General features: G+C 43.0%; 1 protein-coding gene across 1 annotated transcript; it reads right to left on the minus strand.

Moving 5' to 3' along the window:
* Positions 1-16,658: 16,658 nt before the first annotated feature.
* Positions 16,659-48,794, minus strand: LOC101555003 (sulfotransferase 2A1-like). Its single transcript, XM_055146189.1, has 6 exons — positions 48,659-48,794; positions 36,228-36,436; positions 29,527-29,653; positions 19,616-19,710; positions 18,713-18,893; positions 16,659-16,926 (listed from the first exon to the last, which is right to left on the minus strand). Exons 1-6 carry the CDS (start codon positions 48,792-48,794, stop codon positions 16,814-16,816), a joined length of 861 nt encoding a protein of 286 aa, XP_055002164.1. The 3' UTR covers positions 16,659-16,813.
* Between the last annotated feature and the right edge of the window lie 23,295 nt (positions 48,795-72,089).

The raw sequence follows: 72,089 nt of genomic DNA on the forward strand, positions 1-72,089 counted from the left end.
TATCTTTCCCTGCAAACAGCCTGTTCAGTAAAGAGTTTACATCACTGTCACTGTCATCCCGTTGCTCATCATTTGCTCAAGCGGGCACCAGTAACGTCTACATTGTGAGAATTGTTATTGTTTTTGGCATATTGAATTTGCCACAGGGAGCTTGCCAGGCTCTGCCATGCGGGCAAGATACTCTTGGTAGCTTGCCAGGCTCTCCAAGAGGGGCAGAGGAATCGAACCCAGGTTGGCCGCTTGCAAGGTAATGCCCTAATCGCTGTGCTATCGCTCCACATGCACCTTTAAATATATATATGTACATATATATAAAATACTATGATTTACCATGTTGTACACAATACAGTTGTTTCAGGCATTAATTTTTCCAAACCATGACTACCTTCTCCTCCACTACCCAGCCACCACCACGCTCCAGGCCGCTTTCTGGACTGTGTAAAATGACCGTGTTCATAAAACACTTAATAACCATTTTCTATAATTACCGCATGGTATTTGATGAGGTTCAAATATGGTGTGAACCATGGGAACACCTATAAGGGAGATTAGAGACTGCCCTAAAAACCTCTATCTCTCTCTGAGAGCCTGGCAAGCTACATACAGAGAGTATCCTGCCCGCATGGCAGAGCCTGGCAAGATACCCGTGGTGTATTATATATGCCAAAAACAGTAATAACAATGGGACTCATTCCCCTGACACTGAAAAGTCCCCAATACGACAGCGTTAAGAAGGATGAGCAAGGAGAGGCTGATAAAATCTCAGGTATGAACTAGACTGCCAAAACGAAGAAGTACTAAAATGATTGTCTGTACTTTCAACACACGTGCACCAGCATCAGAAACATCTATCGAGGACCTGATGGTGCAAGTGCAGAAGATCAGTATGACATCATTGGTCTGACTGACATGAGAGGCATTGATCACATCATGCCATTTTTGACACTGGAGAAGAACTGTTCCTCGGAGCATGGGATAATAGAGGCGTTGGTGGTGTCGGTGTCCGTGTCAATACAAACTTGGCCGTGAACATTGATTCATTTGAATGCCTAACAACCTGAATCGAATAATTATGCTTGAATAGATGTGGCTCACTGCTGGCAGTTTCTATCTTCATCGTCTATGCACCAACATCCAACTACGAGGAAGAGGAAACTGAGCTTCTTCTGCAGCTTCGTGTAGAAGCTAAAGAAGACCACACCTTCTACAAGATCATTGCTGGTGATTTCAATGCTAAGGTAGGACTGAGAAGGTCGCCAGAATAACTCCACATTGGGACGCATGGCCTAGAATGAAATGAACAGGGTGAGAGATTGTCTGAGTTCATCATGTTGATCAAGATCATTCATGGTAACTCACAGTTCCAGAAGGCCGAATCTAAACGTTGGACATGAGTTTCCCGGTGGACAGTTCCACAATGAAATTGACCACATTATATTCAATCAATGGTTTTGCCTGACCAATGTCGCTGTTGTCCCCAAATTCCAAACGAGATCAGACCACCATCTCCTTCGTGCAAAATTTTACTTCACAGAGTGGGGAGAAAAGACTGCAAAGTTTAAGTTTAAGAAGAGAACTTCCAGAATGACCACTAACTGGGAGCTCTTTGGCACTATTGCAGCAACGTGGGAAGATGCCATCATTGACAACATTGATGAGGAATATGATAAACTGGTTCAGCACCTCCATAACTGCGCAAGGAATGCCGAGAGTGGGAAAGTCACAAACAGATGTCTGTTGGGGACTGTTCAGGACCCTGAACAAAAGAGGACCCCGAAACCTTTACCCTGGACAAACTGGAAAATTCCATTACCGGCGTTTGCATAACCGGAGGCACAGGTGCCCTTGTGACAAAGGAAATAGCTAAACTCAAGAAGTAAAAGTAGCCCAGGGCAGTTAACTAAGAGACCCCAAAAAGCCTGTAAAGTAGAATGCCTTCCTCTACACTAAAAGCCTTGTGCATTCCTCCTGACAGATGCTCCTGCCAGATAAACCCTTGTCTTCCTCTCCCCACTATTTCTCAACCTACTCTTGGAGAATGTTGTAAGCCCACCAAATACACCCCGAACTTTTCCTTATTTGGGCTAAGAAGACACTTCCCTGATGATTGACGACTCATGTATCAACCCCCTGCTAAGAAAGGTATAAAACCAGCATGGCTGTTAATAAACTCTTGATCGGAACTTATCGTCTTGAGCCCCCTATTTATTATCCTCACCAGTTTTATTTCAGATCGGGACCGCTCATAGAATCCACCCAATTAGGAGCGCTTTCCACTGTTGTCTCTCCGCAGGCCGGAGAGATCTCCGGGGGAACGCGCAGATGTCTGTCTTTAGAAACTCTTGAGCTCATTTGCCAATGTGGTTTGGCACGAGCCTCAGGCAATCACAAGCTAATGTCTGAGCTCACAAAGTTGTGCAGTGAATAGATAAAGGAAGACCTCAAAGAGAGAAGAGCAGCAGTGTTGGCCTATGTGGCAGAAGCCAGGAAAAGTATTTGCAGTGCTCACCTGTCCTTCACCGACTATAAGACCAAGATGACTGTCTCCGATGTCCTGATGGATCTATCACATCTTCTAGAAGGGCAATGGAGAGCATTATTCATGACTTCTACTCAGATCTCTTCGACAGCCATGTCCACCTGCCCACATACAAAATTCTACAGGATGGATTTTCTGCAGGTTGTTCCCAATGTCCTCCCTTCCAAAATTCGACACTACATTTTGTTGGTAAAAACACGTACAGCACCTGGTCCAAACAAGGTCAGACTGAACACCTGAAGAATCTCCGCCAGTACTGGTCAATACACTGGCTTGGCTCTTCACATGCTGAATACAAGTTTCGGTCCCAATGAAAACCCAGCAGGACCATTCTGTTGTACAAGAAGGGAGACATCCAAGATATCGACAACTATTGCCGGATCTGCCTGTTGTCTGTCATCTACAAGTTGTTCACTCAAGTCATCCTGAATAGAATAGGCAGAACACTAGACGAAAGACAACCATGAAAGCAAGCGGGGTTCCAAAAAGGATTCAGCACGATTGACTATATCCACACAATCTCCAAGCTCATTGAAGTTTTGCGAGAGTTCAAGATGCCTCTCTGTCCAATGTTCATCTATTTAAAGAAGGCCTTTGATTCTGTTGAGACTGAAGTGATAATCGAAGCCCTCGCCAAACATGGCATTCAAACTCACTACATCAAGATCCTCCATGAGCTGAATTACGGATTCACCAAAGGATCTCACTATTCTACTGGAAGTGATCATCGATGTAAAGAGTGGTGTTCTGCAGGGTGATACCATTTAACCGAAACTCATCAGTGTCACCTTCGAGAGAGTCATGCGATGACTGGAATGGGAAAGAATGGGAGTGAAGATAGACGGTTGGCAACTACACCATCTCTGCTTCGCTGATGACATCATTCTAATAACACCAAACATTAGCCAAGTGGCACAAATGCTGGCTATCTTCGATCATGAGTGTGGAAAGGTCAGACTACAGTTGAATATCACCAAGACAATGTTCATGAAAAACAAACTAGTCCCTGAAGTTCCATTTGCTCTCAATGGAACGAACATCTCCAAATGCAGCAGCTATGTGTACCTGGGTCAAGAATTCAACATGAGGCACGACTTGGCGCCAGACTGTGCAGGAGGAAGAGAGCAGTGTGGAACACCTTCAAGAGCGTCGAAGAAGTTTTAGGAGGATGAAGAATCTCCGGCTCCGAGCACATCTTTTTGACTCCACCTTTCTTCCTGTAGTACCATATGCCTCAAAGACCTGGGCCCTACAAAAACAGGATGAGAACGCTATTAGGGTATCCAAAAGAGGAATATAAAGAGCTATGCTTGGAATGCCACATTTCACTCAAGTGAGAAAAGGAATCCGGAGTTCCGACCTCCATCATCGATCAAGTATCAGAGACACTGTCTTGTTTATCAAGGCATTGAAATGGGCCGGACACATAATGCGATTTAGAGATGACTGCTGGACTAGAGCTGTTACCGACTGTATTCCATGGGACATCAAAAGACCGCATGACCGCCCATCTATGAGCTGTTAGACTTCTTCGTCAAAACCCTGAACAAACGGTTTGAGGCTCTTCGTGTACCTGGAACGAGCAGATGCCATTGGGCTACACTCTAGCACATGACAGGGATGAATGAAGACGTTACTGGCACCCACTCAAGCAAATCGAAGATCAACGGGATCACAAGTGATACAAGTGATGACTACCTCCAGCATGACCTTCCCTCTACCGATGTCTCTGAGAACCCACCCACTATCTCAACCTACTCGCTTAGGTGGTACAACAATCTTACTTCCTATGGTTTGTTACAACACAAAGACAAATGGAGTTATCCAAAATAAGGTCAATAAAAGTTCATTAGTTTTTAACTGTTATAATTTCCTAATGGTGTTACTGATTCATTGAGGATTTTCTAAGCAGGTTGGTGCAAGTTGTTCACATTCATTCTTAGAATCTCAATTAGATGGTAGTTTTCTTCTCTTTAAATAGTCTTTAATTTTCACCTGATAACTGAGAAATAAAACTCTACATATGGGACACAACCTGATCATGGAACTATATGTAGTGTGTAGTGATGCCACTACAGTCCCAACGATTCAACAATCAAAATCCCCTGAAGGTCTTTGATGAGCTCCCTCTGGACTTCTGCATCTTATCTTTAGTTAAAACACTTGACATGGTATTAGGATTTCGTCTTATAGGTTACCCTAGAATGTGGATAGCCCCCACCTCAATCCTGTTAGGATGTCTCTCTTCCAGGCCCACGTCTAATTCCCTGGACACTGATGGTCTGGCCTATAGAAAGTCTATCTTCTTTCCCTAGTGCCCACAGACAGAGCCACAACCCATCTCTGTACCTGCTCCAGTGGCCTTACCTTATTTAGGGAGGTCAGCAGCAAGACATCTTCATCCATAAAGAAAAAATTATTCCACTCTTTTGTCATGAAAGTAGGTGTGAAAATCAGGGTCAGAAAAAGATTCACCATTAATCCTTTTATTTTCACCATTCTGGTTGCTTGACTTTGGAGGAATTTGTTAACCACAGTTGGTGGTTGCTTCATTTATTGTAAGATCCACATTGTAATATTGTCCAAACAATCCCTAAGGTAGGTCAAACGGTCATAATATTATACAACTGTGTGGTCACTCAGGAGACATTATGTGGAAATCTGAGTTTGAAACTTGAGAAGGAACCTGCAATTCAATAACATGTCAAGAAGGTAGGATGTGGGGTGTTTAAAATTTTTTTGTTTTTTAAATTTATTTTTGTTAGTTTATTTTTAATTAGAGAGTCATCGTGAGGGTACAGTTATAGATCCATACATCTTTGTGCTCATGTTTCCCCCATACAAAGTTCGATAACCCATCCCTTCACCAGTGCCCATTCTCCACCAACAGTAAACCCAACATCCCTCCCACCCTCCCCAGTCTCGTCTCCCCCCAGCCCACACTGCCACTATGGCAGGGTATTCCCTTTTGTTCTCTCTCTCTGATTAGGTGTTGTGGTTTGCAATAAAGGTGTTGAGTGGCCATTGTGTTCAGTCTCTAGTCTGTATTCGGCCCGCATCACCCTTCCCCCACATGACCTCCGACCACATTTTACTTGGTGGTCCCTTCCCTGAGTTACCCAGAATGAGAGACCAGCCTCCAAGCCATGAATGGTATTAGAGGCAATGTAGATAAGTGGATCAACATGGAGCATATCATTCTAAGTGAAATGAGTCACAGAGAGAAGGACATACATAGAATGATTGCATTCATTTTTGGAATATAAAATACATAATGGGAGACTGTAGGATGACGTTGTTTTGTCCTTTCCCCCCTTGCCACAAGGAGCTTAGGTTTATCCCTGTCACACCCATCAAGGTGCTCCTGAATCACTCTCATTCCTTTGTTTATCTGTAACTACTTCTCTCTGCTCTCTTCCCCAAACAGTTAATCAGCTTTTCTCCCTTATCAGACTCTGTTAAGTTGTAAGGTCAGATCTTTCTAGGACAGTGAACTTATATTGTAAGTTAATATTGCCTTTCTCCTCTCCTTATATCTTTTGAATAGTTTACTTTAAACCAATGTCCTTTTTGTATAGACACAAGACAATATTATGCTTTTGCAACTTGGGATTTAATTGGCTTCAAACATTCATTCCCAGACATCTCATTTCTTGACTTAAGCCTCAGTTGCCCTCAGTTCCTAGCACCCCAAAATCTGGGTCCTGACGAGGGATGGGACGAACCCAGGATAAGTGGTGAATTATGTGTTACCCTGGCATCGAGATAAGTTAAGAGCTTGATCATGGACAAATGCTGTCATGATCCAAAAGTAACGATGAGACTAGGACCCTGCTAGGGATAGGAAAGACTAATCTGGCCTGAGCTCTGTAGTCTGAGATCGAGATGGCCCCATGAGAGCAATTCTATAAGTGCAATGCATTTCTTATTGTGTCCATACAAAATGATTACTATTATGAATGCTTATATGTTTGTTGGATGAGGAAAGGAGAAACACTCATAGAGTCTGCCCTTGGATGGGTCATCCTGGTGAAAGAGAATCTGTCCTAGAAGCAGCATCTCCTGAGGGAAAGAACTTTAACCCTGTTGATTGTGACCACACCTATGTGTAAGCCCCAACCCCCTCTTGCTGGGGGGATTTAACTAGGCTGGAAGAGTGAGTTCGGGGGCGAGATCCAGAGCTGAGAGCGAAGCGGAGAGAGAGACAGGAGCATGAAATAAATGACAACTGATCGAGCAACCGGTTTGGCCTTCTTTTTTTCTTCGTCTGCCCTTGGCCAACAGCCACATACAGCGGCTCCAGAGCACCGAACACGGGCAGTGAGACAGAGCCGCCCAGATAGCCCGCGAACACACGCCCCTCGGCGTGCTTAGTTTTTTACAGGAGACTAACACCCAAGTATTGTAGTGATAAAGGCCAGAAGGATCACTTCACAGCTTGGAAGCCGATCTCACATGCTGGGGGAAATGCAGCTGGAATAGAGAAGGGACCACCAAGTAAATGATGTTTGGAGGACACAGGATGGGAGATGAGTGAAGAAAGACTATAGACCAAACATGATGGCCACCTAGTACTTGTTTTGCGAATCAAACACCCCAAAGGAGAGAGAATAAATGGGAATGTGCCTGCCACTGAGATGGCAGGGGGTACAGGGGATACTGGGAACATTGACTGGGGAGAATGGGCACTGGTGGAGAGATAGGTACTCAATCATTGTATGACTAAAACACAATCAGGAAAGTTTATATGTCTGTAACTATCTCACAGTGATTCATGTTAAAAAAAAGAAAATAAAAATATAAAAAAGAGGCAATGTAGAAAAATGCAAAGATAGAAGAGAAGGAGGATGAAGCTGAGGAGAATGAGGAGGAGTTGGGGAAGAGGAGATGGTGGAGGAGATGGAGGAGTAGATAATCTGTGAAGATCATCTTGACTATGAAAAATATTTCCTTTACCTGTATTATCTGGGTTGATCTCCTGTCCTACCTGCTGTGCTATCCTACCTGTTGATCTACTGTCCTACCTGCTGTGCATATCATTATGCAACAGAAATTATCATGACTTTAGTGCTATACTTGAAAGACTCTTGCTGACTCTGTATTGTGCTTTGGTCAAGTGCTGTAAATAATCCAGCCCTTTCATTCTGTGTACCTGCTAATGTCTTTCAGATCTCTGTTACCAGAAATGATGGCTCTCGGGTCTTGATCCAGAGAACCAGGGTGGGGTGCAGATACTGGGTTCAACAAACGAACAGCTGGGGACCTTGTTTGGGGTTGTTGAGACTACCTTCTTACCTGGATTTGCCACTGCATCCATCTGACTCATTCTTTGCCACCAACCCTGCTAGATGCAGGTCAAAGGTAGCTTTACATTGCCACCCAGAACCACTGTTCATCTTTGGGCAGTGAGGATGGGAATGAGACACATCGTTTTTTTTAAGCACATACTCTGTGTTTTTTATTTATATAACATTGTAGGACAGACCAAACAAATCTTCAGTGAAAAACATCAAATATAGCAGTTGGTTAGTGTTTGGTTGAGTGAAGGCATGTAACAGGTTTTCTGAGAGGACAAAATGTTCTTCAGCATGTGATTGATGCATATTATTACCTGGGTTGATCTACTTGCCACACTTCATTCTATTAAGCATTTATTAAATAGCATGATTTGTATACTTGGAGGGAAGTCCTACTTACTAAAATATACTAAAATATAATAAAGAAAGAAAGTATACTAAACAGGAAATGGGAGGTAGTACAATAACATGAGCTGATCCAGTTCAAATCCTGGCCCCCTATGGCCTCCTGAGCATCCCAGGTACAGCCCTAGAGGCCTCAGAGAACCACCAGTGTGGTCTGGGTCACCCCTGCTACCAAAGGGCCCAAGTAGCGACTCATCGTCAAATCCTAGCATTGAGCTGTGGACACACATTTTTTTGGAGACCTAAAACTCTGACTGGGTAAGGTTTCCATTGAAACCTGTGGAATTTCAAGTATATGCTTCTTTTGATCCTGACATGACGACCCCAAGAGCAATGATTTTGGATTAAATATTGAATTTAGAACTGCCCAGATGCCCTTTAGTTTGGAAGTGGAAGGCCATTTGCAGGGTTTTCCAAAATTCATTACATTGGTCAATGCAAATCAATATTAAGGCATGGACAAAGCTAAAGCACAGCGGGAAGGGTGCTTGTCTTGCATGGGGTCAACCCGATTTCGATCCCCAACATCCCATATGGTCCTCTAAGCCCTGCCAGAAATGATCTCTGAGCCATAGCAGTCAGTCTTTCTCTAGCACCCACCAAAACATAGAGATGGACGTCAAAGCTATGCCATTCGATCAAGGTATTGTCAGGCTCATATATGATTTTTAAATTTGATTGGAACGATAGCACAGCCGGTAGGGCGTTTGCTATGCACACAGAGACCTGGGTTCGATTCCTTCATCTCTCGCGGAGAGCCCGGCAAGCTACCGAGAGTATCCCGCCTGCACAGCAGAGCCTAGCAAGCTACCAGTGGCGTATTCGGTATGCAAAAAGCAGTGACAACAAGTCTCACAATGGAAACGTTACTGGTGCCCGCTTGAGCAAATAGATGAACAATGGGACGACAATGCTACAGTGCTATTTTTTCTAACATTTGAAACATATAAATTCATCACAAGCCTGAATATCTCCTGGGATATGGAAAGTATTCCAAGGTCGCCCACCGTCAAACCTGACCACAGCAAGTTTAGAAAACCACTGGGCAGTGCTTTTCAAACTCTGGGTATATATCTCAATCGACAGAGATCCACTCAGCAAGGTTCCCATAAGAAATCCTGTAGAACTGACTCCATCCTTGCATGTGACAGAGAAGTTAAGGCATCATCTCTAACACTATTGGGTCAATTTGTAGAGATGTGGGTATTTAGGATGTTTTGCATATCTGTGTACAGCACTGTATCCTAAAATGCTAACTCACTGTTAATGATGGTATTTTTCCAAAAGTTGCTGGACCCAGAAAGATCATGTTCATGTCTCAGGAGAAATTGGGTATGTCAAGGTCTTTCTCATCAGTTAGCTGAGTCTTGGGATGCTGACAGGAAGGCCTGTCATTGGAATTAACATGCTTGTCTCTGTGTAATGGGCAGATGGTGCCAGGCTGAGCTCAGCTCACTGGCAGCTATTCTTGCAGGTATAAAGCAACCACACTTTAGCTAAAATCTAAGTAACAAGGAAGGAGACTTTGGAGATAAACCTGCGTGCTTTCTTTACTTCTCCGTCTTTGGTGCTCCTCTTAGCTTCAATTAACCTCTCCTGTAATTCTTGGGGCGTAAACCGCTGTCCCCAGAGGAAGATGAAGGATTATGGATCTTGGAGGTGAGACATTGTGATATTGACCCCTCTTCTGTTTCCTTGGAACATTTCCTAGATGAGACTTTGTGTTCATAAGGGACAGTGGTGCCTCTACCTGTCAGTCTCTTGGGTATGATTGGTCGCGGAGGCCTCTTGGTGTGTGGAATTGATGATATAGGTATCAGAAATTAACTGAGTGCTTGCTTACTGAGCATTTTCATTTCGTGAAATATTCAGAGGACCGCGTTATGTCCTGAGTCAAGCATAGGGCAGTTCATGGATTTGTTCCCTGAATGAAGGGGAGGCTGGAGAACCAGGTAGCAAAGATAGCTGCACCACCAAAGGCTGGCCCTGCACATGCCTTCTTGGTTCACTTCCTTATAGTGTTGAAGTGTTCAGGGCAGGGGAGAAGGGAAATAAATATTTTCCCAGGCTTGGTGCCAATATGAAATTAAAAAATTTTTTAAATAAATTTGTTCATGATGGTTTGTTACTTTCAATAGTCCAACACTAATCCCATTATTTTTCCCACTTTCCCACTACCACTATTTTCAATTTTCCGAACCACCCCTCAAGCCTAACCCTATAGCAGGCCCAGAATAATTTATTTTATATCGCTTTTTTTAGCATTGCTTTGTCTGACCAGGGTGAGAGTGTCTAACAATTGTCTATGTCACTTCTATTAGGAAAAATAAGGTGGAAGAAAATTGGCACAACTGAATTTAGAAAAGATACTCTTGCAATTCGTGACACCTGGGAGCTAGCCTTTTTCACTTTCATCTTAAATGAAGACTACAACTTAGTGTGGGGGACTGGATGACTTTGGAATGGATGACTGTGTAGATAAGCCAGCAGTTGTGCTATGCACTGACAGGGATCAAATAATCCTTGGGAAGGAATATTAAAGATACAATATTAAAGACCATCATTTAAAATATTAAGAACATCAATTCTAGGTCTCTTCTCCTGCACGTCATTTTTTTTTTTGAGCCACACCTGGCTGGCTGTGCTCAGGGCTTAATCCTGGCTCAGCAGTCAGGGATCACTCTTGTCTGATGGGCTTGGGACTGGAGCGATAACACAGCGTGTAGTGCATTTGCCTTGCATGCAGCCGACCCAGATTCGATTCCTCCAGCCCTCTCGGAGAGCCCGGCAAGCTACTGAGAGTATCCTGCCCACATGGCAGAGCCTGGCATCTACCCATGGCATATTCGATATGCCAAAAATAGTATTAAGTCTCACAATAGAGACTTTTATGGTGCCTGCTCGAGCAAATAGATGAACAATGAGATGACAGAGCTACAGTGCTATATCACTTTTGTACATAATTTGAGAAAAATTATCAAAATGTTTTCTTAGAATAAAGTATGTTAAGATGTTGTATCTCACCACGGAACCCTTAAGCCCTTGTATAAGAGATTACTAACATTTTGTTACAGGTTAAACTTTGTGTCTTTTTATCTTGTTGATCGAGATTGGTTTCCTTCTACTTTACATCCCATCCAGTGTGGTGTGCTATTTCTGGTCTATCAGTATGTAAAATTTGAGATGAATATAGACTGCTCTCCAGGAATTCGAAATTTTGAATGGGGTGGTACAGCAGAAGTTAAATTTTGACTGGATTGTGACATTCAGTGCCCTTGATAGCTCAGTCTGGTGTGGAGTCTGAAAAATCTCTGTAACTTATTTTCTTTTGAGATTTAACGAGCCTCTAGACCATTGTTGGTGGTTGAGATAATTGGGTAGAGGAGGAAGGGTTTTTTCCTTTTGGGTCACACCTGGCGATAAACAGGGGTTACTCCTGGCTTTGCACTCAGGAATTACTCCTGGCGGTGCTCAGGGGACCATATGGGATGCTAGGAATTGAACCCCGTGCAAGGAAAACATCTTACCTGCTGTGCTATCGCTCCAGTCCCGCAGAGGAAGTTTAAGGGCATGACTGCCAGCCTTCCAGAAGAACAGGGGACGGTATCCTATCCCTGACTCCATCAGAGCCTGGGGATTTCAGTCACAAAACCCATGTACTTGAGTTTTTCAACAATACATTTCTGGAGGTGCCTCATCCAGAGCTGTGGACTCTGGCCATGAGGTTGCGGTGGTTGGAGTGTGGAAGTTCTCTGCTGCGACAACTCTGTTTGGGTAGGTGCTGGCTCACCCACTCCATTCTGGGGTGTCCCAGATGATTCAACCTGCCACGGGATCTGGAAGCATCTCTGTCCTAATCCTCCTCCTCCTCCTCCTCATCATCATCATCATCATCATTGATTGTCGAATTTCTTGAGCTGTCTCAGTAACGTCTCTATTCATCCTAGCCCCGATTTTTAGAAGCCTCTCTTTACTCATGCTTCCCAAGGATGCTGCATGGGAGGCTCTTTCTGGGTCAGGGGAATGAGACCCAGCATTGATACTGGTTTTGGCATATGAATACACCATGGGGAGTTTGCGAGGCTCTCCCATGTGGACAGGAAACTCTCGGTAGCTTGCCAGATTCTCCCACAGGGAGAAATAGGCTATAAGATGTCTTCTGGGAGTTTGGTTTTAAATCTCTGGATGTTGACCATTGGTGGGATTACACAGTGCCGGGGGCAGTCCCTGGGTGTTACCGACTGCCTAGCTACTGGAAGATGGGAAATCTGGGCAGAAGAGGCCCAGTTCCGATCTGAGCAGGCTTGGAGGTCTCAGCCCCAGTTCCCACACACCTGGGTTCCTCTGCCGGTACCTCCATGCATGAGGCTCGTCCGAACATGTGTTTTTTTTTTTTTGCTTTTTGGGTCACACCCAGCGATGCTCAGGGGTTACTCCTGGCTTTGCACTCAGGAATTACTCCTGGCGGTGCTTGGGGGACCATATGGGATGCCGGGGATCGAACCTGGGTCGACCGCGTGCAAGGCAAACGCCCTACCCACTGTGCTATCGTTCCGGCCCCCTCGTCCGAACATGTGGAGAGGGGCCTTGAGCATGACTGTGGGTAGGCCCCGGAGGTCTTCGGCCGTGGGAGCTCTGCTCTGGGCAGGGAGGGAAGCTGGTGCCCATCCCCTCTGATGGACCCTGGGGAAGACAGCCAGGTGTGCGGGCAAGAGACTCTCTGCCCTAACATTAATTTTTAGTGACTAAAATTCCACTGACTTTCCGAGAATAGAGCATAAATTTTAGGAGGATGTGACAATCCTGACTTCACTTTGCTCAGGTGATCTGTAACTCTCCCTGTGAATAGTTACTCAGATCCTGGAGTAAATTTGACGGGGTGGCCACAAAACTGGGATGTTTGGGGATTACTCTTGGCTCTGCACAGGCAGGTTTCAGTGTGCCATAAATTACACCAGAGTTGGAATGCTGGTCGGTCACCTGCAATGTAAGTGCCCTAACCTATGCACTTCTATATCTGCCCCATTTTTTAAATGTTTATATATCTGTACGTTAAAACTACTATTTCTTTGCTTTGAGGGACACATTGGGGCCACATTTAGTGGAAGGCAAGGAATACTCCTGACTCTGTGCTCAGGAATGATCTCGGGCCATGCTCCAGGGACCATATCTTATGTGTGGATTCCGCTAGGGTCTTCCACATGCAAGGCAAGTGCTATCTTTCTGGCCCTAGTAATGAAGCACTTTTACTTTGCTTGGTGTATAGGATGGATGCGGATCAAAACCAGCACTTCACACATGCCAGAGAAGTGCTCTGTAAATGATTAACAGTCCCACACTATAATACAATTTGATTAAATATTTCCTAGGATGTACACTATTCAATTTGGCCAACTGACCCATGTAGCATGAGACATTAGGACAGAGAATCCCAGGAGGGCAGCCTGAATGGGCACTTTGTAGTGGATTTGAGTAGATCCTGTAGTCTTTGTGCATCTACTGCCTGCCCACTTTCTGTGATCTTGTATATGACTTTCATTTCTAAATAATTGATTTGATTTCACCTTCACAACACATATGTAAGTGCTCATTTGGAAAGGAAAACTATTCCTAAATTGAGAGAATAAAATTATGCTCTTCACTCTTGTGACACTTTTTCTCTCAACTTGAACATGCAGAGGCAATATCAAGGCAAAGCACGTCAATTTGGGGAGCAGTGAAGGACAAGCTGGGGTTCATAGATTAAGGCAGACAATGGAGAACATTCTCATGACAGTTTTGTCAAAGTCAGAGTTTTCAGGAGAGCACAGAAAGGGTAAAAAGTGAAAGAAAGAAGTGGATGATTTGACCGGCTTCCTTGCTGCTCCAACAGAATGGGGTTCTAGGAAGGATGAACACTGTTCCATGTTCTGTCTCAAATATCACCTGCATTTCTCCAGCAATTGATGCTTGATAGTTTCTTTTTTTATCTTTATTTATTTTTTAATAGGTGAGTCACCGTGAGGGTACAGTTACAAATTTACCCATCTTCATGCTTGTGTTTCCCTCATACAATGTTCGAGAACCCTTCCCTCCACCAGTGTCCATTCTCCACCACCAATGAACCCAGTATCCCTCCCACCCTCCAATCCCATCCCCCCGTCACACCCCCGTTCTCTGGCAGGGTATTCCATTTTGTTCTCTCTCCTTTTGGGTGTTGTTCTTTGTGATAGGGGTATTGAGTGGCCATCGTGTTCAGTCTCTAGTCTGCTTTCAGCACGCTTTTCTCTTCTCGCGCGGGGTCCCCAACCACATTTTACTTGGTGTTCCCTTCTCTATCTGGGATGCCTTTCCCCCAGCATGTGAGGCCAGCTTCCAAGACCTGGAGCCAACCTCCTTGTATATATACTGCTATTCTTGGGTGTTATTCTCCTACTCTGTAATTTTATATTCCACAGGTGAGTGCAGTCTTTCTATGTCTGTCCCTCTCTTTCTGACTCATTTCACTTAGCATGATACCTTCCATGTTGATCCACTTATATGCAAGGTTCATGACTTCATCTTTTCTAACAGCTGCATAGTATTCCATTGTATAGATGTACCAAAGTTTCTTTAACCAGTCATCTGCTTTCGGGCACTCGGGTTTTTTCCAGCTTCTGGTTATTGTAAACAGTGCCGCGATGACCATATAAGTGCAGATGTCATTTCGACTATGCATTTTTGTTTCTCCGGGATATATTCCCAGAAGTGGTATTGCTGGATCAAATGGAAGTTCAATTTCTAATTTCTTGAGAAGCGTCCATATTGTTTTCCAAAAGGGCTGAACCAGTCGGCATTCCCACCAGCAGTGTAGAAGGGTCCCTTTCTCCCCACACCCTCTCCAACAGCGGTTGCTTTTCTTCTTTTGGATGTGTGCCAGTCTCTGTGGTGTGAGGTGATATCTCATAGTTGTTTTGATCTGCATCTCTCTGATGATTAGTGATGCAGAGCTAAAGCAAGAGCTTTTTATCTAATTCAAAGAGAAAGACTATTTTTAGGCTCTTGATACCATTGTGAATGACCTCAACTACCTTTTATACCAACTTTCCCAGAGTAAAAGATTGCACAGTTAGGACTATTCTGCATAAAGAGAAAATTCCAAGAACCATGTTTCCCATATAAATAATTATCATCAGTCCAGTGTGCCTTGCTCTTCAATTTGATCTAACCATTACAGAGAATTTTGATGGGAGCACATGAGTCTAACCTGCCAGTCTCACATTTACCAAATTTCAAAATATAGACATGCTTGTTCCCCATTACAATACAATCTTTTGCTCATAGACATTTTGATGTAGTCATGAAAATGGGTGACTCTGCATTGATTTTTGAGTCTGGGTGTGAAATTTTATGAGCATTGCTGATATGGTAGCTGACAGGGGAGTTTCTGAGTCTAAGAATATCTACCAATGAGGTGTGTGTGTGTGTGTGTGTGTGTGTGTGTATGTGTTGCAGGATATGATTAAATTTTACTTTACTCTGATGTTCTCTGCCAACCATTTGATTGGCAGAGAATTAACCATTTTAATTTTATTTTTTCTTTTGGGGTCCACACCTGGCAGTGCTCAGGGCCTCTTCCTTCCTCTGTGATCAGGAGTGACCCCTGATAGTGCTCAGGGGATTGATGGTGCTGCAGAGTTGAAAGTGGCAGCCACATACCTAGCAAGCACCTCCTCAGCCTTGACACTGGCAATACTGGGAAAGTTCTTGCTCATGAGCCCCCAAGATTACTCCCTGAGTTGTCTCATTTGGATTACACACTTGTTTAGTCTCATTTGGATTAAAACAATATTAACACCCTTACTTGTAATGGGATTCCGCGCCAGGCTATTTTCACTCAGGGCGCCCCAGAGTGGGGTGGGTGTGAACTCACCACGCCCCAAGGGCAGCCGACCTCCACTACTTAACCGCTGCCATGCTCTAAGTCGTTTGATAAGACACTTCCTACCCATTTTTCATAATTACTACACCATATTTGATGAATTTTAGATAGTAGGCAACAAATCATAGAGTATATATGTGTGTATATATATACACATTATATATATATATATATATAATCTCAAAAGCTCGGCAAGCTACCCAGAGTATCCAGCCCGCATGGACAGAGCCTGGCAAGCTACCTGTGGCGTATTCAATATGCAAAAAACAGTAAAGATAGGTCTCATTCCCCTGAGCCTGAAAGAGCCTCCAATCGTTGGGAAAGACGAGTAAAGAGAGGATGCTAAAATCTCAGGGCTGGGAGGAATAGAGATATGACTGGTGCCCGCTAAAGTAAATTGATGAACAATGGGATGACAGTGATACAGTAATACTTGTAATATTTTTATCCATTTACATTTATTCGTCCATATTTCTTTTTCCAAAATGGGTTGCATTATGTGCAGAGCAGTACACAGATCAATGGGAACAATGTCACCAAACATGCAAAGACTGGTTCATCAAGGTACCAGGGAGAAATAAATGATCATAAACAATCAGCTCCCTGGCATGCTCTTGTGCAAAGAAAGAACGATGATCAACATCTGTATGAGACCCAGAACATTGTAGAACATTAGTCCCATGGGAACAGCTCTGGAGGAAGATCTTTCATCTTCTCCTGGTATATTTCATCAAAGGTTTCTGCTTGCGCCACTGTGAGGTGATTTTTCCAGTCCCCAGAAACACCTGAGAAACGTAAAAGAGAGACTCTGATTGGATGATGTCAGCTCTGCCGACACCAAGTTGTCTCCTCCTGGCTTAGGTATAAAACTTACCTCTGTCAATTACTGATGCAGAAAAGGAAAACTAGAGCAAACAATTTCATGCTGTGCTAGGTTTCTTCACTTTACTGAGTGTAACAAGGCAGGCATGTGAGAGAGCCATTTCTCATTTCTTATTTTGTTTCTGGACCTCAATTGGCTGTATCAGAGTTTGATCTTTGCTCAGGAATCACTCTTGGCTTGGCTCAGGGTACCATAGCTGTTGCTGCATCAATTCTAGGTCAGCTGCATGCTATCCAAGTGTCTTCTATCTTGTGTTTTCTCTCCAGTTCCTAATTTTCTTCAGACTAATCTAGCTTGGAGATCACAGGTCAGGATTTCTATGTCAGAATACCTGGGGGTCGGAGGGATATCTCTCTCCATGACAGTAGGTGCTCCCTTCTCGTAACTACCCGAATACACTTCTGTCCACTATCTCCTTATAAGGATACAAGTCATAGCAGTCTAGGGCTGCATCTTACAACTTCATTGTGATAACGACCCCTATAGATTTTATCTTTAAATCCAGTTCTGAAGTCCTATACAGGGGTGGGTCACTGACCTTTCAAAGACAGAAATTAGACTGGAACATGCCTTCTTTTGCTTGCCACAAAATCATTGTTCTTCTCACACTAGAACAAAGTATTCTCACAGAGCTGCCAAAATGTTCCCACCCTCGAAAGTATCAGTTTTCCACAAGAGGCCTGTGAATCAAGTTATCTGTTTCCATATGCAGCAGCATGAACTGCAGAACACAGGTCTCTTTTCCAAAAGAAAGAATCTGGATCAAGCCACAGGTTGAAGAAAAACAGTATTTGACTGAGTCCCTGAGCAGGGACCAGACCCATAGTACAGGGGTTAGTTCTTTGCCTTGCACTTGGCCTTATCAGTTTCTATCCCTGACATTCCACAGGCTCCCCTGCAGAACCACACGGAGTAATTCCTGAGTGCAGAGCAGGAGTAAATACTGAGCATCGCTGGCATGGCTCAAGCCAATCCCCATGCCCCCCAAAAGAGTTACACATCAAATTCTCCTAGATTCTAAACATCAAGGAAAGCCTCTTTATCCTGATACCCCAACCTCTAGACCACCATGGTGTGTCACCTGACTCCACAGCCCTGGGTCACAGCCCGGCCTGGCTGAATATGAAAATCACTTCCTTCCTTTTCTAGTCACACATCCTTGAAGCTGGAATTCTCCAAGTCTATGGCCAAGAAACTCTTCATCCTGAGCCCGACGGTGGTGAATTCATTGAATTTTATTACACAGAGTCTGACACGATCTTGTAGCAAGATAGCATTTTTGCAGAGTGAAAATCCTGACCTGTCTCCCCAAGAGGTGAAAATTCTACTTTAGACACATCCTAGTTCAGGACAGTGACAAGACCATGCCCAATTTGAATGTTTTTCCCAGATCATTGAGCCTGATCTGTTTGATGGTGGTCAGGAATTCGCGAGGACCCCTTTGTAAGTTGAATATATGCATGGAAATTTCTGAGAAAAGAGATAGATCTACCGACCTCAGAGAATTCAGATGATCCCAATGCGGGAATCAGCATCTGCCAATGCCTGTAGCTCACCTCATAACTATGAGAGATTTTCACTCGGCTCAGGGAGAAGGGCAATGAGTGATGGACAACGACCATGCATGAACTCTAACTCTTCTGATCTCAACCCTGTTGTCCTGCCATACATATGGCATTTTCCTTTACCTTTTCTTATCATGGCTGATGTCTTTAGATCAATAGCAATACCATCCACAAGAGAATAATTGGACATCTTATTTTCTTTCATAGCCTTGAAGGAAGAATTCTCGAGGACTGAATCCAGGGCTTCTGGTTCTAATTCCATGCCCAGAAATCGGCAGATCTTCTGCACACTGCTTTTTGTGTCCTTGAAGAAGACCAGATAAGAGCAGCAATTTGAAAGATACCAGTGAGGAGATGAGAGGAAAGGAGCCCCAAAGGGAGAGGGTGATGGGGAGTAGAAGAGCACTTGGAAATTTGACCTCTCAGGAGCTAGATAGACTGGAAAGCATCAGAGGGAACACAGGGAGTGTGAAGAAGGTAGGTCCACCTGATTCTCTGAGGGGTAGGTGAGCCCTTGCTGCTAAGCAGGGTCCAGAAGGGAACATGTTGAAAAGACTTTAGACACCTGTCTTGGTGCCTGGAAACTTGTTCAGAGGATGAACAGGAGTGGGTGTCAGAAGGAAACATTTTTGGTAGGGAGGTATGTTGGGAAATAGGAGATAACTGCAGAGGCATCTGGGCAGCTCAAGTTACTTCCACAGCCCATCATTCCCACCCACATGAGCAGCATACCCAGTGAGACCACATTGGAAGACCCAGTGTCTATGTGACTCTCATGCATCACCTGTTTCTGGGTAGGGCTGCCACTCTTCAAGTTGTTAAAGAGAGCAAAGAACCACGGGCAAGAGGAAGGAGTCTGGGGAGTGCTCTTCCAAAGTGGGGCACCCATGGCAAATGGCAACAGCTGTCCTCCCCCTGGGGACCTACCATATGTCTACAGAGATGTTGGCTTGAGACACAGAAGAGGAGGAACAGGAAATAAGTTGCAGATAATTTGGGGGTTCAGATCACAAGAACAACAGTTACCCTTTTCAGCTCTTCATAACTCAGCAGCAGGAAGTTCTCCCGATCTCTCATGGGCATCCAACCATGGGTATGGTCGAACCACGAACCATAGGGCACTGCAGGTGGGGATGCAGAGAGAGTGGGTACCACACCATGGTGGTTAAGATCCTTTGAATGTTGAAACCCAGGGAACATTGCTCGTGCCTCTCGTATGGGGGTCTTTACTATGGTTCACTGATTGAAGGGGAGGAAATGGGCACACAGTGCTTCAGCATCCTGGGGATCTCCTGCCCAAGTCAGCTCTGCAACAGCTTTTGGGTTCTCTGTGAAGTTCCTGCCCAGAGACCCAATCACAGATGGAGAGACACAGTAGGGTATCTTGAACATATTGTCAATATTTTGACAGTTGCTTTGATAATTATTTTCTCTTAGGAAATGATCTCTGTCTATGTCTTTCTGTCTCTCTCTATCTGTCTCTATCTCTCTGTCTCTTTCTGCTTGTCTATCTCCCCTTTTCTGTTCTGAGAGCTCTTTCCTATGTTCAGCTACTGTTTCCTGGGGAATTGTCTAATGTGTCTATATTACAGTAGTGGGCTTTCAGCTCCATTCATTCAGGACTTTCTCAGGCATGTTTCCTTGGGTAATGACTTTTCTCGTGTATTATGTGATTTTGGAAGGTTCAGCATTCTCCTAGGGGTTACACAGAATATGTTGCACTTTCTTTGTTGGAGTGTTGGGGGCGGTCACACACTGCAGTGCTTATGGATTACTCTGGATCTGTGTGCAAGGCTTTGGGAGCCATGTAGGACTTTGGATCACATCAGAGTTGGCTCCGTGCAAGGCACCCCACTGTGGTGTCTCTACTCCAGCCCTGACTGCATTGGGTTCATCAGGTTTAGAGCATGTCTGTTCTCTTCTGTCTGATGAATGCTGGCGGGAATCACTCTGCCTGCGCGTTCTGCTCACTCCAGTTGTCCTTTGAGAAAGAGCCTAAACAAAGGCTCATTTTTCAGCTGAAATATGTACAGCATGTCTCACTTTTCCAGATACCATGACATTTTCAGAAAATTAGTATGAAACTGGGGCGGAAAATTCATTATTATCCTTCTATACCATATTTGAGACTCAAAAGTCACTCTGAAAAGTTTGTTGAGTGTAATTCATGTTTATAAATTCATTTTGAGAATATTAAAAATGAGTTAATCATTTATTAAAGCATGAATCTGCCAAAAATTTGGATCCCATTAGGCAATTTGACCCAACTTTGATTTCCTTTCTCAAATCAAGTGATTCTGAGCACAGAGATATTTGAATATTAATTGCTACCAGTAATTACACGTTAGAGATGTGCATCTGACAATATAATATCGATTGAGAAAAAACTCAGGCTGGCTTCACTACTGTGAATATGTTTGCCTTGGCCAGAATAACATGGAAGCTGATGAAGTGACTGGCGCTCAAGTCTAGGCAAAAAGCAAGCCAAGTAGTATGAGAACTTGTCTAGGTAACATGCTTATTCGAACTGTTTGGGACTCAGGAGTAAAAGATGTTAAAATTATGACATTCAGAAAAGGCGGGGTAAAGGAGATAAAGAACTTTCCATTTATGCAGAAGAACTGAGGGGATAAGGGCAGGGGCAATAGTATAGCAGGTTGGCCTTTTCAAAAATCAACCCCCAGCGGCCCTGAGCACCCGCGCTTCCCTCCCCTGCGGACTGCTGGCCGAGTGGCCAGCACGCTGACCCCAAGCGCCGCTGCCATTCTGTCTTCCCGGAAAGGTCTGTGACGCTCCCTCGACCCGCCCTTCCGGACCCAGCCTGCTCCGGGGCCCTGAGCACCCCGCGCTTTGACCGCTGCCGGGTTGTGGGAAAAGGGTGTGGCATAATTGGCAGGGGGCGTGGCCTAAGAAAAGTGGGCGTGGCCTCACCACCTCCTCAACATCCTACCCAAGACTAACATCCTAGCTATTCACAAGCAGTAGGACAATAAAACACAAGACTTCATATAAGAATTGAAGGGAACATCTCAGTAGGAGACCTGGTTCTACAAATGCCAAGTAAAAAGGCAACCACTATTAACTGAGCCTATCCACATTCCTTTTTTGCAACAAAAGGAAACAGGGATATTCATCTTCAATTACTGGTAGCAATTCATATTCTCTTTCATACCACAACAACAACATGAAGAAACAGAGAAAATCCCCACTGCAAGCAGAGGACGATCAAAGGAGTCCGGAAACCTCAAGGGGCGTTTCCTACAAACTTGACCTCTCTGAGAAAGAATTCAGAGTTGAAATCCTCAACATGTTCAATGAACTCAATGCAAAGATGGACAACTTCAAGGAAGACCTGGCAGAAACAATACAACAGACAGCCGACAAAATACGGGAAGAAATGAGAGCAGAAATAAAAAACCTTCAAAAAGAAATGAAGGATTCGGTACATGAAATCAAAAACTCTCTCGCTGCGCTCAACAATAGAATGACTGCAGCCGAAGACAGAATCAGTATGCTTGAAGATGAGCTGCAAGAGGCCTACAGGCAACAACAAACCATGGCAAGAGACCTCAAAATAGCTCTAGCCAGAATCAGAGTCCTAGGGGATGATTTCAAGAGGAACAACATTAGAATCATTGGACTACCAGAACCACAGGGAACCAACCCCAAAGAAAAAGACACAGTCAAACAAATCATTGCGGAAAACTTCCCACAGCTGGACAATGCGGGCATCCAGATTCAAGGCGCCCGAAGAGTGCCAGCTAAAAGAGATCCTAATAGAAAAACCCCAAGACATATCATAGTTACAATGATGGACATCGTTCAGAGAGACACAATACTGCAAGCAGCAAGGTCCAAGAAGGAAATTGCATACAAAGGAGCACCCTTTAGACTCACAGCAGATCTATCAGAGGAAACCCTCCAAGCTCGAAGGCAATGGTGGGATATAGTGAAAAAATCAACGAAATCAACACTTCACCAAGAATACTTGATCCGGCTAAACTCTCATTCAAACTCGAAGGAATCATACACTACTTTGGGGATAAACAACAGCTCAGGAACTTCATGGACTCAAAACCAAACCTAAAAGAAGCACTAAAGGGGCTATTGTAAGACAAGAACAACCCCTACAAGCACAACAAACGCTTGCACAAAGATGGCACAATATCCCATAACAATCTCCCTCAATGTCAATGGTCTGAATTCACCAATTAAGAGACACAGACTGGCAAAATGGATTCAAAGACTGAACCTAACATTCTGCTGCCTGCAAGAAACACATCTAAATAGCCAGAACAAACACAGACTCAAAGTCAAAGGATGGGAAACAATCCTGCAAGCAAACAACTCCCTCAAGAAAGCTGGGGTGGCGTTACTAGTATCAGACAACATAGACTTCAGGTTGAAAAAGATTAGAAGGAATAGTGAAGGCCACCTTTTATTAATCACGGGATGTGTACATCAGGAAGAAATCACACTTCTAAATGTCTACGCACCCAATGAGGGACCAGCTAAATACCTACAACAGCTGCTAAGAGACCTTAAGAAGGACATCTCGAGCAACACAATAGTAGTTGGAGACTTCAACACCGCACTGTCTCCTCTGAACAGATCAAGAAGATTAAAACTCACTAAGGAAATACTGGCTTTGAAGGAAGAAATAGAAGAGAGAGGGCAAATAGATCTATACAGGGCTTTATATCCCCCCAAAAAGGAATACACATTCTTTTCCAGTGCACGTGGAACATATTCAGAATAGACCATGCACTAGGCCACACAGCATACCTCAACAGAATAAAAAAGATAGACATTGTACCAGCTATCTTTTCAGACCATGATGCACTGAAGATAAAACTTAATCGTGGACAGATCCAGAAAACCAAATCAAATACCTGGAAATTAAATTGCTCTATATTGAACAATGAGTGGGTCAGGAAGGAAATCAAGGAAGAAATCAAAAGGTACCTAGAAACAAATGAGAATGAAGACACCAGCTACCAGAACCTGTGGGACGCAGCTAAAGCCATTTTAAAGGGGGAAATTTATAGCTCTGCAAGCATATCTCAGGAAGGAAGAAAGGGCCCACATAAATAACTTGACTTCACAGCTCAAGATCTTAGAAAAGGACCAACAAAAGGAGCCCAAAGCAGGCAGAAGGAAAGAGATAATAAAACTTAGAGCAGAAATTAACTACATGGAAACCCAAAAGACAATCCGAAAGATTAATGAAACTAAGAGCTGGTTCTTCGAGAAAATAAACAAGATTGATAAACCACTAGCAAGACTCACAAAGAAAGAGAGAAAGAACCCTTATAAGCCGAATCAGAAATGAAAAGGAGGACATCACAACAGAAACCAATGAAATTCAAAAGATCATCAGAGACTACTTTGAAAATCTCTATGCCACGAAACAAGAGAACCTAGAAGAAATGGATAAATTCCTCGACTCCTATAATCTCCCAAGGCTGAACCAAGAAGACATGGAGTACATGAATAGTCCAATTAACATCAAGGAAATTGAAATGGTAATCAAAAGTCTTCGCAAAAACAAAAGCCCTGGTCCAGACGGATTCACTAGCAAGTTCTTCCAAACATTTAAAGAGGACCTTTTGCCAGTCCTTCTCAAGCTTTTCCAGGAAATTGAAGAAACAGAAACCCTCCCAAACAGTTTCTATGAGGCTCATATCTCCCTAATACCAAAAGCAAACAAAGACACCACAAAAAAAGAAAACTACAGGCCAATATCCCTGATGAACACAGATGCGAAGATCCTCAACAAAATATTAGCAAATAGAATTCAACAACTCATCAAAAAGATTATACACCACGACCAAGTGGGATTCATCCCGGGGATGCAAGGATGGTTTAACATCCGGAAATCAATCAACATAATCCATCATATCAACAAAAGAAAAGATAAAAATCATATAATCATATCAATAGATGCAGAGAAAGCATTTGACAAGATCCAGCATCCGTTTATGATGAAAACACTCGCCAAAATGGGTATAGAAGGGACCTTCCTCAATATACTCAAAGCCATTTATCACAAGCCTATGGCAAACATTGTCCTTAATGGGGAAAAACTAAGAGCCTTCCCTCTGAGAACAGGGACGAGACAAGGATGCCCACTCTCTCCATTTCTGTTCAATATAGTACTGGAAGTACTTGCAATAGCGATTAGGCAAGAAAAAGATATTAAGGGCATTCAGGTAGGAAAGGAAGAAATAAAGCTCTCACTATTCGCAGATGATATGTTACTATACCTAGAGAACCCTAAAACCTCTACCAAGAAACTTCTAGAAACAATAGAGTCGTATAGTAAAGTTGCAGGCTATAGAATCAATACCCAGAAGTCCATGGCTTTCCTATATGCAAATAATGAGAGAGAAGAAAGTGACCTGAGAAAAGCAATCCTGTTCACAATTGCGCCTCAAAAAATCAAGTACCTCGGAATCAGCTTAACAAAGGAGGTAAAGGACTTGTATAATGAAAACTATAAAACACTACTTCAGGAAATAAAAGAGAACACAAGGAAATGGAAAGACATCCCCTGCTCATGGATTGGAAGAATTAATATTGTCAAAATGGCAATTCTCCCCAAAGCATTGTATAAATTCAATGCGATCCCTATAGGGATACCCTTGACATTCTTCAAAGAAATGGAGCAAGCGCTCCTGAAATTCATATGGAACAATAAGCCCCCACGAATAGCTAAAGCAATCCTTGGGAAAAAGAAAATGGGAGGAATCAACCTCCCCAACTTCCAACTCTACTACAAAGTGGTAGTCATTAAAACAGCATGGTATTGGAACAAAGGCAGAGCTGCAGACCAATGGAATAGGGTTGAATACTCTGACATACACCCCCAAATATATGATCATCTAATCTTTGATGAGGGAGCAAGAAATGTGAAGTGGAGCAAGGAAAGCATGTTTAACAAATTGTGCTGGCAGAACTGGACAGCTACATGCAAAAAAATGGGCTTAGACCTCCATCTATCATCATGTACAAAAGTCAGATCAAAATGGATTAAAGACCTCAACATCAGACCAGAATCCCTAAGGTACATTGAAAATAAGGTCGGCAAAACCCTCCACGACATTGAAGCCAAAGGTATCTTCAAAGCTGACATGCCACTGGCCAAGCAAGTGAAAACAAAGATAAATAAATGGGACTATCTCAAACTAAGAAGCTTCTGCAACTCAAAAGAAACAGTGACCAAAATACAAAGACAATCTACAGAATGGGAAAGGATATTTATGCAGTACTCATCCGATAAAGGGTTGATAACAAGGATATACAGTGCACTGGTTGAACTCCACAAGAAGAAAACTGCCAACCCAATCAAAAAATGGGGTGATGAAATGAACAGAAACTTTTCCAAAGAAGAAATCCGAATGGCTGAGAGGCACATGAGAAAATGTTCAACATCACTAATTATCAGGGAGATGCAGATCAAAACAACCATGAGATATCATCTCACACCACAGAGACTGGCCCACATCCCAAAAAACAAAAGCAACCGGTATTGGCGTGGATGTGGGGAGAAAGGGACTCTCCTTCACTGCTGGTGGGAATGCTGACTGGTTCAGCCCTTTTGGAAAACAATATGGACGATTCTCAAAAAGTTAGAAATTGAGCTCCCATTTGACCCAGCAATACTACTCCTGGGAATATATCCCGGAGAGGCAAAAAGGTATAGTAGAAATGACATCTGCATTTCCATGTTCATTGCCGCTCTGTTTACAATAGCCACAATATGGAAAAAACCAGAGTGCCTGAAAACAGATGATTGGCTAAAGAAACTCTGGTATATTTACACAATGGAATACTACGTAGCTGTCAGAAAACATGAAGTCATGAAATTTGCATATAAGTGGATCAACATGGAAAGTATCATGCTCAGTGAAATGAGTCAGAAAGAAAGAGACAGACATAGAAAGATCGCACTCATATGTGGAATATAAAGTAGCTGAGAGGTACAAGATTACAATGTTGTGATTCCTGGCAGATATTTCTCTGGACTTAGTTACTAAAATACTAAAATACAGAAATCCAAAACTATGCTGCTGCTAGTGCGGCCTCCTGACCTCATATCTCGTCATTCTCAGCAATGGAAAACAAATTACCAAATGCTTTCTTTTCAGAAGATTGACTTTAGGGCGGAGAAACTTCAAATCAATAATAGTGAATTTTTTTGTTGAAATATTGAATGTAATCAAAGTAAAGTGAAAGTAAAGTGAAATTTACCAGTTACACATGCGGGGTGGGGGGCTGGGGAGGTGGGGGGAAGTGGGGAGGTATATCGTGATTCTTGGTGGTGGAATATGTGCACTGGTGAAGGGATGGGTGTTTGAGCATTGTATAACTGAGACTTTAACCTGAAAGCTTTGTAACTTTCCACATGGTGAATTAATAAAAGAATTAAAAAAAAATCAACCCCCTACCAGAACATAAAAAGTTACTGGAAATGAGGGGGTAGAGGAAAATGAAAAGTGTGTTTAGAGAAAAAATGGAATAGACATAGAAGAAATTCTTCATATGCCATGAACAAAATGCATGTAATTGTGCAAGGTTCCTAATGAATAATATAATCTTTTGACACTAAAAAATCTCTGGCCTGGCCCTGGGAAGTGACACATCTAAGCATGATAGTTGCAAAGTGTTATCAGAAATGCACAGACAAGTGCTTTCCATCTTGGGGTCTGTCCCACTGCAGCTTTGCTATTCAAAGTCTGTCTTGACATAGGAAATCTTGTGTCTGCATCAGTTCCTTCACTTCACTTCCTTACCTGCATCATTATTCTCCTTTCATTTCCCACCTATCCCCAGAATGAGCTTGAGCACCGAACTATGTCACTTTTGAAACCAGGACACATCCAAATCACGTTTGTTTGATGAGCATCTATTTATAGTTGCTCTACTTGGTGGTTATTTGGGTTGTTGTCTCTTACTGGACTCATTTATAATTAACTTGTATCACTGGTGTGAATGCCTACATTCATTTATAGTTAACTTGTATCATCAGTGTGAATGACTGTGTTCATTTATAATTAATAATTAATTATATTTGTTTATAATTTAGAATTAATATAGTATCATAGCTCTGTAAAATAGCAATGAGTAGCATAGTTGGAAGATCAGTATGAGGCAAGCTAGCATAAAGCAAGGGGACATTTGTTGACCCATAATGTTTTGATAAGTTTGGATTTCTGGGTCTGTGTTTCATATGAGAACACAGCAATCTCAGAAGAGGTGGCTTTCAAACACTAGAATGTACTTCAATGTATTATTAAAAATGGACTGTCGAATGGAAAGGAGAATTCTGGTTTGTTAAGATATGACACAAAGATCAGGAAGAGAACATGACTGTTTGTCATACTTGCACCCAGTTGTAGTTTCCAATACAGCCAAAAGCTACATCATTGATAAGAAAATGAATAAGCAGCTCATATTAACACTAGAAATAGAGGATCCTATTTCAGCTACCCCAGACAGATAGCATGATGACAAAACTAAGAGGAGGGATGTGGCTCAGTGACAGAGCACAGAATTGACATTCCTAGCACCTCAAAAACAAGCAGTAGAAAGGTAGTGAGGACAAAGATAATTTGGCCAACACGAGGCTAAAGTTAGACTAATAATATGAGGGCAGGTAGGCATGAAAATCACTGATTAGTAACATCAATTCTAATGTTCTGTCAGCAAATGCAGAGACAGTGAGTTTCTATGTCAAAATTATGAATTGTGTTAGTGGGAAATGAAGAAACCAATCCCATTTCAAAAATATCCAGAGAATGACAGGAGGTCAAAGACCTGCACAGTTAAGACAACAAGAAATTGATGGCACGGTGTGAAGGAAACAAAAATCAGTGAAAAGACACCTGTGTTCTTGGATCTCTGGGAGCATGGCTGTGGTGCATGTGGGCAGTGTACAGAGGGAACTAGAGAATCAGTGCAATTCTTTTCCAAATTCCATGACATTTCCTCAGACCTAGAATTGTGTGTCTACAGTGTGCAAAGCAGAAAAGGATCTATGTAACCCAGTCTCACAAAAGCAACAGGATCAGAGCTGTATACTTCACACACCCTGATTTCTAGTGTGATCATAAAGCTATGGCACCAATATGGTATAGTTCTGGCCTCAAAAATGCATGTCATCTGGTGGGCTCAAGAGAATGCACACACCATCCAGTCATCAACATTTAGTGTTCACACATCAGAGTCATAGACAAGAGCAGTAAGAGTACAGCAATGGCTCAGATGATTGTTTTATCAGTGTTACTATGAAAAGTGGGTTTCAGGGTGAAAAAGTATGAAGCCAATGTCTGTCTTATGCCACTCACAATCTTTGAGTCAAAATGGGTCTAAAATTTGAGTTTTTATTGATATCTTGGGGGCTGATGGCCTAGTCCTGCTTCTGTGCTCAGGATTCACTCCCAGAAAGCTCAGGGAACTATATGAAGTGCCAGAAATCAAACAAAGGTCCATCATGTGTGAAGCAAGTGCCTCACTGCTCTGTGGTTTCTCTAGCACCAAAATGCGTCAAATCTTGAATGTAAGTTTCAAACCATGAGACTCCTCCATATAGGACAAGATATTAAGGGATCTTGGCAAGGATACACCCCAAGATGTCTTGGGAAGTCAGGATTCTTTCATCTAGGTATTGGATAAAAAGCTGACCTCAGGCTCTACCCCCAGGGGAACAAAGGAAGGGAGGACTAATACTGCAGTGTGTCTTATGGTTCCTGAGGCGCCAGGTTTGTGAGGTTACACTCCAGTAGAGAATTGGGACCTAGAAAAATTGGGCTCCGTACTGAAAAACCAGCTGAAAATTTTTGGGAGGACATTGAGTTACCATCTGGGTGTAACATGAGCTCTCATAAAGGATTCTGACATCCTCCACCCAACTACTGTATTTTATAGTCACTCACCATTTCCTTCGAGGAACCAATCAAAATATTGTTCCATTGATTCTGCTTCTTGAACATATTTTAAGCCTTTGCAGAACAAATGTCCAGACACAATAACATCTCTGGGATTTCTAATGACATAAATCACCTTTAATAGAAAAAGGGGGTAAACATTCGGGTTGGAAGATGCCAGCTGAAAGTAGACTATAGACTTAAAATGAAGGCCACTCAATACATCTATTACAAACTACAACACCCAAAAGGAGATAGAACACAAGGGAATGCCCTGCCGCAGAGGCCAGAGTGGGGTGGTGGGGGTATGGAGTGGGGGTGGTGAGAGGGATACTGGGATCATTGGTGTTGGAGCATGGGCACTGGTGGAGAGATGGATAAACGATCACTGTATGAGTGAAATGCAAACACAAGTTCATAAGTTTGTAACTGCACATCACAGTCATTCTCTATAAAAAATTAAATTAAAAATAGAAATAAAATAATTTTTAAAAGAAAAAAAGAAAAGGGGTAAAAATCAACCATTGGAATTATGTTCTATTATTCCTATGAAAAGTCATTTATATTGAGAAGCATCAGTTTAGAACATGACTGTGTTTCCAGTGTGCTGCAGAGAACATCCTTGTGGTCTCCCCTCAAACTCGAGCTTCCACGTGTCACCAAACAGTCCCTCCTTTTACCTGAACCTACCCTCACTGAGGTGATCACCCATATTCTTTTTTTTCTAATTACATTTAATCACTGTGAGATAGTTACAAGCTTTCATGTTTGGGTTACAATCACACAATGATCAAAGACCCATCCCTCCACCAGTGCACACTCCCCACCACCAATATCCCTGGTATAATCCCCCTTTCCCACCCTCCCCCTGCCTCCATGGCAGACAATATCCCTCATACTCCCTCTCTACTTTTGGGCATTATGGCTTGTAACACAGACACTGGGAGGTCATCATGTTTGGTCCATTATCTAATTTCAGCAGACATCTCCTATCCTGAGTGATTCCTCCAGCCATCATTTTCTTAGTGATCCCTTCTCTATTCCATCCGACTTCTCCCCTCCACTCATGAAGCAGGCTTCCAGCTATGGGGAAATTCTCCTGGTCCTTGTATCTACTGACTTTGGGTGTCAGCCTCATGCGATATTCTATACTCCACAAATGAGTGCAGTCCTTCTATGTCTGTCTCTCTCTTTCTGACTCACTTCACTTAGCATGATACTCTCCATGTCTATCCATTATAAGCATTATAAACAAATTTCATGACTTCTTCTCTCCTAACAGCTGCATAGTATTCCATTAATCACCCATATTCTTTTTTTTCTTTTTAATTTTATTAGTGAATCACCATGAGACAAAGTTACAGACTTAAAGTTTTCATGCTTACGTTTCAGTCATACGATGATCGAGTGACCATCCCTCCACCAGTGCCCATTTTCCACTACCAATGGTCCCAGCATCCCTCCTACCATGTCCACCCTCTCCCCTTCACCCCACCCTGCCTCTGTGGCAGGGCATTCCCATTTGCTCACTCTCTCTTTTTGAGTGTTGTGGTTTGCTACAGAAGTATTAAATAGGCATCTTGCTCGGTCGGTCTATCGTCTATTTTCAGCCTGTATCTTCCATCCCTAGTGGGCCTGACTCACACCCTTTGTTTGGTGATCCCTTCTCTATAGGAGCTGCTTCTTCACCTAGCATGTGAGGTGAGTACTTCTCTTATACTTATCTCTACTATTCTTGGGTGTTAGTCTCCTATTCTGTTACTTTATATTCCACAAATGAGTGCAGTCTTTCTATGTCTATCCCTCTCTTTCTGACTCATTTCACTTAACATTGTGCTTTCCATGTTGATCCACCTATATGCAAATTTCATGACTTCATCTTTTTTAACAGCTGCATAGTATTCCATTGTGTAGATGTACCAAAGTTTCTTTAGCCAGTCATCTGTTCTTGGGCACTTGGGTTTTTTCCCCCCCTGATTCTGGCTCTTGTGAACAGTGCTGCAATGAACATATAGATGCAGATGTTACTTTTACTATACTTTTTTTTTGCATCTCCAGGATATATTCCCAGAAATGGCATTGCTGGGTCAAATGGGAGCTCAATTTCTAATTTTTGGAGAAGCGTCCATATTGTTTTCCAAAAGGGCTGAAGCAGTCGGCATTCTCACCAGCAGTGAAGGAGAGTCTCTATCTTCCCACATCTGCGCCAACACTGGTCACTTTTGTTCTTTTGGATGTGTGCCAGTCTCTGTGGTGTGAGATGGTATCTCATTGTTGGTTTGATCTGCATCTCCCTGATGATTAGTGATGAGGAGCATTTTTTCATGTCTTTTAGCCATTCGGATTTCTTCCTTGAGAAAGTTTCTGTTCATTTCATCAACCCATTTTTTGATGGGGTTGGATGTTTTCTTCTTGTGGAGTTTAACCAGTGCCTTGTAAATCCTTGATATCAACCCCTTATCTGATGGGTATCAGATCACCCATATTCTTAATAGTAATTTTTATCTACCTAAATTATTATTTTAATTGATTTACCTAAAGTCTTATTTCACTAATTGGGATCAGTGGGAGGGGGCTCTTTGGGCCAAACATGTTGCTCAGTGCACATGCCTGGCTTTTCTTTCAGGGATCATTCCTGCTTGGGCTTAGGGGACCATATTGGGCATTGGGGATTGAATCTGAGATGCACACGTACCAAGCAAACACCCTTCCTTCTGCACTATTGTTCCTGCTCTCTTTGCTCATTTTCTTTTTGATTTTTGGGTCACACCTGGAGATGAGCAGGGGTTATTTCTGGCTCTGCACTCAGGAATTACTCCTGGAGGTGCTCAGGGGACTATATGGAATGCTGGGAATCGAACCCAGGTCAGCTGCATGCAAGGCAAATGCCCCACCCACTGTGCTATCGCTCCAGCTCCTCATTTTTAAACAAATGAATGAAGTCATCATAAGTTACTTGTCTTTGTTGCTTGATTTGCTTCATAGAGCTTAATACTGTTAGCCTTCATACTCATCAATACAAAACATTTGCCACCTTTGAGTTTGGTAGTTTTCCAATCTACATGTTCACCTCTCTTCTTCTATAATCCAAGAAAACACCAGACAATACAAAATAACTAGGTGTGGGGAGGGCGGGGTGGCGGGGAGAATATGGTGGCAGCGTGTCTACAAGAGGCCAGAGCTGGCTGAGTGCCGACAGCTCTCAACTCTCTGAACAGCGGCCGGCTACATTCACACAATTTCTGCCCAGAGGAAGATAAGTGTCCTTTAAATATTCTACCCCAATGAGTGCCTTTGGAACCAGCCTGGAGCCCGCTGTGGAGCTCTAGCCAGGAATGAGACCCCTGAAGAAGACTGTGGTGTGGCTGCAGGTGCCCACACTGGTGGAGGCACAGCAGTCTTGTGCGCTGGCTATGTTAGCTGGCCGGTGCAGCCACAGCATTTTTATGTGAATAAACAATGATCTTCAGGTCCAACCTGGCACCATCATGGTGCTCTGGCCCTTGAGTAGAGGGGCGCCCCAGGTTCAGGCCATGGGGGTAAGGCTCGGTGGACCCAGCTGCTCGCTGCCACCAGGGCATCCCCTCCGATCCTGCCCCTCCCCCCCATACACCAGATCTGCTTTCGCATCAGTGGCCAACGGTACCATATCTTGGAGGAAAATCTTTCCCAGCTCCAACTGCCTGGAGACTGGACCCAGGATGGGGGCAAGTGCCCCCTGGCAAGGTACTCTGGATTGGTTGTGGCCGCCTTTCCGAAAGTGCCCAACCCACACAGTTTCTGGCCAAGGTTGCTACTGCAACCACTCCTGGGGCCCAGAGGGTGAAGCATTGCTGTTGGGGCAACCTGGACCTGATGGGCGAGAGCATCAGCAGCCCGGCGGTGCTCTTGGGCTTTCTGACACCCCAAAATTCGGCGCTATGCCTCTGGCCAGACTCCATCAACTAAGGACATAGTTTTCTGAGAAACTAGGCTGGCAAAATTTAGGTAAGGGTAGACATGCCCACAAACCTCCTCTGGTGCTGCCATACAAGCTCATTATAGAGCTTGCTCCAGAGACTGTATAAATAAATCTCAAAAGAGATTTTTTAAGAGCCTCAGTAAATTTTTTCAGACACGTGCATGATTGAATCATCCAGTGCACCTGGGAGGGATGTGAGTTAGCCCTGTGCATTCCCAAACAGAGCCTCCGGCAGTCACTTGCTCCCACAATCCAAAATCACCACCATTCCCTGGGCCAAACTCCAACGTTATGGATGGACCTCACCAAGATATTAATCTGTAGGAACTTTGAGTATGCTGGTTTTATGACCGAAATCTCCAGGCTCTTTTGCAGTTGGGGTGGGATAACTTCCCACACATTGCTGTAATTCCAGAAGCCCTGGCAGTTATGTTCAACCCAAAACTGCCAACCATTTACAAATTCCACTCCAGTTGTAACTTTTCCATATAAATACTGAACTTCTTGAACAAACACATTTCCTCTTAGTACCCATATAGCAAACCAAAATGCTCAAAAGGAGAAAGAAAGAGATTGAGAGAGAGAGTGAGAGAGAGAGTGAGAGAGGAAACATGCCTGGTATAGAAGCAGGCTTTGGCGTGGGTGGGAGGGAAACTGGGCACATTGGTGGTAGAAAATGTACACTGGCGAAGGGATGGATGTTGGAACATTGTATGACTGAAACCCGCTAATGAAAAAAAGGAAAAAATAATTAGCTCATCCCAACAAGGTTTCAAAGATACCCTGTCCTGGATCTCCATGTTACCGAATGCCAACACTGGTACTCAGAGTTCCCCCTGAATTGAGTTTGGGAGACAGAGAGCCTTCTAAGCAAACAGTAATCAGAAACCCCAAGACCCAAAAGACTCTTCACTTCCCCATTGTTTCACTTCATGAGGAAGTGAGGGGATTGTGAATCCAGGGCACACAGAAGAGGCCCAGAGAGAGAAGGCAGAGGTGAGCCTGTTTATCCACATAGACTCACTCTTCATCACTTTTCTCTACTGTTCATCTCAAACTAACTCCTCAAACTAACAGTAATATTACTCTTTTCGATCCCTTGGATTACCTGTCATTCCCATGAGAGATGTGTTAGACCGTTGGACTTAACAGACATTGACAATTGGTAAAGACAAAGAGGGCAGAAAACTCAGGAGGGGTGGCAACCACTCACCCTGACTTCAGGCATTCTTTCTTGAATGTTTTCAGCAGTCTCTTATGGATAGCCCTTTGGGTTTCAACCCGACCTAATTTAAGTTGCATCTTAAACAGAGTGGGGTGACATAGCACAGAACAGAACTCTTTATTTACATTTTAACTTGGCTGCCCCAAACCCTGTAGAATGATTGACAGAATGCACTCAGAAATGCACAGTAATGCCAGCTAACACAGAACCACTCCAGTCCTATGAAAGAGATTACGCATCTCCACTATAGTCTCCTTTAACCTCGGGGCCTAGCAAGGTTTATTTTTATTTTTATTTTTTTTCTGGCCCACAGATTTTATTTTATTTTATTAAATCACTGTGAGATACAGTTACAAGCTTTCATGCTTTGAGTTACAATCACACAATGATCAAACACTCATCCTTCCACCAGTGCACATTCCCCACCACGAATATCCCCAGTATACCCTCCCTTTCTCACCTTCCCACTGCCTCCATGGCAGATGATTTACCCTATACTCTCTCTCTACTTTGGGCATTATGGTTTGCAATACAGATACTGAGAGGTCATCACGTTTGGTCCATTATCTACTTTCAGCACACATCTCCGGTCCTGACTGATTCCTTCAACCTTCATTTTCTTAGTGATTTCTTCTCCTTCTCACCCCCCTCACTCGTGAGGCAGGTTTCTGGCTACGGAGAAATCTTCCTGACCCTGTGACTACTGTCCTTGTGTGTCAGTCTCATGTTATGTTATATTATACTACACAAGTAGTGAAGTCCTTTATGTCTGTCCCTCCTTTCTGACTCATTTCATTTAGCATGACACTCTCCATGTCTATCTACTTATAAGCAAATTTCATGACTTTATCTCTCCTAGCAGCTGCATAGTATTCCACTGTGTAGATGTACCAAATTTTTTTTAACCAGTCTTCTGTTCTCAGGCACTCAGGTTGTTTCCAGATTTTAGTTATTGTGAATAGTGCTGCAATGAACATATAGGTATAGATGTCATTTCTACTGTACTTTTTTTGCACCGTCGGGATATATTCCCAGAAGGAGAGTCTCTTTCTCCCCACATCCACGCCAGCACTGGTTGCTTTTGTTCTTTTGAATGTGTGCTAGTCTCTATGATGCGAGATGATATCTCATTGTTATTTTGATTTGCATCTCCCTGATGATTAGTGATGTGGAACATTTTTCCATGTGCCTTTTGGCCATTTCTATTTCTTTTTTTAAAATTAATTTATTTTTTAATTAGTGAATCACCATGAGGTTACAGATCTACACATTTTCGTGCTTATGTTTCTCTCATACAATGTTCAAGAACCCATCCCTCCACCAGTGCCCATTCTCCACTACCAATAAACCCAGTATCCCTCCCACCCCCCAATCCCATCTTCCCCCACGCCACTCTACCTCTGTGGCAGGGTATTCCCTTTTGTTCTCTTTCTCCAATTGGGTGTTGTGGTTTGCAATAGGGGTATGGAGTGGTCATTGTGTAAAAAGCATTGATCACATATATGAAGACCATCGTGCACTCACCTTCACTTTGGCATTGAAGAATGACTTGGGCATGAATTGGATTGGAAGGTGGGAAGACATAAAGCGTGGGCCTTTCTTATCCTTCAATGCATTATACCCCCCATCTATCTCTAACCATGGGTTACGGTCCCAGATAGGCACAGATTGAATCCACTTGGGATCGCCTTTGGAACGAATCAGGGAAAGAATCTCTGCCATCCAATGTGTTCCTAAATAAAGAGCAGAAAATGAAGATCAGGCATTTTCTTTGACTTTTAAAAAAGTATCGTACTAATTACAGGACAAAAGAGACACCATTTTCACAGATAGACTGTAGTTCTATCAACAAAAATTGAGATCTGAAAGCAACCAAATTCCTGCAAACAGGTAAGTGGATGAAAAAGATGAGAACTATACAGACAGTGAGGAATCCTAGTCATCTGGGAGAAGAGATGAAGTCCAACTCTTCTCATCTAATGTGGAAGTAATTGTGAAATTAAATACCAGGTGACAGAGACACAGCAGTGAATCCTGGGAGACAACAGCTGGCTGGAGATTTTTCCAGACCCCATACAGAGTCAATTCCATCGCGGCACCTCCATTGGAGGGGGTGTGCTCTCTCCTTTCGTGTCTCCCTTTTGTGTCTCCCTGCCTGCTTGGGGTCCTGGCTGTCACACCCATGATCTGACTCTGGATGCCATCTCAGCATATCAACGGCCTTGATCCAGAGACTCCCAAATGAATCTTAAAGTGGATTAGCTCCCTACAGAGATGTCTCTGGATCCGAACCATTTGCAATTTTAGAATTCCAATAGTATGTGGCAGCTTTTGCAGACTCATGACCTTTCATGATATTCACAATAAGCAATAGAAAATAATTTTTTTTAAATTTATTTATTTTTAATTAGAGAATCACCGTGAGGGTACAGTTACAGATTTATACACTTTTGTGCTTATACTTCCCTCATACAAAGTTTGGGAACCCATCCCTTCACCAGTGCCCATTCTCCACCACCCGTAAACCCAGTGTCCCTCCCACCCTCCCCAATCCCATCTCCCCCCCACCCCACCCTGCCACTGTGGCAGGGCATTCCCTTCTGTTTTCTCTCTCTAATTAGCTGTTGTGGTTTGCAATAAAGGTGTTGAGTGGCCGCTGTGCTCAGTCTCTAGCCCTCATTCAGCCCGCAACTCCCTTCCCCCACATGGCCTTCGACTACAATGTAGTTGGTGATCGCTTCTCTGAGTTGCCCTTTCCCCGGAACGTGAGGCCAGCCTCGAAGCCATGGAGTCAACCTCCTGGTACTTATTTCTACAGTTCTTGGGTGTTAGTCTCCCACTCTGTAATTCTATATACCATAGATGAGTGCAATCTTTCTATGTCTGTCTCTCTCTTTCTGACTCATTTCACTCAGCATGAAACTTTTCATGCCCATCCACTTAACTACAAAATTCTTGACCTCCTTTTTTCTAACAGCTGCATAGTATTCCATTGTATAGATGTACCAAAGTTTCCTCAACCAGTCATCCGTTTTGGGGCATTCGGGTTTTTTCCAGATTCTGGCTATTGTAAACAGTGCTGCGATGAACATACATGTGCAGATGTTGTTTAGATTGTACTTTTAAGCAATAGAAAATAAATTATCTAGCATCTACTCATGGAAGGCAGGCTTGTACTGTGGTGGAAAAATTCAAAATATTGGTGGTGAAAACGTGTAATGGTGTTGGGACTGGTGTTGAAACATTAAATGTAATCAACTAATGTGAACAAACTTATAGAAAATAAAAATTTTTAAAGAATAAAATAAATAAATAAAAATAAACATCAGGTTATATAACTGATAGATAATCAATCAAGAAAATAAACAAGAAAGTAAAATAGACGGACTCTAGGAAATCTGTGCCTTAGTCTGCGGTTAGTTTTGATGTTACCGAGGGGCCAGTGGGTCAGCAGTGGTGCAGGGGTGTTGGCAGTTTGGTGTTATGTTTGGAATGGTGCAGTGTATCCCTAAACAGAAACATTTATTCTCTTGAAACCCTCTGGTACATTAGTAAGCAAAAGGCAATTGTCACAGTGCTTGGGACTTGCCTGGAGTTTTCCGCCCATTTCCCCATAGTTCTCTTTGTAAGAAAGTCTTGACTTACAAGAAGGAACTTTATATCTGGTTATAAACATTCAAGCAGGACCTTCTACCAAATCCATATAAACTATTCTTTTTCCCCTCCCTTTACTCCGTAATAACCACCCGTATTTTTCTGTTTTCATGAGCTCCGGTACAGCAGGTATCCTTCTTAAATACACCAGCAAGTAGTTTGTCCTTGTGTGACTGGTCGTTGGACAAAATACAGTCTGCTGGACTCAATACTCAGTTGCGAGCACACAAAATCTTGTGGCTGTTTCAGAACTTCACTCCTTCACAAAAGGTTTAAGAATATGCCCTGAGATGTTTGTGCTACGTTTTAACTACACATTGTCAAGTCATACGTTCTTGACTTTGACTCTGCCTCTGTCTCTGTGCCCAGTGGTCTTTTCTGTGCACTTACTCTGTCCCTGACCTCAGCCTCAGTCCTCATTTGTTTCCCTTCCTTCATATAAATAGCATCTGGATATACATAGCAGCCTAGCATCACAGCCTCAGGACCAACCCCAGAAGATTGCTGCATCATCATCATCATCATCATCATCATCATCATCATCATCATCATCATCATCATCGTCATCATCATCGTCATCGTCATCATCATCATCCCATTGATCGTGGAATTTCTTTTTTTTATTATTAGTGAATCACCAGTGAGTTACAGTTACAAACTTGTGAACTTTCATGTTTGCATTTTGTTTATATCCATCCACCAGTGCCCAGTCCCCTCCACCAATGTTCCCAGTATCCCTCCCAGCCTCACATCCCATCCCCCCCACCCCACCCCACCTCTGTGGCAGGGCATTTCCCTTGTTCTCTCTTTCTCCTTTTGGGTGTTGTGGTTTCAACAGAGGCACTATGTGTCCATCGTGTTTGGTCTATATTCTATTTTCAGAGTGCATCTCCCATCCCGTGCGGGTCCTCAAACCACACTTTACCTGGTGTTCCCTTCTCTATGTGAGCTGCCAGTTCCTCCAGCATGTGGAGCCAGCTTCCAAACCTTGGAGCCAATCTCCTTGTACTTATCTCTACTATTCTTGGGTGTTAGTCTCCTATTCTGTTATTTTATTTTGTATTCCACAGATAAGTACAATCTTTCTATGTCTGTCTCTCTCTTTCTGACTCATTTCACTTTCCATGATACTTTCCATTTTGATGCACTTACATGCAAATTTCATGACTTCATCTTTTCTAAGAGCTGCATAGTATTCCACTGTGTAGTTATACCAAAGTTTCTTTAACCAGTCATCCGTTCTCGGGCACTCAGGTTTTTTTCCAGATTCTGGCTATTGTAAACAGTGCTGCAATGAACATATAGGTGCAGATGTCATTTAGACTGTACTTTTTTGCCTTTCCAGGATATATTCCCAGAAGTGGTATTGCTGGGTCGAATGGGAACTCAATTTCTAATTTTTTGAGAAGCGTCCATACTGTTTGCCAAAAGGGCTGAACCAGTCGACATTCCCACCAGCAATGTAGAAGGGTCCCTTTTTCCCCACATCCCCGCCAACAGCAGTTACTTTTGTTCTTTTGGATGTGTGTCATTCTTTGTGGTGTGAGGTGGTATCTCATAGTTGTTTTGATCTGTATCTCTCTGATGATTAGTGATGAAGAGCATTTTTTCATGTGCCTTTTTGCCATTCTTATTTCTTTCTTGAAAAAGTTTCTGTTCAGTTCCATCCCCCATTTTTTGATGGGGTTGGGAGTTTTCTTCTTGTAGATTCCAACTGGTGCCTTGTATATCCTTGATATCAGCCCCTTATCTGATGGGTACTGGGTGAATATTCTTTCCCATTCTGTAGATTGTCTTTGTACTTTGGTCACTGTATCTTTTGCAGTGTAGAAGCTTCTTAGTTTAATATAGTCCCATTTGTTTATCTCTGTTTCCACTTGGTTGGTCATTGGCATGTCGTCTTTGAATATACCAATAGCTTCAATGTCGTGGAGAGTTTTGCCAACCTTGTCTTCAATGTACCTTATGGATTCTGGTCTGATGTTGAGGTCTTTAATCCATTTTGCTCTGAATTTTGTGCATGGTGATAGGTCTAGATCTAAACCCATTTTTTTACAAGTGGTTGTCCAGTTATGCCAGCACCATTTGTTGAAGAGGATTTCTTTGCTCCACTTTGCATTTCTTGCTCCATTATCAAAGATTAGATGTTCATACAATTGGGGTTGTGTGTAGGGATATTCCACCCTGTTCCATTAGTCTACGTATCTGCCTTTGGACAAGTACCATGCTGTTTTGATTATTACCGCTTTATAATAGAGTTTGAGGTTGGGGAGGATGATGCCTCCCATCGTCCTTTTCCCTAGAATTGCTTTAGCTATTCATGGGCGTTTATTGTTCCATATGAATTTCAGAAGTGTTTGCTCCATTTCTTTGAGGTTTTTCATGGGTATCCTTATAGGGATCACATTGAATCTGTACAGTGCTTTGGGGAGTATTGCCATTTGGACAATGTTCATTCTTCCTATCCATGAGCAAGGAATATGTTTCCATTTTTTCGTGTCCTCTTTTATTTCATTGATTAGGGTTTTGTAGTTTTCTTTGTAGAGATCCTTTACGTCCTTGGTTAAACTGATTCCGAGGTACTTGATTTTCTGGGGCACGATTGTGAATGGGATTTTTTTTATGTCACTTTCCTCTGTTTTGTTATTTGTGTATAGGAAGGCCATGGATTTTTGGGTATTGATTTTATAACTTGCGACTTTACTATACAAATCTATTGTTTCTAAGAGTTTCTTGGTAGAGGTATTGGGTTTCTCGTATATCATCTGCAAATAGTGAGAGCTTGATTTCTTCCTTCCCTATCTGTATGCCCTGAATGTCTTTTTCTTGCCTAATTGCTATTGCATGAACCTCCAGTACTATGTTAAAGAGAAGTGGTGAGAGTGGATATCCTTGTCTCGTCCCTGATCTTAGAGGGAAAGCCCTTAGTTTTTCTCCATTGAGGATGATGCTTGCTGTAGGTTTGTGGCAGATGGCTTTGACTATCTTGAGGAAAGTTCCTTCTAAACCCATTTTGGTGAGAGATTTCATAATAAATGTGTGCTGGATCTTGTCAAATGCTTTTTATGCATCTATTGAAATGATCATATGATTTTTATCTTTGCTTTTGTTGATATGGTGGATTATGTTTATTGATTTCCGAATGTTAAACCATCCTGAATCCCTGGGATGAATCCCACTTGGTCATGGTGTATGATCTTTTTGATGAGTTGTTAAATTTTATTTGCTAATATTTTGTTGAGGATCTTTGCATCAGTGTTCATTAGGGATATTGGCCTGTAGTTTTCCTTCTTAGTGGTGTCTTTGTTTGCTTTTGGTATTAGGGAGATATGTACCTCATAGAAACTGTTTGGGAGAGTTCTTGTTTCTTCAATTTCCTGGAAAAGCTTGAGGAGTACTGGTAACAGGTCTTCTTTAAATGTTTGGAAGAATTCGTTAGTGAATCCATCTGGGTCTGGGCTTTTGTTTTTGGGAAGACTTTTGATTACTGTTTCAATTTTCTTGCTATTAATGGGTCTATTCAGATATTCTAAGTCTTCTTGGTTCAGTCTTGGGAGGTGATAGGAATCCAGGAAATTGTCCATTTCTTCTAGGTTCTCTTGTTTCGTGGCATACAAATCCTCAAAGTGTCTCTGATGATCTTTTAAATTTCAGTAGTTTCTGTTGTGATAACCCCTTTTTCATTTCTGATTCGGTTTATACGGGTTCTCTCTTTCTCTTTCTTTGTGAGTCTTGCTAGTGGTTTATCAATCTTGTTTTCTCAAAGAGCCAGCTCTTGATTTCATTGACCTTTCGAATTGTTTTTTGAGTTTCCATGTCGTTGATTTCTGCTCTAAGTTTTATTATTTCTTTCCTTCGGCTGGGTTGGGGTTCCCTTTGTTGATCTTTTTCTAAGGTCTTGAACTGTGAAGTCAGGTTATCTATGTAGGCCCTTTCTTCCTTCTTGAGGAATGCTTGCAAAGGTATAAATTTTCCTCTTAACACAGATTTAGCTGCATCCCATAGGTTTGGTAGCTCGTGTCTTCATTCTCTCTTTCTCTTTCTTTGTGAGTCTTGCTAGTGGTTTATCAATCTTGTTTTCTCAAAGAGCCAGTTCTTGGTTTCATAGATCTTTCGGATTTTTTTTTTGCTTTTTGGGTCACACCCAGCGACGCACAGGGGTCACTCCTGGCTCTGCACTCAGGAATTATCCCTGGCGGTGCTCAGGGGACCATATGGGATGCTGGGAATCAAACCCGGGTCGGTCGCGTGCAAGGCAAATGCCCTACCCACTGTGCTATCACTCCAGCCCCGACCTTTCGGATTTTTTTTTGAGTTTCAATGTTGTTGATTTCTGATCTAAGTTTTATTATTTCTTTCCTTCAGCTGGGTTGGGGTTCCCTTTGTTGATCTTTTTCTAAGGTCTTGAGCTGTGAAGTCAGGTTATCTATGTAGGCCCTTTCTTCCTTCTTGAGGAATGCTTGCAAGGCTATAAATGTTCCTCTTAACACAGCTTTAGCTGCGTCCCATAGGTTTTGGTAGCTTGCGTCTTCATTCTCATTTGTTTCCGGGTATCTTTTTCTTTTTTTTTTTTTAAAGAAATATTTTATTGAACCACCGTGAAAAAAAGAAAAAAAATACAAAGCTTTCAGGTTTAAGTCACAGTCAAATACTGATTAAACCCCTATCCCTTCACCAGTGCACCCGTTCCACCACCAAGAACCCCAATACACCCCCCTCCCACCCCACCCCCATCTAAGTAGCTAATGATATTCCCATTATTCTCTATATATATTGAGTACATTCCATATTTCCATACAGAACTCACTATTATTGATTGGAAATTTTCCCCAACAATCAGGCCTGCTGAATAGGCATCATCTAATAATTTCTCTTCATTGCTAAGAGTGAAGACTTTGAGTCTTCACTGCGCGGTTTTGGGTTTCTAATATTTTAGCTCAGTTCACAGTCAAAATAGATGGCTGCAAGAATCCGCTCTGGTGCCAAAATGGGTTAGGAGAACTCAGGATCACAGTCAATAGGCTCAGAGGGTCTGCTTCTCGTGCCGCGGCTCTGGTTCATCCTGTTTCCAGGTATCTTTTGATTTCATCCTTGACTTCCTTCCTGACCCACTCATTGTTTAACATTGAGTTTTTAATTTCCAGTTGTTTGATTTGGTTCTCCTCATCTGTATGTGGTTAGCTTCTATCTTCAGTGCATCGTGGTCTGAAAAAATAGTTGATATAATTTCTATCTTCTTGATTCTATTGAGGTATGTTTTGTGACCCAGCACGTAATCTATTTTAGAAAATGTTCTGTGTGCACTGGAAAAGAATGTGTACTCTTTGTTTTTTGGGTGTAAGGCCCTGTATAGGTCTGTTAGCCCTCTCTCTTCTATTTCTTCCTTCAGAACCAGTGTTTCCTTGCTAAGTTTTATTCTTGTTGGTCTATCCAGAGGTGACAAGGCAGTTTTGAAGTCTCCAACTACTATTGTATTGCTGACGATGTCCTCCTTAAAGTCTGCCAGCAGTTGTTTTAAGTATTTAGCTGGTCCAGATTAGGTGCATATATATTTAAGTGTGTGATTTCTTCCGTTGTACATAACCCTTGATAAATAGAAAATGGCCTTATCTGTCCTTTCTGATTTTTTTTCAACCTGAAATTTACATTGTTGGATACTAGTATGGCCACCCCAGGTTTTTTCAGGGAGTTGTTTGCTTTCATTATTGTTTTCCATCCTTTAACTTTGAGTCTGCATTTGTTCTGATTGTTCAGATGTGTTTCTTGTAGGCAGCAGAATGTTGGCTTCAGTTTCTGGATCCATTTTGCCACTCTGTGTCTCTTGATAGGTGCATTTAGACCATTGACATTGAGAGAGATTATTGTCATGGGGTTTTGTGCCATCTTTCTATAAGGGTTTGTTGCGGTTATGTGTTTTTTCCTCATCTTACAGGAGCCCTTTTAGTCCTTCTTTCAGGCTTGGGTTTGAATCTATCAAGTTCCTGAGCTGTTGTTTATCTATGAAATGGTGTATTTTTCCATCTAGTTTGAGTGAGAGTTTGGCTGGGTAAAGTATTCTTGGTGAAGCGTTCATTTCATTGAGTTTTTTCACTGTATCCCACCATTGTCTTTGGGCTTGGAGGGTTTCCTCCAATAGGTCTGCTGTAAATCTAAGGGGTGCTCCTTTGTATATGATTTCTTTCTTTGACCTTGCTGCTCGCAGTATTGCGTCTCTATCTGTGGAATCCGTCATTCTGACTATGATATGCCTTGGAGTGTTTCTATTAGGATTTCTTTTAGCTGACACCCTTCTGTCTTCTTGGATCTGGATGCTTGCATTCTCTAACTATGGGAACTTTTCAGCGATGATTTTTTAAAGTGGTTTTTTCATTGGGGTTGGCTCCCTGTCCTTTCGGTACTCCGATGATTCTAATGTTGTTCCTCTTGGAGTCATCTCCTAGGTCTTTGATTCACCTTAGAGCCATTTTGAGGTCTTTTCCCATTGTTTGTTGTTGCATGTACGTTTCTGCTGTTCGTTTTCAAGGTCGCTGATTCTGTCTTCAGCCGTTGACATTCTACTGTTGAGGGCACCTATTGAGTTTTTAAGTTCATCTATCAAATTCTTCATTTGTGACATTTCTTTTTGTTGTTTTATTATTTCTGCTCTCATTTTTTCCTGTATTTTCTGTTATCCGTTCCCCCATTTCTTTCACATCTTCCTTTAATTTTCTGTACGACTGTTCCACTGATTCATTGAATTCCTTGAACATCCTCAGCATTTCATCTCGGAATTCTTTGTCAGAGAGATCATACTTGTGTGTACCTCCTGTTGAGGATTCGGGGCTCTTATCTTTGTCCTCTACTCGTAGTGGAGATTTGCACTGTTTCTTCATGTTGTTGTGGATCTAACGAGGGAAAGCCTTTAGGTTCACTGGAACTGTTCCCTCTGATTGCCAGAAAAAATTCTGAATAAGATCCACAGTGGTCAACCTTTTCCTAGTTTAGAGTACTTCTTTCCTCGTGGACATTAAACTGCGACTTATGATAGGCATTTAGTGCAGCATTGGAAGAGATGTTGTTTCCAATTGGGCTGTATAAAAATTCTTGAATACACTTGTTTTTTGGTGGAACTGTAGTCAATCAAAAGATTGTTGCCGTATTGTGTTTGAGGTGGCCAGAATGCTTTCCATAAAATTAGATAATGAAGGTTGGGGTGGTGGTCCAAGGTGCTGGCAGTGGAGGATATAACTGCTGCTGCGGCCCTGGCTCCACAGACGGCCACGCCTACTTCTATGAGGCCACACCTCCTTCAGTGGAGGCCACAGCCCCAGTTAGTCCCAATGTTAATGTCCACTTTACAGGGATCCACAAGTACCTGTTAGAGGGGACCGGCAATGATCACGGGGGCGCAGAAGGTTCAGGTGAGGGCAGTGCCCACGGCCAGGAAGCCCCAGGCAGTGGAAGTAGGGGATGCAGGGCTGACAGAAGGGAAGCGCACCGATCGTGGAATTTCTTGAGCCGTCTCAGTAACGTCTCCATTCGTCCTAGCCCTGAGATTTTAGAAGTCTCTCTTTACTCATCCTTTCCAATGGTACCACATTGGAGGCTCTTTCAGGATCAGGGGAATGAGAACCATCATTATTTCTGGTTTTGGCATATGAATACACCATGGGGAATATGCGAGGTTCTCCCATGTGAGCAAGAAACTCTTGATAGCTTGACAAGTTCTCCCAGAGAGAGTAGGCTTTAAGGCGGCTCTGGATATTGGCCGTTGGTAGGATTACATGGCACCGGAGGCAGTCCCTGGGTGTGACCGCCTAGCTACTCGAGAATGAGGAATCTGGGCAGAAGAGGCCCAGTCCCGATCCGAGCATGCTTGAGGGTCTCAGCCCTGGGTCCTACACACCTGGGTTCCTCTGCTGGTTCCTTCATGCATGAGGTTCGTCTGAACGTGTGGAGAGGGGCCTTGAGCATGGCTGTGGCTAGGCTCTGGAGGTCTTCGGCCATGGGAGCTCTGCTTGGGGTGGGGAGGGAAACTGAAGCCCACCCCCTCCGAGGGGCCCCAGGGAAGAGAGCCAGGCGCGCGGGCAAGAGACTCTCTGCCAAGGTGCACCACTGGCCTGTCTTGCTTGCCACGCCGGGGAGGTGGAGCACGAGTGCATGTGTTAGTACCCGAAAGATGGTGAACTATGCCTGGGCAGGGCGAAGCCAGAAGAAACTCTGGTAGAGGTCCATAGTGATGCTGATGTGCAAATCAATCGTATGATCTGGGTAAAGGGGTGAAAGACTAATTGAACCATCTAGTATCTGGTTCCCTCCGAAGTTTCCCTCAGGATAGCTGGCGCTCTCAGTTGGGATACCGAGGATGCCGAGGAAGAGATGCAAGCCGGATAAATCTCAGAGGTACATGTATGTTTAGGCTGAGTACTATGGGCTCTCATAGAATGGGGGACAGGCCAGGTCCCCTCCCTGCTGAAGATCCAGCATCTGCACCCACCTCCCCCAGAGCTGGAGCCATGCAAACGTCCCAACTTCACTGCTTCACAACTCATCTCTGCAGAGATGCCAGGCCAATGAAAAGCCCAGGTACTTAGTTTTTGGGCCTGAAAACTCTGGGTTCTTCTTGGAGTGGAGGAAATCAGCCTCCCCCACCCTGCTGTACTGCTGGAAGTCCCACAAGCAACTCAGTTCCTTATAAACAAGGCCCAGCTTTACAATTTTTGGGAAGCTGCAAGCCAAACCAAGATGCTGAATCCAATCGGCCCCGTTCTATAGATCCTGGACTTCTTGAGTGTGCAGTCACATAGGGGGGCTGAGCTACCCCTCCACATTCACAATACTGACAGCTCATTAGAGCACACCAAATTAACATAGAAAGTAACATAGAAGTCGACGAAGCTCAATTTTAAAATACAATAACAGAGAAGCAAAACTACAGAGAAACAACTTGGTAAAACCTCAGACAAACATTTTCACCCCATTGTAAGACAACAATTTTCACAAATTTTGTTAATGCAGCATTATTGTTATCTCATTTACTATTGGATTGCAGCAAATAATATAAATCAATTAATTATTTTGTGCCTGCTAAAAGGCAGACGTCGTGGGGTAGGGGGAAGCAATCTAAGAACAAGGTAGAGGGAAGGTCACAATGGTGCTGGGATAGGTTTGGAACACAAATTCCTGAAACAACAGTAGTATGAACAACTCTGTGAACCACAGTGTCTACATAAATCTTAAATTGAAAAACTAAAAACAAATGAATAGCATCTGGACAGGGGTGTCAGCACAATGGGCTGGATCAAATGTCGGACATGCTTGAGGCCCTGAGTTAAATAACTGTGTGAACTACCCCAGCCCCAGAACACTTGGGAGAGTCTTCTAGATCCCTAAAAATGCTATGATACCTACCAAAGATATAACACCAGCATCAATCAACTAACTCATTCTTCCAGGCCCTTCATTTTCTGACCACTGCTCACATTTATATCTTTCCCTGCAAACAACCTGTTCAGTAAACAGTTTTACATGCATTTTTTAAAAAAATATATATATACATATAACACCATGATTTTCTATATTGTTTATAATACACTTGTTTCAGGCATTAAATGTCCCAACACAAACATGCCTACCTCCAGCGTGACCTTCTCCTCCACCAATGTCCCTGATAACCAACCCACCATCTCAACCTACCCTCTTAGAAGGTACAACAATTTTACTTCCTATGGTTTGTTACAACACAAAGGTAAATGGAATTATACAAACTAAGGTCGATAAAAGTTTATTTGTTTTCACTGTTAGAATTTCATGATGGTGTTACTGTATCACTGAGGATTTCCTGAGTAGTTTGGTGCTAGTTGATCACATTCATTGCTAGCATCTCAGTTTAGATGGTACTTTTCTTCTCTTTAAATTCACTAATAAAAATTTTTAAAAAACAGTCTTTAGTTCACACCTCACAACTGAGAAGTGAAACTCTACTTTCGGGACACGACATGATCATCGGACTATATGCACTATGTAGTGACGCTGCTACAGTTCCCAGCTAATCAACAACAAAGCTCCCTTCTACGTCTTTGATTAGCTTCCTCTGGAATTCTACATCTTGTCCTTAGTTAAACACTTGACACAGTCTTAAGATTTCATCTGTGGGCTCCCAGAGCCTGGATAGCCACCACCCAACACTGTTAGGATGTCTCTGTTCCAGGCCCATGCCCAGTTCCCTGGACACTGGGGGTCTGGCCTATAGAAAGTCTCTCTTTCTCTAATGTCCATGGACAAGCCACAACCTGTCTCTGCACCTGCTACAGCTGCCTTACCTGATTTAGGATAGGTTAGCAGCAAGACATCTTCATCCGTAAACAAAAAATTATGCCACTCTTCTGTCATGAAAGCAGGTGTGAAAATCACAGTTGGAAAAAATACACCATTAATCCTTTTATTTTCACCAGACATTCTAGTTGCTTGACTTCAGAGGAATGTGTTATCCACAGTTGCAGTTTGCTTCATTGATTGTAAGATCAATATTATAATATGTTCCAAATAATCCCTAAGGCAGGTGCAACAGTCATGATATTATGCAACTGTGAGGTAACTCAGGAGACATTCTGTGGAAATATGAGTATGATTCTTGAGAAGGAACCTCTAATTCAATAACATCTCGAGAATGTAGGATATGGGGTGCTTAAAATGTTTTTAAAGAATGGTTTTAGAGACAGTGTAGATAAGTGGATTGACATATCATGCTAAGTGAAATGAATCAGAGAGAGAGAGGGATGAACAGACATAGAATGACAGCACTATTTTGTGGAATATAAAGTAAAGAGTATAATGAGAGAGTAGTACCCAAGGATAGTAGAGATAAAGGCCAGAAGGATCACTCCACAGCTTGGAAGACAGTCTAACACGCTGGGGGAAAAGGCAGCTGGGATTGAGAAAGGACCACTAAGTAAATGATGTTTGGAGGGCACGCATGTGATGGGAGATGTGTGATTAAAGTGGACTATAGAACAAACATGGTGGCTACTTAGTACCTGGATTGCAAACCCTAATACCCAAAAGGAAAAAGAGTAAACAGGAATGTGCTTGCCACAGAAGCAGGGGAAATGGGTGGAAGGGAAATTGGGAACATTGATGGTGTAGAATGGGCACTGGTGGAGGGATAGGTACTCAATCATTGTATGAGTGAAACATAATCAGGAAAGTTTGTAAGTCTGTAACTTTATCTCACAGTGATTAATTTAAAAAAGAAAAAAATGTGAAAAAAGAGGCAATGTAGAAAAATGCAAAGATAGAAGAGAAGGAGGATGAGGCAGAGGAAAAAGAAAAGGAGCAGGGGGGAGAGGAGATACAGGAGGACGAGGTGGAGGAGGAGATAATTTGTGAAGATCATCTTGGCTGCGAAAATGTTTTTTTGTGTTTTAGGCTTCATGTGCTTTTGGACCTGTAATCTGGGCACCTGCTGATGCAGCGTGAAGAAAAAGTGATTGAGGTAGGGAACACTGAGACCAATTGCACAGAGCCAAATTGGTCCAGAGAACAAAGCTCAGGGCAGGGGGGTGTTCGGACAGATCTGATCATAGTTCAATGGCCATTTTTCCAAACCCTTCTGTACACAAAAAATGTACACACACCTTGGATTCTCCCCAGGAACTGAGTCAGCTTCTTCCAGAAGGGGCTGAGATGGGATTGGAGGAGCAGCTGTGACTCAGGGGGAGCCTCTCAGCCACCAAATCCACCTTCACCTCATAAAGGCCTGAGTGCACTCAAGTTCTTGCCCTCACACCCTTCCTGCCCTCACACCCTTTTATTAGTCATGTTACCACCTGGGATATTCTGTGCCCTCAACACCTGGCAGCTTCAATGAACACATGGAACAAGAGGTCAAGGAACAGAGGAGTAATAGTATTAAGCACATTAGTGGGAAATCAGCCTCTTAATATGAAATCCAAGGTTGAGATCATCCTCTCAGTAAAAATAAATCTAGTTTAGTTACAATGAGGGCAGCAAAGGTGCAATCAGGCAAGAAGAGAATAAGAAATTATCATGGTTTGCTTTTGTTTTGATTTTTGTTTGGGGGCCACACCCCGTGGTGTTCAGGGCTTACTCCTGGCTCTAAACTCAGGGCTGCAGGAACTCTACGGGATGCCAAAGATGGAATCTGCATCATGGTATGCACGGCAACTGTTCTACCAGCTGTGCTCTTATTCTGGCACTGGAACTTATCATGACATTATAGTACTATAGTGAAAAAATCTTGCTGACTCCTCAGTGTAAAACATCAAAAACAGTAGTTGGTTAGTGTTTGGTTGACTGAAGGCACATAATAGGCTTTCCAAGAGAACAAAATGTTCTTCAGCATGTGATTGGTGCATATTGCCTGGGTTGATCTACTTGCCACACTTCATTCTATTTAGCATGTATTAAACAACATGATTTGTATACTTTGAGGTAAGTTCTACTACTAAAGTATATTAAAATAAAGTAAATAATGAAAACATACTAAATGGGGGATGGGAGATAGTACAATAATATGAGCCAAATCCAGGTCAAATCCTGTCCTCCCCGTGGTCTCCTGAGCATCTCAGGTACAGCCCTATAGGTCTGAGAGAACAACCAGTGTGGCCTGGGTCACCCCTGCTACCAAAAGGCCCAAGTAGAACCTCATCGTCAGATCCTAGTATTGAACTGGGGACGCACATTTTTGTGTGACCTAAAACTCAGGACTGGGTAAGGAAGCTGAAATCTGTGGAATTTCAAGTGTGTGCTCTTTTTGATTCTGACATAACTTCCCCAGGGAAATGATTTTGGATTCAATAAGGAATTTGGAACTGCCCAGATGCCCTTTAGTTTTGAAGTGGAAGGCCATTTCCAGGGTTTTCAAAATTCATTGAATTGGTCAATGCAAATCAGTATCAAGGCTGGGACAAAGCTACCTTTGTCAGCAGGGAGAGCATCTTGTATGTGGTCCATCCGAGTAGATCCCCAGTATGCCATATGGTCCTCTAAGCCCTGCCAGAAATGATTTCTGAGAATCAGGGTGTCTTTCTGTAGCAATCCATCAAAACATAAAATGGACATCAAAGCTAGGTCATTGGACCGAGGTATCTTCAGGCTTATATATGATTTTTAAATTTAATTTTTTCCCTAACATTTGAAATATATAAATTCATCAGAAGCCTGAACATCTCCTTGGATATGGAAAGTATTCCAAGGTATCTCATCATCAAACTTGTCCACAGCAAGTTTAAAAAAACTGAAGATTGTTTTTCACACTCTGGAGAAAAATCTCAATCGACCGAGATCCACTCAGCAAGTTCCCATAAGAAATCCTGCAGAACTGACTTTGTCCTTGCATATGACAGAGAAGTCAAGGCATCATCTCTAACACTATTGGGAAAATTGTAGAGATGCGGGCCCTTAGGATGTTTTGCATATCTTTGTGCAACTCTGTATCCTAAAATGCAAACTCACAGTCAATGTTGGTATTTTTTTAAGAGTTGCTGGACCCAGAAAGTTCATGTTGATGTCTCAGGAGAAATTGAGTATATCAAGAGTCTTCCTGACTCAGTTATCTGAGTCTTGGGAGGCTGACAGGAAGGATTGTCATTGGAATTAACATGATTTTCTCTGTGTAATGGACAGATGGTGCCAGGCTGAGCTCAGCTCACTGGCAGCTATTCTTGCAGTTGCAAAGCAACTGCACTCCACCTAGTCTAAGTAACAGGGAAAGCGACTTTCGAGAAAAACATGCATGCCTTCTTTGCTTCCCAGTCTTTGGTGCTCCTCTTAGCTTCAATTAACCTCTCCTGTAATTCTTGGGGTTAAACCGCTGTCCCCAGAGGAAGACGAAGGATTATGGATCTTGGAGGTGAGACACTGTGATATTGACCCCTCTTCTGTTTCCCTGCAACATTTCCTAGGTGAGACTTGCTGTTCAGAAGGGACAGTGGTGCCTGTAACTGTTCACCTCTTTGGTATGATTGGTCAAGGAAGCCTCTGGGGTGATGATTTGATGCTATAGGTTTCAGAAATCAACTGAGTGCTTGCTTGCTGAGCAGTTTCATTCTGTGAAATATTCAAAGGGCTGCGTTATATCCTGAGTCATGCATGGGACAGTTCATGGATTTCTTCCCTGAATGAAGTGGAAGCTGGAGAACCAGGTAGCAAAGATAGCTGCACTACCAAGGTTGGTCTTGCATATGCCTTCTTGATTGACTCCCTTAAAATGGCGATGTATTCAGGGAAGAGAAGGGAAATAAATATTTTCCCAGGTCTTGGGCCAATATGAAATTTTTTAATTTTTTAAATAAATTTGTTTATTATGGTTTGTTACATTCAATATTCCAATACCATTCCAATTCATTCCAATGCACCTTCTCACCATTACTTCTAATTTTCCTAATCATCCCTCAAGCCTAACCCTCTAGCAGGCCTTGAATTATTTATTTTATTTTGCTGGTTATACATGATTCACGGAAAATGATAAAAAATATTTTTTTACTAGTAAGTATGTGAAGATTATTGTGGCTCACTATGGAGCCCTTAGGCCCTTGTAGAAGAGATTACTAACAATTTGTTACAGGTTAATCCTTAACTGTTTTTATCTTGATCAAAATTGTTTGCCTTCTACTTTATATCCCATTCAATGTAGTGTGCTACTTCTGGTTTATCAGTATGTAAAGTTTGAGATGAATGTAGACTGCTTTCCCGGAATTCAAAATTTTTAATGGAGTGATGTAACAGAAGTTAAATTTTGACTCGATTGTGACATTCAATGCCCTGGATCGCTCAGCCTGTTGCAGGGTCTGGAAAATCTCTGTAACTTATTGGCTCTCTTTCTCTCTCTCTCTCTCTCTCTCTCTCTCTCTCTCTCTCTCCCTCTCATTTTTTTGCTTTTTGGGTCACACCCAGGGATGCGCAGGGGTTACTTCTGGCTCTGCACTCAGGAATTACTCCTGGAAGTGCTTAGGGGACCATAAGGGATGCTGAGAATCAAACCCAGGTTGGCTGCGTGCAAGGCAAACACCCTACCCACAGTGCTATCACTCCAGCCTCCTTGTTGGTCTCTTTTGAGATTTAATGAGCTTCTGGATTATGGATGGTTAATGAGCTAATTAGGCGCAGGAGGAAGATTAAGGGCATGACTGCCAGGCTTCCAGAAGAACAGGGGAAGCTGTCCCATCCCTGACTCGAGAGAGCCTGGAGATTTAAGTCACAAAACCGACATACCAGAGTTTTTCAACAGATTATTTCTGGAGGGGTCTCATCCAAGGCATGGAGTCTGGCCGTGAGGTTGGTGGTGGTTGGAATGTGGAAGTCCTCTGCTGCCAAAACTGTTTGGGTAGGTGCTGGCTCACCCACTCCATTCTGGTGTGTCCCTGATGATTCAACCTGCCACTGGGTCTGGAAGCATCTATTCCCCAATACCAATTCCTAGTGTCTAAAATTCCACTGACTTTCCAAGAATAGAGCACAGTTTTAGGATGATGTGACAGTCCTGATTTGACTTTGCTCTTGTTATTTGTAACTCTCCCTGTGACTTGTTACTCAAATCCTGGAGTAAATTTGACGGGAGGGGGCACAAAACTGGGGGTGTTTATGGATTACACTTGGCTCTGCAGTGGCAGGTCTCAGGGTGCACTAATCTATCTCTGGCCTGTTCCTGGGAAGTGACACAATTAAAATAAGATTGTTTCAAAATGTTATCAGAAATGCACACACAAGTGCTTTCCATCCTGGGGCCACTGCAGCTTTGCCATTCAAAGTCTGTCTTGACATAGGAAATCTTGTGCCTGCATCAGTTCCTTCACTTCACTTTCTTACCTGCATCATTTTCTCCCTTCACTTCCCAACTACTACCAGAATGAGACTGAGCACAAAACTGTGTCACTTTTTTTTTATAATTTATTCATTTTTAATTAGAGAATCACCGTGAGGGTACAGTTACAGATTTATACACTTTTGTGCTTATACTTCCCTCATACAAAGTTCGGGAACCCATCCCTTCACCAGTGCCCATTCTCCACCACCCGTAAACCCGGCGTCCCTCCCACCCTCCCCACTCCCATCTCCCCCCCACCCCACCCTGCCACTGTGGCAGGGCATTCCCTTCTGTTCTCTCTCTCTAATTAGCTGTTGTGGTTTGCAATAAAGGTGTTGAGTGGCCGCTGTACTCAGTCTCTAGCCCTCATTCAGCCCGCAACTCCCTTCCCCCACATGGCCTTCAACTACAATGTAGTTGGTGATCGCTTCTCTGAGTTGCCCTTTCCCCGGAACGTGAGGCCAGCCGCGAAGCCATGGGGTCAACCTCCTGGTACTTATTTCTACGGCTCTTGGGTATTAGTCTCCCACTCTGATATTCTATATACCATAGATGAGTGCAGTCTTTCTATGTCTGTCTCTCTCTTTCTGACTCATTTCACTCAGCATGAAACTTTTCATGCCCATCCACTTAACTACAAAATTCTTGACTTCCTTTTTTCTAACAGCTGCATAGTATTCCATTGTATAGATGTACCAAAGTTTCCTCAACCAGTCATCCGTTTTGGGGCATTCGGGTTTTTTCCAGATTCTGGCTATTGTAAACAGTGCTGCGATGAACATACATGTGCAGATGTTGTTTCGATTGTACTTTTTTGCCTCTCTGGGATATATTCCCAGCAGTGGTATTGCTGGGTCAAATGGGAGCTCAACCTCTAGTTTTCTGAGAATCGTCCATACTGTTTTCCAAAAGGGCTGAACTAGCCGGCATTCCCACCAGCAGTGTAGAAGGGTCCCTTTCTCCCCACATCCTCTCCAACAGCGGTTGCTTTTGTTCTTTTGGATGTGTGCTAGCCTCTGTGGTGTGAGGTGTTATCTCATGGTTGTTTGATCTGCATCAGCATGAGTATTTATTGACATGCTTAGTAACATGCTTAGTAACATGCTTAGTAAAAGTTCATGGGACCCGAAAATAAAGAATTTTAAAAATATGACATTCAGAAGTGACTAGAGAAAAGGAGATAAAGAACTTTCCACTCATTCAGAAGAACCAAGTGGATAAGGTCAGGGCAATACTACAAGAAATAGCCCTTGAAAAAACCAACCCCCTTCAAAAATATAAAAACAAACTAGAAATGAGGGTATAGAGAAATACTGGATCTGACATAGAAGAAATTCCTCATATCCCAAGAACAAAATGTATGTAATTGTCTAAAGTTCTTAATGAGGAATATAAGCTTTTTTTAATTGAGAGGTGCGGCAGGGTGATACCATTTCACCAAAACTCTTCAGTGCCACCCTCGAGAACATCATGCGATGACTGGAATGGGAAGGAATGGGAGTGAAGATAGATGGTCGGCAATTACACCACCTCCGCTTCACATAACGCCAGACATTAACCAAGCGGCACAAATGCTGGCCTACAATGACCAAGAGTGTGGAAAGGTCGGATTGCAGCTGAATCTCAACAAGACAATGCTCACGAAAAACGAACTAGTCCCTGAAGCTCCATTTGCTCTCAATGGAATTAACATCTCCGAATGCAGCAGCTATGTGTACCTGGGTTGAGAAATCAAGATGAGGAATGACTTGTTGCCAGAACTGCGCAGGAGGAAGAGAGCAGCGTGGAATGCCTTCAAGAGCATGAAAGTGATTAAGAGGACGAAGAATCTCCAACTCTGGGCACATCTTTTCGATTCCACCATTCTTCCTGCGCTAACGTATGCCTCAGAGACCTGGGCCCTACGCAAACAGGATGAGAATGCTATTAGGTATCTCAAAGAGGAATCGAAAGAGCTGTGCTAGGAGTATCACGTCTCACTCAAGTGAGAGAAAGAATCCAGAGTTCTGACCCCCGTCGATGGTCAAGAATCAGGGATGCTATCGTGTTTGCCAAGGCATCAAAAATCAGATGGGCTGGTCATGTAATGCGATTCAGAGATGACCGCTAGACTAGAGCTGTTACCGACTGGATTCCACGGGATGTCAGAAGACCACGTGGCTGCCCACTAACTAGATGGTCAGATTTCTTCCTCAAATCCCTGAATGATTTGAGACTCTTCCTGTTCCTGGAGCAAGCAGATATCATTGGGCTGCACTAGCATGCGACAGGGACAAATGGAGATGTTACTGGTGCCCGCTCAAGCTAATTGAAGATCAACGGGACGACAAGTGATACAAGTGATTTTTTATTGAATCACCATTAAATACAGTTACAAAGCTTTAATGGTTGAGTTAGTTATACAATGATCAAATACCCATTCCCCCCACCAGTGTTTATTCTCGCCACCAATGTCCCCAGTATATCCCTCCTTTACAACCCTCTTCCTGCCTCCATGGCAGACAACTTCCCCATACTTTCTCTCTACTTTTGGGCATTATGGTTCACAATACAAACTCTGAGTGGCTACCACATTTGGTCCTTATCTACTTTCAGCACACATCTCCCTCCCAAAGGATTCCTCCAACCATCATTGTCTTAGTGATCCGTTCTCTATGTCAGCTGCCTTCTCCCCCAGCTCATGAGGCAGGCTTCCAACTATTGGGTAATATTCTTGACCTTTATGTCTCCTGTTCTTGGGTCTCAATCTCACATTATGTTATTTTATATTCCACAAATGGTTGTGCTCTCTTTCTGATCTGCATGATACTCTCCATGACCATCCATTTAGAAGATAATTTCTATGACTTCATCTTTCCTAGGACTGAAGCGTTAGCACAGCAGATAGGGTGTTTGCCTTGCATGTGGCCAACTGGGTTCGATTCCTCTGTACCTCTCGGAGAGCCCAGCAAGCTACCGAGATTATCCCTGCTGCAAGGCAGAGCCTGGCAAGCTACCCATTGGGTATTCGATACGCCAAAAACAGTAACAACAAATCTCACAATGGAGAAGTTACTGGTGCCCGCTAGAGCAAATCGATGAACAACAGGACGATAGTGCTACAGTGTTAGTAAACACATCTTTCCTAACAGCTGTGTACTATCCCATTGTGTAGATGTACTAAAGTTTTTTTACCCACTCGTCTGTTCTCAGGTACTCGGGTTGTTTCCAGATTCTGACTATTGTGCTGCAGTGCTGCAATGAACATACAGGTGCAGATGTCATTTCTACTGTTCTTTTATGTCCCCTTGGGATATATTCCCAAAAGTGGTATTGTAGGGACATATGGTAGTTTAATTTCTAATTTTTTGAATGACTACCCATATTGTTTTCCAAAGAGGCTGGACCAGTTTTCATTTTTACCAACAGTGAAAGAGTTTCCCTTTTTCCCCATATCCACATCAACACTGGTTACTTTTGTTCTTTTGAATGTGTGCCAATCTCTCTGGTGTGAGATAATATTTCACTGTTGTTTTGAGTTGCATCTCCCTTGTTTGATGATTAACAATGGAGAGCATTTTTATGTGCCTTTTGCTCATTTATATTTCTTTTTTTTAGATATCTTCTGTTCATTCATTATCCCTATTTTTGATGGCGTTATGAATAATATAATCTTTGGGCACTAAAGGATCTCTGGACTGGTCCTGGAAAGTGACACAACTAAATATGATTGTTGCAAAATGTTATCAAAAAATGCACAGACAAGTGCTTCTGAACTTGGGACTGTCCCACTGCAGCTTTGCCTTTAAAATTCTGTCATCCCAGAGGAAATCTTATGCCTGTATCAGTTCCTTCACTTCCTTTCCTGCATCATTCTCCCTTCACTTTCCAAGTATCACCAGAATGATCCTCAGCACAGAACTGTGTAACTTTTGAAACCAAAAGAGGTCCACATCACATTCCTTTGATGAGTAACTACAGGTGTTCTATTTGGTGGTTAGTTGTATTATTATATCTTAATGGACTCATTTATAATTAACTTGTATCATTGGTGCGAATGCCTATATTCATTTATAGTTAACTTGTATCATCAGTGTGAATGACTGTATTTGTTTATACTTAACTTGTATCACTGCTCTGTAAATAGGAATGAGTAACATAGTTTGGAAGTCAGTATGAGGCAAAGTAGCACATGACAAGGGGATATTTGTTGACCCACAACGAGTTGATAAGTTTGGTTTTCTGAGCATGTGTTTCTTATGGGGACATAGAAATCTCAAAAGACGTGGCTTTCAAATAGTAACATAAAACTTTTATGTTTTATTAAAAATGAACTATCGAATAGAAAGGAGAATTCCAATTTTTTAAGCTATGAACAAGGATCAGGAAGAGAACATGACTGTTTGTCATACTTGCACCCAATTGTAGTTTCCAATACAACCAAAAGCTACATCACTGACAAGAAAATGAATGAACAGCTCATTTTTACACCAGAAATATTGGATCCTATTCAGCTACCTCAGACAGATATCAGGATGACAAAACTAGGAGCAGGGATGTGGCTCAGTGACAGAGCACAGAATTGACATTCCTAGTACCTCAAATACAAGCAGGAAGAAAGGTAGTGAGGACAGAGTAATTTGGCCAACATGAGTTATAAAGTTAGACTAATGACATGAGGACAGATAGGCATGAAAGTCACTGATCAGTAACATGGATCCTAATGTTCTTTCAGTAAATGCAGAGGACAGTGAATTTCTATATCGAAATAATGAATGGAAAAGAAAGGAATGAATAAATCAATCACATTCCAAGTATACTATAGATTGACAGGAGATCAAAGACCTGTACAGTTAATACAAGACATTGATGGAAGGGTGTGAAGGAAACAAAAATTAATGAAAAGACACCTGTGTTCTTGGATTTCTGGGAGCATGGCTGTGGTGGACGTGTGCAGAGTACAGAGGGAATTAGAGAATCAGTGCAATTTTTTTCAGAATTCCATGACATTTCTGCAGACATAGAAATTGTTTCTGCAATATCATCATCATCATCATCATCATCATCATCATCATCATCATCATCATCATCATCATCATCATCATCCCGTTGATCGTTGAATTTCTCGAGTGGTCTCAGTAACCTCTCCTTTTGTCATATCCCTGAGATTTTAGAAGCCTCTCTCTACTCGGTCTTCCCAACGATGCCACATTGGAGGCTCTTTCAGGGTCAGGAGAATGAAATCCAGCTTGTTACTGTCTTTAGCATATGAATACACCATGGGAAGTTTGCGAGGCTCTCCCATGTGGGCAGGAAACTCTCAGTAGCTTGCCAGTTTCTCTGAGAGGGAGAAGTAGGTTATAAGATATCACACGGCCAAGAAGCAGCTGCTCACTTCTGGGAGCTTGCTTTTAAGTCTCTGGATGTTGGCCATTGATGGGATTACACACACCTGGGTTCCTCTGCCGGTACCTTCATGCGTGAGGCTTGTCCGAACGTGTGGAGAGGGGCCTTGAGCATGGCTGTGGCTAGGTTCCAGAGGTCCTTGGTCGCTGGGAGCTCTGCTCTGGGTGGGGAGAGAAGCTGGAGCCCATCCCCTCCGAGGGGCCCCGGGGAAGACAGCCAGGCGTGTGGGCAAGAGACTCTCTTCTACAATATGCAAAGAAGAAAATGCTCTCAGTGACCAGATCTCCCAAAAAGCAAAAGAAACAAAACTGGAGGCTTCACAAACCCTGATGTCTAGTCTGATCACAAAGTTATGGTATCAATATGGTAGAGTTCTGGCCTCAAACAGGTATCTCATTTGGTTGGCTCAGGAGAATTCACACATCATCCAGTCTTTAGTGATCACACATCAGAGTCATAAACAGGAGCAGCAAGAGTACAATAATGGCTCAGAAGACTGTTCTATCAGTGTTGGTGTGAAAAGTGGGTTTCAGTGTGAAAAAGTCTGACCCCAATGTCTATCTTATGCCACTAACAATCTTTGAGTCAAAATGAGTCCAAAATTTGAGTTTTGATTGACACCTGGCTCCTCAGGGCTTACTCCTATTTCGTTGCTCAGAATTCACTCCCATCAAGCTCAGGGAACTATATGGGGTGCCAAGAATCAAATGAAGGTCCATCATATGTAAGGCAAGTGCCTCTCTGCTCTGTGGTTTCTCTAGCACCAAAATGGGTCAAATATTGAATGTAAGACTCCAAACCATGAAAAGTACTCCATATGGGACAAAAGATTATGGAAGCTTGGCAAAGATACATCCCAAGATGTCACTGGAAGTCAGGATTCTTTCATCCTGGTATTGGATGAAAAGCTGGCCCCCAGGCTCTACCCACAGGGGAGCAAAGGAAGGGAAGACTAATACTGCAGTGTGTCCAATGGCTTCTGAGGCTCGAGTTTTGTGAGGTTGCATTCCAGTAGAGAATTGGGACCTAGAAAAATAGGGCTCCATATGACAAACTGGGTGCTCATTTGTTGGGAAGACATTGTTACACCCAGTTTCCACCTGGGTGTAACATGAGATCTCCTAATGGACTCTTACATCCTCCACCCAACTACTATATTTTACAGTCACTCATCATTTCCTTAGAGGAACCAATCAAAATATTGTTCCATTGATTCTGCTTCTTGAATATAATTTATGCCTTTGCGGAACGAATGCCAGATACAATATCATCTCTGGGATTTCTTTTTTTTAAGTTTTATTGAATCACCATGAGATAGTTACAAGTTTTCTTGTTTGGGTTAAAATCTCACAATGATCAAACACCCATCCCTCCACCAGTGCACATTCCCACCACCAATATCCCAGGTATACCCTCCCTTTCCCACTCTCTGGGTCACCGGTCATCCCCATGAGAGCTCCATTTAGTTAATTATGGGACCATTGTGCACTCACCTTCACTTTGGCATTGAAGAATGACTTGGGCAGGAATTGGAGTGGAAGGTAGGAACGCATATATTGTGGATCTTTCTCATCCTTTAATACCTTAAACCCCCTCTCTGACTCTAATCAGGGTGAAGGGTCCCAGATTGGTACAGATCGAATCCACTTGGGATCACCTTTGGAATGAATCAGGGAAAGAATCTCTGCCATCCAGTGATTTCCTGAATAAAGGACAGAAAATGAAGATCAGGCATATTTCTTTGACTTTGAAAATGTACTAAATACGGGACAAAAAAGACATCATTTACACAGGAGCACCCCATCTCTATCAACAAGAATTGAGATCTGAAAGCAACCTAATTTCCGCAAACAGATAAGCAGAGGGAAAAGATGAGGAATATACAGACTGTGAGGATTCTAGTCATCTGAGAAAACAGAGGAAGTCCAATTCTTCTCATCTAATGAGGGAGTAATGGAAAAATTAAATACCAGGTGATCTAACTGATAATAGTCAATCAAGAAAATAAATTTGGAAATAAAAGAGATGGTGTCCTGGGAAAACTACCCCTTTCCTGTGGTCACAGATTTGAAGTTACCAATGGGCAGGGCAGTGAGCAGTATTGCAGGATGTTGGTAATTTGGTGCTGGGTTTGGAGTGGTGCAGTGTATCCCTAAATAGAAATGTTTATGCTCTTGAAACACTCTGATACCTCAGTAAGCAAAGAAACAAGCAAATATCACAGTCCTTGGACATATCAGGAGTTCTCTGCCCATTTCCCCTGTGAGAAGCACATCCCCAAAGTTTTCTTTGTAAGAAAGTCTTGACTTACAATAAGGAACTTTATACCCAGTTATAAAATACTTTCAAGCAGGACGTTTCTACCCAGTTCATAATGGACATTCCCTTTCCCCTCCTCCCAGCTCTTTTTAAATTTTTTTTATTTTTTTTAAATTTTTTATTGAGTCACCATGTGGAAAGTTACAAAGTTTTCAGGTTTAAATCTCAGTTATACAATGCTCGAATACCCATCCCTTCACCAGTGCTCATATTCCACCACCAAGAATCCCAGTATAGCTCCACCCCACCCCCTCACACCCCTAACCCCCCCACGCCCCTAGCCCCCCCCACCTAAGCCCCCCCGCCTGTGTCAGTAATAAATTTCACTTTACTTTCACTTTGATTGCATACAATATTTCAACAAAACTCACTATTATTGTTTGGAGAGTCTCTCCCCTAAAGTCAGACCTGCTGAAAAGGAAGCATTAGATAATTTGTTTTCCATTGCTGAGGATGAAGAGGTATGAGGTCGAGTGACCACACTTATCGGCCTCTCAGTTTTGGGTTTCTGTAATTTAGTATTTTAGTAACTAAGTCCAGAGAGATATCTGCCAGAAGTTGCATCGTTGCCAACTTGTACTTCTCAGTTACATTATATTCCACATATGAGTGCAATATTTCTATGTCTGTCTCTTTCTTTCTGACTCATTTCACTCAACATGATGCTTTCCATGTTGATCCATTTATATGCAAATTTCATGACTTCATGTTTTCTGACAGCTACATAGTATTCCATTGTGTAGATGTACCAGAGTTTCTTTAACCAGTCATCTGTTTTGGGGCACTCTGGTTTTTTCCAGATTCTGGCTATTGTAAACAGTGCTGCAATGAACATAGAAATACATATGCCATCTCTACTATACCTTTTTGCCTCTCCGGGATATATTCCCAGGAGTGGTATTGCTCTCCCAGCTCTTTTTTAAAATAATGTGGGAGTATTGTTATTTATTCAGCCATTGATTAAGCTGATTGAATTTGGCATGAACTCCACATTATTTTTTATTGCATTCTGAATGTTGATTTTATTATTTTATTCTCCCCCTTATTTTTGATTCACTGTGAGATACAGTTACAAAGCTTTCATGTTTGAGCTTCAGTCATACAGTCATTGAACACCCATCACCTCACCAATGCACATTTTCCACCATCAAAATCCCAGGTGTTCTCCAATCCACCCCTGTTCCAACCCTTCCCCTGCCTGTGTGGCAGACAATTACCCTCATACTCTCTCTCTACTTTGGCTATATTCGATATTTCGGCACCAGTCTCACCACCATGCAAACCTGCCAAAAAGGGAATGCTAGACGATTTGTTTTGTATTGCTTGTTTGTATCACTTGTATCACTTGTAGCCCCGTTGATCTTCAATTTGCTCGAGCAGGCGCCAGTAACATCTCCATTTGTCCCTGTCTGAGCTAGTGCATCCCAATGATATCTGCTTTCTCTAGGAACAGGAAGAGCCTCAAATCGTTTGTTCAGAGATTTGACGAAGAAATGTGACCATCTAGTTGGTGCGCGGCCACGAGGTCTTCTGATGTCCCGTGGAATCCAGTCGGTAACAGCTCTAGTCCAGCGGTTGTCTCTGAATCACATAACATGACCGGCCCATGTGATTTTCGATGCCTTGGCAAACGAGACAGCATCCCTGATTTTTTACCGTCGACAGAGGTCAGAACTCCGGGTTCCTTCTCTCACTTGAGTGAGACATGATATTCCCAGCAGAGCTCTTTCGATTCCTCTTTGAGATACCCTAATAGCATTCTCATCCTGTTTGCATATGGCCCAGGTCTCTGAGGCAGGAACAACGGTGGACTCGAAAAGATGTGCCCAGAGTCAGAGATTCTTCGTTTTCTTAACCACCTCTTCGATGCTCTTGAATGTATTCCAGCTGCTCTATTCCTCCTGTGCAGTTCTGGCTCCAAGTCGTTTCTCATGTTGATTTCTTGACTCAGGTACACATAAGCTGCTGCATTTGGAGATGTTCATTTCACTAAGAGCAAATGGAGCTTCAGGGACCTTTTTTTTTTCCATGAACATTGTCTTGTTGAGATTCAGCTGCAATCCAACCTTTCCACACTCATCGTCTAAGTCGGTCAGCATTTGTGCCACTTGGCTAATGTTTGGTGTTATGAGAACGATGTCATCAGCGAAGCAGACATGGTGTAATTGCCAACCGTCTATCTTCACTCTCATTCTTTCCTATTCCAGTCGTCGCATGATGTTCTCGAGGGTGGCACTGAAAAGTTTCGGTGAAAGGGTATCGCCCTGTCGAACCCCTCTCTTTATGTCAATGATCAGTTCCTTATAGAATGGTGAGATCCTGGTGGTGAATCCACAAAACAGCTCGCGGAGGATTTTGATATACTGAGTTTGAACGCCCTGTTTGGCCAGGGCTTCGATGATCGCCTCAGTCTCAATAGATTGAAGGCCTTCTTTAAGTTGATGAATGTTAGACAGAGTGGCATCTTGAACTCTTGTTAAACTTCAATGAGTCTGGTCACTGTCTGGATATGGTCTATCATGTTGTGTGGAAGTCGATGTGGAGGTCTCGTTCTGTTCAGCAGGGAGAACCCTTCGTAGGGCGCAGCCGAAAGAACAGACGCAGAGCCCGGAGGAGGGAGAAAAGGCATTTATTCTATGGCAGTTACAGTATTTTATACCTCCCTGTTGGGAGGAGGTGGTTCCAGGACCCCCAACAGAAATGCAGGGTGTGGCACGGGATTTAGCTAGTAATAAACAAATGCTGATAGGATAAGATCAGTAAAATTAGGAGTGGCAACCTTTGCTAGGTGTGGCATGGGGTTAGCTAGTGATTAAACAAATAGTGACAGGATAAGATCAGTAAGGTAAAATGGCTCCCTACAATGTTGAATTCCCTTCTGAACCCGGCTTGCTCGCATGGTTGTCCTTCATCTAGTGTTCTGCCTATTCTATTCAGGATGACACGAGTGAACAACTTGTAGACGACAGACAGCAGGCAGATTGGGCGATAGTTGCTGATGTCGTGTATTGCTTGTTATGGATAGAATATAATGTCCAGGAAATTCTGGGAGGAGGCCCAGTGCCAATCCAAGCAGGCTTGGAGACCTCAGTCATGAGTTCCTGCATACCTGGGTTTTCCTGCCAGTCCACTCTCTGGTGAAGTTCATCCCATCTTGGGTGAGGCTCGTCCGAGCATATGGAGAGTGGTCTTGGTCATGGCAGTGGTTGGGTTCTGGAGGTTTTTGGCTGCCAGGGTCCTGTTTGGGGCAGGGAGGGAAATGCAACCTGCCCCCATCCAAGGTGCCCCAGTGAAGCCTGGAGTGGGGTCAGGACATTCTCAGCACTCTCTTCTGGGAACTTCAGTTTATAGTCTCTGAGTCTTGGCCATTGATGAGATTACATGGGGCCAGAGGCTGGTGGTGGGTGTGACTGCCAAGCTATTAGAAAACTAGAAACATGTGGGGAGGAGGCCCAGTCCTGATCCAAGCAAGTCTGGAGCTCTCAGTCATGGGTTCCCGCCTACCTCTGTGCTATGGGCCCTAATTGCATCTTTTGTTCTCTTTTGAGACATAGGGGTCTCTGAAATAAGGAAAATAATTGAGTTTATATAGCTGATCTGGAAGTGGTTTATGGGTATGTCTCCCACATACCTAACTTTTGGCTACTTAATTTCTTGGCTCCATGTTGTTGGGGTCTGGCCAAAGGCACAGCAGCAATTTTGGGATATCTGGAAGCCTGAAGGCATCATTAGGCTGCTGATGCACTCGCCCCACTCTTGGAGCTGGACTGAGCTACCAGAATGAGCCCATGTAAACTGCTCCACACAAGGGCAGGAACATAGCAACCCAAGAAAATGGGCGATTTCTCATGTGTCCTGAGTGGTTTGGATGAGGCTGAACATCTTCTTCTTTTGGCTGCCTTAGTAAATAATTTCCTAAATTATACTGAAATCGTCAGTCTTCCTTGTCTCACAGATCCCTGGTTCTACTTAACCTGTTTTTTATCAGTATGCAGATCCTACATTGTTTGGTTTTCCTATGCAGAAGAACTTTGCATGATCTTCCTGTAATTCCTTTGCTGATGACCTCACTGTATTGAGCCCTATGAATTGTAGAATTGTAATAAAAGGAGACTTCAGGGCTCTCTACTTTTGTCACAGAGTCAGAGAGAACCTGGACCCTCCATGACATACATTTCTTCTGCATTCCTTGTCTCAGCGCCTCCGACTGCACGAATATTCATGCAACACTGCGCAGTTACAGATTTACCTGTTGGCAGCACCATACCCCACTCCCTCCAGTTCTTAACCACCACCCTTCGGTGTCTGTTTTCCTGAGCTTCAGAACTGCAGGTATCCCTCCTAAGCATACCAGCACAATAGTTTGTCCTTGTAGGATTGCTTTTTGGGCTCAATAAAGTCAGCAGGACTCAATACTCAGTTGAGAACACACAAAGTCTCATGGCTGTTTTTTTTTTTTATTAGTTTATTTTTAATTAGAGAGTCATCGTGAGGGTACAGTTACAGATCCATACATCTTTGTGCTCATGCTTCCCCCATACAAAGTTCAATAACCCATCCCTTCACCAGTGCCCATTCTCCACCACCCCTAAACCTAACATCCCTCCCCCCCTCCCCAGACCCGTCTCCCCCCACCCCACCCTGCCACTATGGCAGGGAATTCCCTTTTGTTCTCTCTCTCTGATTAGGTGTTGTGGTTTGCAATAGAGGTGTTGAGTGGCCATTGTGTTCAGTCTCATGGCTGTTTTTGAACTTTACTCCTTAACACATTGAAGCAGATGGACTTGGATGTTTGTGCTCCCTTTGCCAAGGCATTTGCTCTTTACTTTGACTCTGCCTGATTTTTGTGCCTAAAAGCCTCTTCTTCGCACTTGTCCCTTTTCAGACCTCAGCCTCAGTCCTCACTGTTTCCTTTCCCTCATACCTAGCACTTGAGGTACCTAGCGGCTCAGCATCACAGCTTCAGGACCAACCTCGGAAGAGATGCAAAGGAGGATAAATCTCAGGGGTACACACATCTTTACTCTGAATACTATGGGGCTCCTTTAGGGTGAGGGACAGGCCAAGTCCCCTCCCTGCTGAAGCCCCAGCATCTTCACCCACCCCCCAGAGCTGGAGCCATGCAAAGAACCCAACTACACTGCTTCACAAATCATCTCTGCAGAGATGCCAGGTTATGAAAATTTCAGGTACATTATTTTTTGGCCGGAAAACTCTGGGTTCTTCTTGGAGTGGGAAAAAGCAGCCACCCCTACCCTGCTATACTGGGGGAAGCTTCACAAGCAACACTCACATCCCAGTGTCACTTCCTTATAAACAAGGCCCAGCTTTACAGTCTCAGGGGAGATGCAAGCCAAGCCAAGCTTCTGGTCAGTCGGTCCAGTTCTGGACTTTTGGAGTGTGTAGTCACACATAGGTCTAAGTGGCCCCTCCAGATTCCACAGTACTGACAGCCGATTAGAGCACACCAAATTATGTAGGAAGCCAGATTGGCTTTTATTAGACAACAAATTCAGCAACTAGAAGCCAAGCCTAAACAGGTTCGTTATCATTGGCTTTGATTTGCAGAATACTGACGCCTCTGTTCAGATTCATACCTCATCTTCCCCCAGTTCTCTACCTTGAAGGATGCCGGGCTCCCAAGGATTTCTTATAGTGGATCAGGTTGCCAGGCAAAGCACTGCAAGGGAGGGCTGATACCCGGGCCCGGCTCCCTGTGAGGTATTCCGGTATAGCATAGAGGTTACTCCAAGACCAGGGTTCGATTGGGCCTGTGAGGAGCCCCCTGCATAGACCCGATCATCCCTTCCCTCCTCTCCCTGCAAAAATGGAGTTTTTTCTTTGTTACAAGGGATACTGGACAATGCCTCCCCTGATCACAGTTAATTTAAAACAAAACAGGGGGAGATGTAGGAAGCCAGATGTAGGAAGCCAGATATAGGAAGCCAGACGTAAGGAGCCATTTTTACAGAGCCTGGCTTCTTTCAAACAGAGGCCTACTTTAACTTCCTGCCATTGCTGACCTTGCTGACCTTACTGCCCCGCCATTGTTTATCTATGATTGACCACTACCCATACGGGGGTCCAGGCACGTATACCATACCACTGCCTCCCAGCAGGCAGGTATAAATGCTGTAGCTGCCAGTGAATAAACGCCCCTTTCTCTCTCTCTTTCCTCCTCCTTTTGTCTCTGCGTCTGTTCATTCGGCTGCGTCCCCTTCTCAGTCCCACAAAGGGTCCTACCTGCTGGACAGGGCAGGGCCCCCACAAAATTAGATGGGAAAGTAACATATAAGTCAACCAAGCTCAGTTTAAAAAATCATTAACAATAACAGAGAAGTTCAACTATCAACAAACAACTTGGGAAACCCTCAGATAAACATTTTGACCTCATTGTAAGACATAACAATTTTCACAACTTGAGAAACACACAAAAGAATCTCAGAATCAAGCTGCTCACTGCACAGATATTTCTGGACTTTTTTCTAGGCTGATTTCTCCGGGGTGTCTCAGACGGGAGCAGGCACTGTCCCTCCACCTGCCTCCTAGGATTCCCAGCGGTCACCATCTTCCAGAACCAATGAAAAGCCCAGGTACTCAGGATTAGTGACAGCAAACTACAGGTCTCATGGGATAGGGAATAAGCTGGCCCTTCCCAACTCCCTACCCCCATGGGACCCTGGATGTCATCCCCATGAGCTGTCTCCAGTGACTATTTAAGCTCATTAGTGGCCATGATCCAGAGACACACAAAAGAATCTCGGAATCAAGGAGCTCGCAGCAGAAATTCTTCCATATCCCAATTATCGAAAATTTTAGATTTCTAGGAGCGCGATGTCACTCTCAGGGCTGCACAACATCCTGTGTTATTCATAGCAGGCAATTCAAATGGGTTATCTAGCATCTTCTTGTTGGCAGTTTTGAATGGTGGTGGGAAATTCGAAATGCTGGCTTGGGAAAGTGTGATGGTGGTGGGACTGGTGTTGAAATAGTTAATGCAATCTATTATTGTGAACAACTTTATGAAAATTAAAAAATTAAAAAACAATTTTCACAAATTTTGTTACTGCAGCATTATTTGGTAATTCCATTAACTATTGGGTTGCAGCAAACAATACAAATCAATTACATCTTTTGCCTGCTAAAGGGCAGTCTTCGTGGGATTGGGGGAGGGAATCTAAGAACTATGGTAGACGGAAGGTCACAATGGTGATGGGAAAGGCTTAGAATACAAATGCCTAAAACAACAATATTATGAACAACTCTGTGAACTGCAATGTCTTTACAAATCTTAAATAGAAAAAACTAAAATAAAAAAAATGAATAGCTTCTGGACAGGGGTGTCAGCACAATGGGCTGGATCAAATGTCAGACATACTTGAGGCCCTGAGTGGAATAACTGTGTGAAACACCCTCACCTGGGGGAGTCTCCTAGGTCCATAGAAATGCTATGATTCCCACCAAAGAAATAACATCCTCATCATTCAACTAACTCCCTCTTCCAGACCCTTCATTTTCTGACCACTGCTCACATTTATATCTTTCCCTGCAGACAACCTGTTCAGTAAACAGTTTTACATGCACTACAAAAAAGATATTAAGATTATATAAATATATAACATCATGATTTACCATGTTGTTCATAACATAGCTGTTTTAGGCATTAGATGTTCCAACACCATACCATGCCTACCTCCAGTTTGAACTTCCTCCACCAATGACCCTAATGACCCAGCCACCATTTCAACCTACCCGCTTAGGAAGTACAACAATTTTACTTCGTATGGTTTGTTACAACACAAAGGCAAATAAAATTATCCAAACTTAGGTAAATAAAAGTCAATTGGTGATCACTGTTATAATTTTATAATGGTGCTACTGAATCATCAAAGATTTCCTGGCCAGGTTGGTGCTAGTTGATCACATTCATTCTTAGCATCTCAATTTAGTTGGGAGTTTTCTTCTCTTTAAATTGTCTATAATTCACACCACCAGCTTAAGAAGTGTATAACTGAGAAGTAAAACTTGCATCTACTTTTGGCACAAGACCTGATGACAGGACTATGTATAGAATGTAGAAACGAGGCTACAATCCAGCTAATCAACAATCAAGCTCCCCATCTAGGTCTTTGATGAGATCCTGTTGGGCTATCTCATTCTGTTCTTAGTCAAAACACCTGACACAGACTTAGGAATTTTTTAAAAGTTTTATTTAATCACCGTGAGATAGATACAAGCTTTCATGTTTGGGTTATAATCACACAATGATCAAACACCCATCCTTCCACCAGTGCATATTCCCCACCACGAATATCCCCAGAATATGCCCCCTTTCTCACCCTCCCCCTGCCTCCATGGCAGACAATATCCCCCATACTCTCTCTCTACTTTGGGGCATTATGGCTTGCAACACATACACCGACAAGACAGATTTATGATTATTCTGTCTTATGGGCTCCTGTAGGGGCATAGAGCCCCATCTGACACTGTTAGGATGTCTCTGTTACAGGCCCACGTCCAGTTCCCTGGACACTGGTGGTATGATCTATAGATAGTCTCTCTTCTTTCCCCAGTGCCCACAGACAGAGCCACAACCCATCTCTGCACCTGCTCCAGCTGCCTTACCTGATTTAGGGGAGGTCAGTAGCAAGACATATTTATCTATAAACAAAACATTATGCCACTCTTCTGTCATGAAAGCAGGTGTGAAAAACACTGTCAGAAATAGTACAGCATTACTCGTCTTATTTTCACCAGACGATTTGGTTGCTTGTCTTTGAAGTAATATGGTATCCATGGTTGGAGGTTTCTTTGTTTATTTTGATATCCAAACTGTGATGTCACACAGGGGACATTATGTGGAAATCTGAATATAAATCTTGGGGAAGAACCTGCAATTAATTAACAATCCCACGAGGGTAGGATATGGGGTACTTAAGATGTTTATAAAGAATGGCTTTAGAGGTAAAATAGAAAAAGTGCAAAGATAGACGAGAAGGAGGAGCAGAAAGAAGACGAGGAGGAGAACAAGGAGGAGGAAGAGGAAGAAGAGAAGGAGGAAATAATCTTTGAATATCATCTTGGTTTTTAAATAAATACTTTATTGTAGATCACACCTGGTGTTGCTCAACGCTTACTCCTGGTTCTGCACTCCTCGTAGAGCTAACGGGACCACATGGGATGTCAAGGATCCAACCTGGGTAAGCTGCATGCAAGGCAAATGCCCTCCCTACTGTACTATCATTTTTTACCCCAAAAGTCTCTTAAAAAATTAAACCAAAGATTCAATAAGCCACTTTTTCCTCACATGAGTTATAAATGGCTTTCCAAACTTTCCTGGAGATGCATGACCTTGACAATTGTGAGGTGGACTGGTCAGCTGCTTTGTGGAATTCTCCCTATTGGGGTCTGTCTGACAGTTTTATTTACTAGACTCGGTTTCAGGTTCTTCTGGTGGGAAAAGTCACGTAAGTGTCAGTCTTTCCTTATAGACCTGATTTTTAGGTCTCCCCAAAAAATGTGTATACGATTCCCATCCTCACTGCCCAATGAAGAGCAGTGGAACTATGTGGCGATGTACCAGAGGAAAGACTGATACCTATAGAATTTCAGGTGTGTGCACCTTTCAATCCTGATGTAAAGTCCCTGAGAACAATGTTTCTGGATAAGGAACATGGAACAGCCCAGATGCCCTTTGGCTCAGCCATGAAAGGCCATGGGCTGGGTTTTCAGTCATTAACTGGAAACCATTCGTGATGCAAACTGACATCAAAGTGGGGCCAAAGCACAGTAGGTAGGGCACTTGCCTTGCATATGATTGATCCAAGTTCAGTAACAAGGCATCCCATCTGGTAGCCTAGGACCTGTCATGAAGAATCCCTGAGCATTGCAGGGTGTCCTCCCCTACCATGCAATCAAAAAATAAAAGATGGACATCAAGCCAAGACCATTCAATAAAGGTGTCTTCAGGCTCATATATGATCTTTAAATCTAATGTTTTTCCATTTGAAACATAAACATCACACCCCTGAACATCTCCTGGAATATGAAAGTATTCAAAGGCCCTCCACCTTCAAACCCATCCACAGCAAATTTTGAAAAACATTGGACAGTGCTTTTCAAACTCAAAGTTAAGTCTCAGTTTCCTGAGAGCTACCCAGAAACGTTCCCATAAGAAATCCTACAGAAGGAAGTACTGACTTTGAAGGAAGAAATGGAAGAGA

Source organism: Sorex araneus, chromosome 8, assembly GCF_027595985.1.
Source record: "Sorex araneus isolate mSorAra2 chromosome 8, mSorAra2.pri, whole genome shotgun sequence".
In the NCBI taxonomy this organism is placed as follows: Eukaryota; Metazoa; Chordata; class Mammalia; order Eulipotyphla; family Soricidae; genus Sorex; species Sorex araneus.

Bases quoted from the DNA above. Each gene is read 5' to 3' on its own strand.
- LOC101555003 (XM_055146189.1), bottom strand. From the start codon at position 48,794: ATGTCTGGTGAAAATAAAAGGATTAATGGTGTATTTTTTCCAACTGTG. The intron at 36,437-48,658 runs GTAAGGCAGCTG...CTCTTTATTTAG, and splicing joins GCTAACCTATCCTAAATCAG to GAACACATTGGATGGCAGAG. The intron at 18,894-19,615 runs GTAACTGTTGTT...GTCTTCTTCAAG, and splicing joins GTTATGAAGAGCTGAAAAGG to GACACAAAAAGCAGTGTGCA.